This window comes from Centroberyx gerrardi, chromosome 19 (assembly GCF_048128805.1).
Source record: "Centroberyx gerrardi isolate f3 chromosome 19, fCenGer3.hap1.cur.20231027, whole genome shotgun sequence".
Taxonomy (NCBI): domain Eukaryota; kingdom Metazoa; phylum Chordata; class Actinopteri; order Beryciformes; family Berycidae; genus Centroberyx; species Centroberyx gerrardi.
This window is the reverse complement of record NC_136015.1, coordinates 2,261,044-2,333,132: the sequence shown is the minus strand read 5'-3', so window position 1 is coordinate 2,333,132 and position 72,089 is coordinate 2,261,044. Positions and strand designations below refer to the sequence as shown.

The 72,089-nt window shown below is 41.0% G+C and overlaps 1 protein-coding gene across 1 annotated transcript; it reads left to right on the top strand.

Moving 5' to 3' along the window:
- The first annotated feature begins 11,637 nt into the window (after window positions 1-11,637).
- On the top strand, window positions 11,638-59,238 carry epb41a (erythrocyte membrane protein band 4.1a). The gene is made up of 18 exons (XM_071919171.1): window positions 11,638-11,706; window positions 12,336-12,440; window positions 13,684-13,726; window positions 13,809-13,884; window positions 15,690-15,908; window positions 18,434-18,521; window positions 21,080-21,232; window positions 21,451-21,548; window positions 21,690-21,865; window positions 32,084-32,334; window positions 33,089-33,163; window positions 35,166-35,201; window positions 36,899-36,961; window positions 39,610-39,780; window positions 54,272-54,400; window positions 57,694-57,795; window positions 58,313-58,393; window positions 59,140-59,238. Exons 1-18 carry the CDS (start codon window positions 11,653-11,655, stop codon window positions 59,236-59,238), a joined length of 2,019 nt encoding a protein of 672 aa, XP_071775272.1. The 5' UTR covers window positions 11,638-11,652.
- Window positions 59,239-72,089: the final 12,851 nt, after the last annotated feature.

Below are 72,089 nucleotides of genomic sequence, written 5' to 3'. Positions count from 1 at the left end.
AATCTGCTTTAGCCTTTGTAAATTTTGCCTTGCACCAAATATTTAAATATTTGTTTAGACCAGTGGCTAATATGACACAGTGATCAAAGACTCAGCAGGTTGTCATTCCAGCCAAACACTACAGCAGCTGATTTCACTGATTAACCCACCTTCAACCAGACAGGAAGAACTAAGGGCTCTTGGGTTCCGATTGCGAAAACTACTGGTTTAGACCACGCACTGAATAGTCGGGCATGAGAAAATTCACTTGTGCACTTCCCTTGTCATATCAACAGCAGCGCTGAGCTCCGGCCACTCTGTACACCTGGAGCTGTGGAGCCCACGCTTTCAGCTTTTTCTGCCCTATCAGCACTTCTCCGGCTGTGCCAGCATCCACTCAGCATTGCAGGTTGGCATTGGCTCTTGCAACATCCTGGGGTGGCAAGCTGTGACTTCTCGCCACCATCGCTCTGACTTCCTAAGCATTGCACTGTAAGCAACAGGAAAATTTGCAATCCCTGGAAAAAGAGAATTAGAATTTCGTAATTTATCTAAACTCAAGGCCTTGAAAGGTCCTAAATTGAGTTTAGTGAAGCATTTAAGCCTTAAATTTAGTAGTAGAAGTCTTGAAGATGTTGTGGTTTCTCTGTTTTTCCGGTGAGAAATCGGTTCAGTATGCAGATTTATTTTCTCATAGGGTCTACAGTTGTTTTCATTTTCATGTTTATTTCAACTGAAAAATCAGCCTTAGATTTCGTTCTAACTGGCATGAAAAAGTCTCAAATTTAACTTGATGTAACATGCAGACTGCCTGAGTAAAATAAATTCTTTGGAAAACACTTATGTCTACAGGACACTTTGCAAAGTGTACAAGTTTGCAAAATGTGGTGAAAAATAGGTTTGCTTCTATTCATAAACTGTTTCTTAAATGACTCACTTTAAGCAAGCCTGCATGCACACACACACACACACGCACGCACAAACAGACAAATACACGCACATACTGTACACTTTAATCCGCTGAGTTTGTAGACCTGTAATACCCTCATCAGCCCAGTAGTCCACTCTTGGTACCATTGCCTTTGTCTGTGTTGCTCCATGAAAATTGCCATTTTGGCTGCTGATTATCACTGTTGTCTCAGAACAAAGCTTGCTTTCTGAATCGGCCAGGCCGTTGGGAGTGGGATGCTGGCATTTTTGACCGAAAACACAGCAGATTATTAATGTATTAGCCCCATTTCACTGTCTGTGCGTAGTACCCCTAACTCGAAAGCACAAGGCTAGTTTCTCACCTTGTAGGGCTTCTCTGCTGGTTGTTCTTTTAAAGTGGTAATCCTTGAGTTTCAGCTTTTGTTGTTGTTTTTGTAAAATTTTTTGTCCAATTTTGGTGCTCAGCGCTCATTGCTGTCATGTTTTTTTTTAATTTTTATTTTGTCTCCATCTTTGGTGCTCAGTGCTCATTGCTGTGGTGTTTCTGCACTGCACTTCCCAGAGATCACCTGTCAATCAAACTGTGTCCAGTACTGTGACGTCTTTTTCCTTGGATTTTCTGTTGATGAAGTTTGAGTTTCTGTAGCTGGCACTAGGGATGGGACAATAACCGGTATTACTATATATCGCAGAAAAAAACAATAACGGTTATGACACGGCAAAGACATGACAAAGTTTTCATCGTTTTAATAATTATTGAGATATTTATATCTCGTATATTGAGATAATTTTGGTCCAGATAATCGTACTATAAAATTTCTATATAGGTATAGGTGCCACTCTTGATGCTTGTTGCTCGTGCTAACAACCCAATTGTTCTTTTTTTTTCTTCTTCTGTTAATTCCAAACAAACTGGAAACGTAAAACCCATCACTTCTTGTGTGACAGAGGATTTTTCTGACAAATGTACAGCAAAACAGCAAATGTAAACGCTTTCATGAACTGGCTATAGGTGATATCACTGCTGTTATGTCAGTCGGCCATGGAGAGTAGCGGACATGTAATTTTTTTTTTCTTAAAGATTCTTTTTTTGTGCCATTTTTGTGTTTATTATACAGTTCAAAGTAGAGAGAGACAATGCTGAAGGTGGAGTATTCTTACACCCTGACTGGGATTACTGGATTCTGCTCTGTCGTCTGATCTGGCATGCAGAGGTGAAGCCACTTTTAATGGGATGAGGCCGAGAAGGGAGCTGTAATGGGATGACTGATTGTGCGGTGTATTCATGTGGTGACATGGCTGTACTGAGTTCTAACGGGATGAAACGGCAACACTGTAGGTGGTGCAAGTGCGGTGGGGGCAGCTCAAGGGCAGATTAACAGGGCAGTGGTGTCACTGGCCATGGGAGGTAAACAAAAGCTGGACGTGGTGTGTGTGTGAGGGGTGGGGGTGGGGAGGGTGGGGGGTGTCACTCCGCCCCTCAGCTCTCCAGCTCAGATCCATGACGCATGAGATGCTGTTGTTGTTGTTGCTGGTTGCATGGTTGTCGGAGGACTGCAGAGCCACACACAAATATACTGAACAAAAATATAGGCTAAATGCAACAATTTTAAAGATTTGACTTAAACACTTCATATAAGAAAATCATTCAATTGAGAGAAATTCTGGGCCAAAGGAGAAGCACTCAGGGATGTAAACAAAGTTGAGCACAAGATTTGAGAGGAATAAGCTTTAACGTGGAAAAATGATGGGATATTTTATTTTACTTTCATGAAACACGGGACTAAAACTTTACATGTTGCTTTTATATTTGTGTTCAGTATAAGATATCTTTACATTAACTAACTAGACAAGGTTATATTTTCTGAAGAGAATTTGTGTGCTTGCTTCAGTTTGAAAAGCTACAACGTAGAATTCATTACAAAGAGTTTTAAGTGTCTTTACAATTTGATTATCTAGAGTTTAAGCTATTTATTTGTCTGCCGAAAGTCCTGTAGTCATCAATATATTGAAGAATAGGTCATAATGTAGTAGTAGTATTTGGACTTAAGTAGTAGTAGTAGTAGTAGTAGTAGTAGTAGTAGTAGTAGTAATCGTAGAAGTATTGTAGCATAGTAGTAGAAGTAGTAGTTGTAAAAGCAGCAGCAGTAATATTAGCAATAGCATTAGTAGTTGCAGTAGTGGTAGATGTAGTAACACTTGTAGCAGTGTTATAGGTATTAGTTTAAGTAGCAGTAGTAGCAGCAATAGCATTTCTAATTGACATAAATATGAAGTCACGTTTTCACCATAGAGAGGAGTAAGCTAGCTAATTAGAGCAGAGATCCAACAGAAGCGTCTAGTGAAGATGTAATATATCACCATGCTAAATACTGGAATAATAGCACTGCTTTGGTACTAAACAGAGTACGGGCCAGAAAGACAGAAACCTCAGCACCTGGACAAGTAATGGTTGAGTCAGTGGTATTGATTAACAACCCTATCAACCCCTCCCCCCCCCCCCCCCCCACACACACACACAGATATACTATGGTCTGTTTGTGCTATGGGCCACATTTTAATTGCTGCGTTCATTATATATCTCTCCATCTCTGTCACTCCCACCTGTGTTTTCTCCTTATTCTCTCTCTCATGGCTGCTCAGCTCCTCTTGCTTCATTCTCGTTCTCCTCCTCTCCTCCATCCTCATCTCTGACATGACTATTGCCAGGCAGCGTTCCTGACTGTCGGGATGTTTCAGCCGCCAGCTAATGCAGCGCTACAGTGCGGCCGCCCACCTTCTCTGCTTTGCCTCTAAGCTGCTGTAATTAACTGGCCCATGTGCAGGCGCTGTAATGTAAATCTGACCGGACAGCTCTCATATTGGCACATCAGGCACGTGCCAAGTCCCGTCGCTAGCGTGATCTTGATCTGACATCTATCCTAACATGCGGGGTGGAGACAGAGAGAAAATGGGAAACGGTCATGACAGGCAGACAGGACGATCGCTGTGTTTTACCGGACAAGTGAGAATGGCGGCGGTCCCTGGAGTTCAGTGTCTGGCCAATTACAGCTAACTGAAAGTGAGAAGGTTGTTCTCAACCCAGAGGCCACATGGGGCTTTAATAGATACAAACATAGACACACATCAGGGTGAGTCCTGCTGCAAAATATTTGTGCTTATGCAAGCATGCAACTCTTTCCGAGTTGCAGGTACACTCTTAGATTAGTACAGAGCAAGGTCAGTACAAGTAATGTCCTTTTTCTTATTCTGCTCCTTTAGAGTTTTACTACTTTAACTAGCTATGTTCAATCAGAAATAGGTTGTTTCTGCCAGCTTTGTTTCAGTTCCAGGTAAAAAGTCTTAAATTTGGCTTTCTGAAACCTGCAGATTCCATTATCAGAGTTAATATACCATATCTGAGAGCAGAGCAGCAAAATCAGGCTGTTCTGAAATAAGATTGTGATTTCTGCTAAAAGGACATTTATCCTGCACAGCAGTCTGTTCCCAGAGCCTGTGGACATTGCTGCTGTTTTGAGGGTGGAATTACATTAATGATGTGGTAATTATAGGCCTGGGCGATTGGACAAATACATTGGGGGATACATGGGTGGAAATTCCCCTGCTCATTTTTGGCCGATTTAAAGTAACTTGATCTTTGGTTATGTAAAATGTAACCTAGCTGAAGACACTAATGGGGAAGCATACGCACAGACAAAAAATCATTTGTTTTGTTTGTTATTTGTTTTTTTGACTACAAGAACTTACACTCTAATTTGAAATGTAAAAATGCCCCTTCAGTGCTCATTTAAAAGCTACGTTTCAGTTCAAGCACAGTTGCACTAAAAGCAACTTTACTAAAAGTTTCACTATGGTTAAAAAAAAAAAAAATCATAATTTTTGGCCCCTGGATCGGATTTTTAGGGGTGTTTTAGTTCTTTTCAGGGGCAATTTCATTTAACTATGAAATAATACACTTGCATCGCATATTGGCAAGTAAACACTCAATTTGTACCTCTGGGATGTTTTATTTTAAATCATACTGTACCATCACATAAACAGCATAACAGATCAGATCATTTCCCCTCAACTGTTCTAACTGAAATGGAAAAACCTGTTTCGTTCTTTTATCTTTTTCCATCTTAATTTGAATGCATTTGTCTCAATTCATTCATGGGTTGTTTTATTTTTTGTTGACACAGTGGTTAGTGTGGGGTCAGCAAATGGCTACTCATGATTATCGGGGACATTTTTTGCCCCTTGATTTTTAATTTCACAGGTATTTTAGATACATAGATAGATACTTTATTGTCCTACAAGAGGAAATTTGGTTCCACCCTTTATACACAGCCTCACATACATGTACACACATACCCACCACACAATATTCATACAACAGAACTTTCAAGGGCATTTTGCCCCAAGTCCCCATTAATTTCGGCCCTCGTGTTCCTCTGAGTTTCTGATTTCCTGGCCTCAGCTCTCAATGAGCTGTTGGAGACTGCTCATTGTAAAGATAATGTTTAATTGAAAGCTTTGCACTTACTACCGTCATCAGAATTGCGTCTATTAGCAACATTACGATAACTCAAAAACGATATATTTTGTGTCTATCAACACCATTATGGTATCTCAAAATCAATATAGCCTATTGGTGCCTATTTCATGTGTATTAGCATCTTTACAGTTGCCAAAGTGGACTTGCACCTGAAGAGATGTAAAAGATGTTGAGTAGGAGATAGAGGTGGGACAATATATCGAAATTCAATACATCACATTACAAAAAAGTGACAATACGTATCGTGGGGCAGAAAAATGATTATATTTTATATATATAGTTATATTTTTTGCACTTTGTAATGACATTTTTAAATAGTTGTGCACATTGTAGTAAGCCAGTGCCATTGCTAGAAAGATTTGTGGCTCAGAAATAAACATAATTCTGCAAAGTCATACTTAATTGTCATTGAACTTTTATTTATTCCATTGTATCGTGCTTGTATCGAATCATGAATCCCATATCGCGTATCGAATCGTATCGTGAGATAAGCATATTGTTCCATTCCTAGTAGGAGACCTAATGAACGTTGGCTAGTTATTTTATTGTCTGGAAGTTAGATCAGAACCACCATAGTTCACCACCATGTAAAAAGGATGATTGGTACCATTTTTTCAATGTTTTATGCAAATGTTCAGGGCATCAAACTGTACAGGTATACAAATTTTGGTGTGCTTATACACATCTGAACTGTTTGTCTTGTTCCTGGACTAATAGTGTCTCTCTGGGAAATAATGTCTCAAGCATATTGTCTGCCAAGTGGCCTTCCCCTGAGGTTGTGTGCGTGTGTGTGTGTGTGTGTGGGTGGTTCATCTGTCTTTAGTTGTAGTTTGTGCTGAGCGCTGCTGCGTTGTTCAGCCATTATCATGCATTGTTGTGTCGTCCACATCATCTGCACCTATTGAACCTGGGCAACACCACCACCTCCCACTGTGAACAGGGTCATTAGGATGGTCCCCTGCCTTCTGTCCATACTATTTTTTTTTTTACCATATTTTACCACAGTTTTTGGAGGCGATGCTCTTTTCTGTGTCTGTTCAGCCATGGCGGCTATCGCTGCTCATGCTAACTACTCAGTTCTTCTATTTATTACAAACAAACCGGAAACGTAAAACGCATCACTTCCTGTGTGCCAGAGGATTTTTCCAAGGAAAGAGCTACCAGACAGTGAGTGTTTAGAACAGCAAATGGAAAAGCTTTCATGAACTAGATATAGGTTTCATCATCAACCAATCAGCAATAAAGTAGCAAAGTGGACATTTATTTATATGAAAATGTCACAGATTATTACTTTAATTAGGTCTATTGACAGTTTCTGACAGTTTCGGACTGTACGGGCTCTGGTCTTGTTTTCGAACCCGAACTGATTTTGTCCTCTTGTCTATTTCCATAGCGGTTGCCATGACGACAGACGAGGCGGAGAGCCACCAGAAGAAGCCGAGGCAGCAGGAGGAGGCCGGCCAGGACGCCGGGCCGCCCTCGCCGGAGGAGGAGCAGCTCCGGCCTCGCGCCCACAACTCGGCCGGCCGCGGGCTCTCGCGCCTCTTCTCCTCCTTCCTGAAGAGGCGCTCGCAGTGCGAGGGGGAGGCGGGAGAGGAGGAGAAGGGAGGGGAAGAAGCCAAGGCTCCCATCGCCGACCCCGAGCCCGAGCTGAGGACCGAGGGAGACGTCGCCCTGGACCAGCACTCGGTCAGCAGCGCTGAGGCCCAGGTCAGACGCCACGCTGTATATCCACTCTATTCTACTATGTATCTACTCTTCATGTACTATGGCACTGATTCTCAACCTTTTTCATATCAAGGACCCCTAATTTAGTTCACATTAGGGCCACGGACCCCCATTTGATGAGATTTTGTCTCTCGGACCCAAATCTGAGAATATAGATTAGATTAGAGATAGAAGATAGAGATATAGATTTTGTCCAGAATTCCAAGACTATCTGTATTGTAGGTAGAGAGATAACAGTGACTACGTTTACATGGACTGCAATAATCCGACTATTGACCTTATTCTAAATAAGACAATATTTCGATTAAGGTGTTTACATGAGTTGCTTATAGAATATTCCATTCATATTCCTGTTTACATGCTACAGAGCATAGTCCGATTAATGACTGAAGACGCACGCCCACATTACGTCCCTACGTCCCGAGTTTCCCTCCGTAATTTAACCTGAAACCCTTTCTGTCATGTTGCTACCGTGGTAGGGACAAAATGTTGGGACTTCTTTTTACCGGTGGCAGCAGGGCCGGTTTTAGCCTGCTATATTAGGGTGGGCTGGTAGAAATAATAGGTGGGCAACTTGGGCGGTAGGTATCCCAGAGGTTAGAGAAGCAGACTAGTAGTCCAAAGGTTGCCGGTTCGAATCCCTGGCCAGATGGCACAGAAATCTGGTAAAATGACAGCTGGCAACCGGAGGGTTGTCAGAGTCAAGATCAGATGCAAGCTCCTGCCATTGTGCCCTCAGGCCTCTCCAGCTTATGGCTGTGTGTTTGTGTATGTGGTGTTTGGATGGGTTAAATGCAGAAGATTAATTTCCCCATGGGGATTAATAAAGTAGTATTCTATTCTATTTTATTCTATTCTAATTTATAAAGAACAATTTGAAGCAGGGAAATTGGGAGGTAGTGAAGCAGCATTTCTAAGTTTGCTGCTACTCTATGATTTGAGTCAGTGGAGGGCAGATTGATTTACCCTAAAATAAAAAAATTCCTTTATCCAGATTTTAACATAATCAACTCCATAACATTTCTTTTCATTGGATGAGCTTAGTTCTCAAATAAAATTAAAACCTAATCCAGTGAGGCTTCTCACCATAGCCAATATTTACAAAAATAGAAGGTAGTCTTATTCAAACTCAAACTGAAAAGTGACAAAGAGAACAACTAAATCAACTAACTCAAGCCTATACTCAAACTTCATTGTAACTATATATATATAAATATATATATGTATATAAATGGACTGCTGATGGAAATTCGCTAGTAGCTAAATCTGGTGCAAAGCATCTCCTCTCTCTGAGATTACTGTTTTTGTACATGATCCCTTACTTATATTACTTATATATATATATATATATTATTTTATTTCATTTATTTATTTCATTATCTATTTTATTCTATTAACTAATATTGTTATTCACATTATTTTTTGTTAATTTAATTCCTTAACATTGTCTTTCATAATCGTAATTGTGCTTTGGCAACACATGTCAAATGTCATGCCAATAAAGCCTATTGAATTGAATTGAATTGAATTGAGAGAGAGAGAGAGAGAGAGAGAGAGAGAGCAGCGGTGGTCGAGCGAGCTAGAGAGTGAATGAAGAGACGGAGCAGTGGTAGCAAGAAAGCCGGTGAATCGGAGAAATAAAACGTTATTTTCTGATTGTTTCACAGCGGTTACGTTCTAAAGCACAAATAAACGCAGCCACACCCCCGCACAACCCTGCGGGAAGTGCCGCAACGCCTGATCTGGTGTGAATACGGCCACACTCTGCTTCAGAGCTCTGTGTGTTTGTGCCTGAACACAACGAGAAGGGGGGGTGGGCAGTGGCCGACTTTGGAGGCGGGCTGTAGGCTCCCCAATCAGAAGTTAGAAATGATACTGGTATTTTCTGTGCTATTTTTCTATTTTTTTTCTTAACGTTTGATTGGGTGGGCAAGACGCACGTAGCCCATAGCTACCGTCAGCCTTGGGTGGCAGTCATCTTTTCTTCCGTAAACAAGTTGCGCAACACTTGCTGGAAGCTAGAGCATGCGTCGTCAAGCAGTTGGATTGCCGTACGTGTCGCAAAATGCTGCGAAAACTCTGATAGGACGTCATAGTGTGATTAAGGTGTATACATGTCTACAATGCCCTTCAATAATGCGACCAAGATCGGAATGCTCCACATGTCTTAATTCGACTATTGCTTTCTCCAATTATGACCTTATTTGGGTTAAGGTAATCAGAAAATGCTGTTTACATGGCAGTGTCTTATTCAGAGTATTGTCTTAATCGGGTTAATATCGGAATATTGCAGTCCATGTAAACGTGCTCAGTGAAACTATGATCAAAACAGTCATTCTTCTACATTCTCTAATTGTGTTAACTTCTTGTAAATGAAATAATGCTGAAGTTTAATAATTCATCAGTTTGCTGGGGACCCCCTGGAACTCCCTCAAGGACCCCTGGTGGTCCCCGAACCCCACGTTGAGAACCACTATACTAGGGTAGGGCCATAATGTCAATAGTCAATGATATAAGGCAAACCTCCAACAATATAAACTCAAATCAATTATACTTTGGTTTTTATAATGACAATAATCATAAATACATGCTTAAAATTCCTTTTAAGCATGTATTTATGATTATTGTCTATTGTGATCTACCTTAAAACATTTTAACACTGTTAAAACACAGCTATTGCCGATGTACCTTGAAGTCCAGATATTTTCACACCCCCTCTCTGGGGGTTGTTGAAAGGCATTCTGGGAAACATAAGGAATCACTAACTATAGTAGAAGTAGACAAGGCAGGTTGAGGGGAAGTGGGTTCACCAAAAAAAGTAAATTACATCACTTCATTACAAAAAAAACTCCTGGAATGCATTGACGAAATTGATGATACATAAAAGTGTAAAGAGTATCCAAGGGGGGATTCTTCTTTAATGAATGCTTTTATACTTTATTAAAGACACAGGAACACACACACACACACACACACACACACACACACACACACACACACACACACACACACACACACAGGTGTAGGTGTGACTTGAATTGAAATGTGGCTTTTAAATGCACAAGGAAGGGGAATTTTTACATTTAAAATTATAATATTAAGTCCTGGCAGTGAAGAAAGAACCTGCTGAACCAGTATGAGATGGCGCTGTATTCCCAGTAGGAAGCAGCAGCACAAAACCAGCACACCCTGAGGAAGACTGCGGCTCCAAATACATTTTAACCAAAAACTGTATAACTGAGGAATTCAGATGTTCTCCTCTCAAGGTATTTGCACTTGGTGGTATTTACATGTAGCAAAAGAAGAGTTCCTGTCTGCTTAACATCTTTGTTGTCAGTTTTATTTGCCCACATTGTAAATTCGAGTTCGGTGTCATGCCAATACGGGGACATTCTAAAAGGCTTAATGTAAAAACGGCTTAACGAGGCAAAAAAATATTTAACATTGATGATAAAATTTGTTTTTTTTCCCAGGTGTACAGCAACATAAGAACTAGCAATGGCGAAAATAATAAGAAAATTTACATCAATCAGATTTTAAAAAATGAAAAAATGAAAAACATTTGAAAAAAAAATGCAAAAAAAGGGGCTTCACATGGCTTAATGAGCTAATATTGAAATTAAAAACTGAAAATTTAACCATGAATTACAGACCATAACACTTCACTAGAGCCCAAAAAGAATGTGTAGAAAAAATAGGGAAACATTTTTAAAAAGTCTGAATTTAAGCAAAAACAAAGGCTTAATGTGGCTAAATGACCTAAAATCAAAATAGAAAAATTCATCTTTAATTCAGGCATCAGGGGGACACAAGGAGATACTGTGGTGAAAATTTCAAGTTAAAGGTAAATCAATAACATATTAAATAACAAAAAAATATAACAAGATCCCCAATTGAAAATGAATGCGCTTAATGTGGTTTTACTTACCCAAAACTGATGAAGAAAAATCTGAAATAAATAGGGGGACTTCTTATCCTAATTATTCACGACCATCAAAAGGAAAACACTGTGTTGAAACCAGAAATACTTACATAATAATGTGGTAAATTGCCCCTAAACTGTTAAATGACAGCTTAATGTGGCTTAATGACCTGAAAGTAAGATGCAATATGATATAAATATGAAAGGAATATCAGTGCTGAGATGTGAATATGGATATGTTTGTGTAAAATGAAACTGTACATATACAGATCGCAAGAGCCTGTCCGTTGCATTGTAATTCCAGTATCTTCTCCAGCCTGCCCAGGTAGACCAGAAAGAGGCGCTCGACGCTGAGGAGGAGGAGGAGGAGGAGGAGGGTGGAAAGGACACGGAGCAAGACAAGGAGAAAGGAGAGGAGGCGGCCCTGGAGAACGAGAAGAAGAAGAAGGAGGAGGAGGAGGAGCCCGAGCCCGAAGAAGGCGGCGAGGGAGAGGGGGAGGAGAAGACGGCAGAGGAGGAGGCCAGACCTCCGCGAGCCCCCCGTCGAGCCAAGACCATGCAGATCAAAGTCACCCTGCTGGACGACACTCTGTATGAGTGTGAGCTGGATGTGAGAGCCGGCGCGCATCATTCTTCTTCATCACTCACACAAGATTCTTTAGATTCTTTTTTTTTCAAAGTCTTAAATTTGTCTTTCTGAACACTGCAGATACCCTGCTTTAAAACTAGGTACTGGCTAAATCCCTTATCCCAATGGTTCTCAACCAAGGTCCACTGAGGTCCAGCAGAGCCTGCAGGTTTCCATTCCAACCAAACACTACAGCAGCTCATTTCATCGATTAACACAGCTTCAACCAGAGAGGAGGAACGCATCGGTGAAATGAGCCGCTGTAGTGTTCGGTTGGAACGAAAACCTCCGTGGACCGTGGCTCCAGACCTCTACGTTAGCCCACTATCATCCACTATGCTTCCGTTTGAACCCGACAGCTGCTTAACAGCCCCATGGGGGATGGAGGGTGGAGGGTGTGGGTGGGGGGGTGAGATGCTACTGCTCCCTCTGGGCTCTGTTATCACCATCTGCTAATTAATTTCCAACACATTAGGTGCCACCGAGTGAATTTGTCCTGTATGTAATGCCTAGTCTGTTAATATAATATATTCTATTAATTATACTGCATCTCTGTCTTTTTGCGTGTGCGTGTGTGTGTGTGTGTGTGTGTGTGTGTGCGCGTGTTGTAGAAACATGCCAAAGGTCAGGAGCTGTTCGTCAAGGTGTGTGACCACCTCAACCTGTTGGAGAGGGACTACTATGGCCTGGCCATCTGGGAGACGCCCACCATGAAGGTGAGCTGCACTGTAACTCATTAGTCTGCGTTAGTCTCATTAATTACCCCTTTTCTCACCGTCCCATTAATACACTAATTAGAGAACAAGGTAACACTTGACTGGAAGTCCACTGTGATGCATTACAAGCCGATTAGAAGCCCATTAGAAGCACAGATAAACTTTTCTTACATTCTAATCTTCAGACAAACAGCAGAAAATGACGTTCAGTTTAATGTCATATCATTAACTGTACAGTCTGATTATAATTGTTATCTCTGATAATGTGTTTATAATAAAACTATGCTGCCTTATTATACCTTATAAACACCATTTCAAGTAGAGCGTTACCGAGTCCAGATGCATTTGTAGATGTAGTGTACTCACATGTATTGATGGGAATTTTTACTAATTAAAACCTGGGTATCTGTAAGTTGTTAGAAAGTCTGGAAAAAATCTGAAAATAAATGATCAAAATTTATAAGGCCTTAATAAATATATAAAATGTTTTAGTTATTAGAGGTCTTACTTTTTCACTATGTAAGGACAGTTTTTTCTCTAACCCTAATTCTCTTAGATGAATACAGAATATGCATCCTATCTCTGCTTTACTTATTATCGCCCATTTATATTTTCAGAACTTTCATTAGCTATGTTCACTTTTTACCAGCTTTGTTTCTTTATTTTGGTTTTTAAATTGGTCTTAAATTCAATTCCAGGTAGCATTAAAAAGGTCTTAAAGAGTCTTAAATTTGGCTTTCTGAAAAGTGAAGATACCTTGTTAGAGCACACATCCCTATCTCTCTCTCACACACACACACTCACACACACACAGAGGCATGTAGCACCTCACACACATACTGTGTGTAGGTCAACAAAGGGCCAGTGGGTGTCAGTGTCATGCTAAAGGTCACCTCAGCAGGGTTTGGGAACTGGCTGTTATGGGACTCATACCTTTGAGCTTCCAGTCATGAAACAATTTTTCCTATCACCAAACTAAAAAGCATGAAAAAGTGTTAGATTAAAGTGGTAATCCGTGATATGCTTGTTTTTGGTGCTAAGTGCTCATTGGTGTGGTGTTTTTTATTATTTTATGTCTCCATCTGGATTTTCGTTTCGTGAAGTTTGAGTTCCTGTTCAGCCATGGTGGCTATCGCTGCTCATGCTAACTACCCAGTTCTTCTTTTATTGATTCCAAACAATCTATTCTATACAAACTATTGTGTTATATCAATCAGTCATAGTCTCCAATTTCCTTCATCAGGTTTGGATGGACTTGACCAAGGAGATCCGTAGGCAGGTGCAAGGTGAGCTAAACTCAAATCCACCCTGTGCTCTTTTATGTCTTTAAGATACTTTTTTACAGATGTCGGTCTTTTCTTTCTTAAGGTGCAATCTATAATTTCACATTTAATGTGAAATTCTACCCACCGGATCCAGCTCAGCTTTCTGAAGACATAACAAGGTACTGGATGGGTGTTTGTCCGATAATCTTTGCCTATAATTTTGCTTTGGCTTGAGGTTCATCCATGTTTCAGTTTTGGTCATTGTGCCAGATTTAAAGGGACATGAATTTGCATTTTTGCTTTTCTAGTTTGTGTGTTTTTGGGGGAATTTGCCTTTAAATATTATCATGATGGTTCTTGTTTTCTATTGATAGCATTAGCTAATGTTAGCACATTGGGGAGAGAGAGAGGGATGACATGCGACAAAGGTCCCAGGCCAGATTCGAACCCAAGACGTTGCGGTCACATGGACGCCACAGTTATTTCATGTTGTTAATGTTATATTTATCTAAACCGGCATAGAAGATCAGCTATATACATCAAGAGAAATGACTCAAAAGAAAACACTGCAGATGGTCTAAAATTGGCATAAGGACACACATTAGAAGAAGTGAAATTAGCTACCAAGGCCATAACCAACACCTAGTGATTCTTGTAACCTACATTGACGAGAAACACACATCTTATTGCATCGCAGTATCTGAAATATATCTAAAACAAAAATTTACCTGAGTGGCTGTTAATTTATCTGGGTGGGCTGCCTAAATATAAGATAAAACCGTGAATAAATGGAATCCATCCATGATGCTGCCTCCAAAACAGACATTAACATTGTGATATAGCAGAAGTGCAGGGCAAGATGTTGGTCTAATTAAAGGAATAGTTCACCCAAAAATGAAAATTATTATCTACTCAGCCTCATGTCAGCTGAAACACTGGTGAAGTTTGTATGTCAATATAACACACAGCGAGATAGCTGGTGTAGCTTCATTTCAGCCTTCTCCAAAACTGGAGTGAATGGAGACTGTTGCTGTAGATTTCCAAAAAGCACAAAAAATGACCATAAATTTACTCCAAACAGAATAATAACACTGGTGAAGTTTGTATTGGCATACAAACTTCACCAGTGTTTCAGCTTCATCACTCTCTCCATCCCCTCAGTCCATACTGAATTTGGTAAAAAGGCCTTCTCCTACTCTGCCCCCTCAACCTGGAACACGCTACAGCAGGAACTGAAGCTGTCCAGCTTGATTCCCCTAGGGGATTTTAAACTACTCCTAAGAAATATGGAGAGAGCGTCTGTGGGGGTTTGCTCTTGTACATAGTGCCTAAAATCTGGCTACCACTTTGGCACTTTTGCACTTATCACTTTTATGATTGTGTTTTATCTTGTCTCTGTATTGAATGTCCTGTCTGTCTGTAACTTTGTGTTGTACTGCTGCTGTTGCCCGACCAGGTCTCTCTTGTGAATGAGACCCCGTGTCTCAATGAGATTACCTGTCTAAATAAAGGTTTAATAATAATAATAATAAAAACTGACATCAAGTCAGTAGATAATGACAAATTTTCATTTTTAAAAAAATTTTATTTAATTTTTTTTCCATTTTTTTATTTTACCATTATTTATTCAGGGTGGTCAATTGAGAACAGATGCCCTCTTTTACAATGACGCCCTGATACAATAAAACATCATAAAAAAACATAAAAAAATAAATAAATCAATACATATAAGACAGCATGTAATTGCGGATCACTAAAAACAGGAACACTCCACTTTTACCATATCATTCAATAACAGTGGGAGAAGCGAGTGAAACTGTCTGTTTTAGTTTCAGCAATTCCTGCAGCCTGTTCCACTTGTCCGGTCCATAAAAACTAAAAGCTAATTTTTGGGTGAATTTTTGGGTGAACTCTTCCTGTAAAGCCATCACTGGTGCTGGCTGTCTTACCAGACGTACAAGTGAACCCTTTCTGTGCACGGCAGGTACTACCTGTGTCTCCAGCTGCGTAAGGACATCCTGCAGGGCCGCTTGCCCTGCTCCTTCGTCACCCTGGCCCTGCTGGGCTCCTACGCCCTGCAGTCGGAGCTGGGCGAGTACGATGCCGAGGTGCACGGCAACGAGTACGGAAAGGACATGAAGCTGGCCCAGGGCCAGACCAAGGAGCTGGAAAACAAGATGATGGAGCTGCACCGCACATACAGGTGAGAACATGGGCTCAGTCAACAGAACTAAAGGGATTACACAGCAGGGATTAAGACACACATAGACACACGTACACACACACGTTTTTCTCACTGTACTTGTGAGGACCATGGTATTATTATATTCATTTTCTAATCCTAAACTAACTTTATCCTTAACCCTTACCCTAACCTAATCCTACATCTAATCTTAACCACTAAACCCAAGTCCTAACCCTAAACTAACCTCAAAGGATAAGATTGCAGATTTTCTGTGCCCCCTTGTCTCAAATTCCCCTTTGAGTGTGATGGCTATCCCATTTATTTTGTTCGCAAAACATTAAAAGGTACATTTTACAGGGAGGTTATATTATTTGTAATAGCCTATCATGCATAGGTGACTACCTACGTAACGAGATAAATATTGTTTTCTACTGATATTTTATCGTAGTAAAACAAAAAAGACAAAATAGCTACTGTATCCAGAATAAAACTGGTTAATGGAGGCAAGATGGACTAGAAACACGGCAAAAGTTGGATTTTTCCAACGGATTCGTCATTCCGTTCCACTGGAACCGTTGTCTACTACTATACATAATAACACAGACATGCCTATTTAACTGAGAGTATTGCCTGTAAAAATTCTATTATTTTGCCATATATTTTTCCTTTGCACTGTGGCACCAGAAACCACAAAAAGCAGTTGTTGATGCTCTGACGCTTCCAGTATGTTCTTGGCTTTACCCTAACCTAAACCTAAACCTGATCCTAATTCTGTTCTTAAAGATGAACAACAGAGTTTTCCATGAAAACAGCGTGGATTTGTCTATATTCATAATTTCACTTGTACAGACATAGAGGATATAGGATTGTAACATGAGTAACATAGCTAGACTAGCTAGCAAGCTAACTTACCAGACGAGTGCTACATCCGCATCGGTACAAAATGCTTTCTCTAACTTCACTGTTCTCCACCGTTCAAAAGCTTCTCCAGTGTTAATACGTCGTCTCCTTTCATCCACGAGTTTTCTCCACTCAACATTACGATCAGACTTTCGTTTCTTTGCTCTCCCAAACTCATTTGGGTCACTTTCTTCTGTCGACATTGTTATTGGGTGAGCAGAGAGGAAAAACAACCTGGAACGCTCCCTCTCCACATATAGGGTTTCTGCGGGTCCTTAAAAAGTCTTAAAAAGTCTAAAATCCAATAATCTGAATTTTAGGCCTTAAAATGTCTTAAAATGTCTTAAATACGATTTTGACAGGTCTTAAAAATTGATTGGATTATGAAGTTAACGTTACTTTTATAAAGTTGCATTAACGTCAGTCTCGCTTTTAAATATGTTTTTGGGAAAAATGTGTATTGATCACGCTGTAACAAAACTACAAAACGAAACCAAAATCGAACCAATAACGACTAAAGCAAACTGTGCAGCCCGGTCAGAATTTATCGGAGCAGACCCAGCTAGTGTGTCGCGATGTGGTGTGTGGGCTACGTTACTTTCATCTAAAATGGGCAAGTGCAAGTTCAACGAGATCTGGCTCGAGAACAGCCAATTTAGTGCTTGGTTGAAGCCGGTTGAAAACACATTTGAAGCCCGCTGCACTTTGTGCAAGAAAACGCTGAAATTAGGAACGCTGGGTATAAAGGCATTAGAGTCGCATGGGAAGTCTGAAAAACATAAAGCTGCCGTAAAAAGCCAGCAGCAAACGCCTGCCATCACCCAATATTCTGGTTTCACATCGGGAGCATCAAAGTCCAGATGCAACTCCTGCAACTCTGGTAAGCGACCTCCGGACAGCGTTTGGATCTACGCCAACATTAAAAGTGGAGGTGCTCTGGACTTTACACACGGATCTATAATAGCCTATAATGCAATAAACAATAAATATAATAAATAACTGTATGTGTGTGTGAGCTGCTAGGGATTCACTGACTTGCTCACGGACACTTCGGTTTTTTGCTGACATGGGGCACAAATCATCTGGTTTAAGGATGGTGTCTTTAACCACTAGTCCATCCTGCTGCCCCAATATTTATTGTTATGTATTTATTTATTTATTGTTAAAAATGCTCATATCCTTCGTACTTTTTTTGCCAGTATGGACATGAAATAGGTCTTAAATTGCATTCATAATGGTCTTAAAAAGGTCTTAAAAAGTCTTAAATTTAACTTGTTGAAACCTGCACACAATTGTGTGCTAAATCTCCTCCGTGGTCGTGGCATGCTTGTACGTCCTGTTCGAAAACATGAAAAGTGTTTTTGCTGTTGTGCAGGGACCCACTTTGTTACTAGCGCCACTAGTGGCCGAAAACTCTGTTGTTCATCTTTAATTCTAAACCCAAATCCCAATCTGACACTAACCTCTTGAACAAGTGAAGACTGACCAAACTGCCCTCCCCTCTGAAGGTCTAAAAGTCAAACTGATTCTCATTAGGACCACCTCAGATATACACACACACTACAGCTGCTCAACATAATATACAGTTCAAGTGTAAGGCGTAGCCATGTGTCCTGTTGATTCCTGCTCTGGTGTCCTGGCAGGTCGATGAGCCCGGCCCAGGCAGACATGATGTTCCTGGAGAACGCCAAGAAGCTCGCCATGTATGGAGTAGACCTCCACCAGGCCAAGGTAAGTCTCTATCTTAGCATAGTCACTATCTTTGCATTGAATCTTAGTATAGCCAGTGGGTCAGTGGGTGCTCCGATATTAACAATACAGTTGTTAATTTGTAGAAGGAACCCTTCATAGGACAAATTAGGCTTCTGAAATGAAGTAAAAGACATCCTTAAGGTGGAAGTGCATGTGATGTAGCTTCCCAGTGTTCTCTTTGGAGATCCGATCTATTAAAATTAAAAGAAAAATCTACCTTAAGACACTTACAAACACCTATTGGCAATGTACCTTGCATTTCTTTTACCATTTTGTGTTTGTTGGTACCAAACACAGACGACGTGACGTCACATTGAGATATATTCCAGCAGCTACAATGGAGTTTGATAGCAGAAAATGTTTCAGCGATCTAAAACATCACACCAAAGTTTTGGTGTCAGTTCCTCAGAATCAAAAAGCGAGGGCTTCTTTCTAGAGCCGCCATTTTGCACCGATGTTACAGGAAGAAATCCATCGTAAAAGAGGCAGAGAGACCAATTTCTCCACCCACAGTAGCCTCAATAGACCAGAATGCAATGCAGCCACAGCTTGCATTTTTGTTCTGTTGTAGAACCCCCTTCTATTCGGCTTTTTGAAACCCATTCTGGGAAATGTAGGAAATCATCAGCTGAAGTAGAAGTAGACAAGGCAGATTGAGGGAAAGTGGATACACCAAAAAAGTAAATTGCACCACTTCATCACAAAATAACTGAAATGCATCCAACATCACAGATTGGTGATAAATAACAGTGTAAGCACATCTGAGGCTGGATTTTTACTTTAATTAGTTAAAGGCAACCTTCGTCTAGGCTTCTGAAATAGAATAAAAGCGGGCTTTAAGGTGGAAATGCATGTGATGTAGCTTCCCAGTGGTCTTTTTGGAGAACGGATCTGTGTAACATTAGCTGCAGAGATGTAAAAACACAGAACAATGTGTTTGCAGCTGTGTCTGTGTGTTTTTTTTTGTATTTCATCTATCAAGTAAGCGTGCCTGCCTGTCCCAAAAAAAGAGGAAAACACGTGCCTTGTCAGCTTTCATAGCAGAAATGAGGTCAATCTGTTTGCATCAAACCCAGGGATTTAAATAAAATATGGAAGCAGTCGTTTTCAGAGGTGTCTGCTGCCCCTCTGTGGATGATGGTGAGCAGTGCAAGGCAGAGTGGAGTAGAATACAGTACTGTCTACATAAGGTGGAAAATCATGCTTGGTGCCTATTTGCGTGATCACACATAGTAAACAGAACAAACGTTACAAACACATGATTATATTGGGTATCTGCAGACAGAATACTGATAGACACACACACACATACACACACTGATACATGGGAGGGGATGGGATTTTCTAAAATGTTGATTACTTGATGATTCATTTCTTGTCACGTTTGGCAATATTGTTTGTTTTTAAACTGCCATGCCAATAAAGCACAATGAATTGAGTTGAATTGTATACATTATCTACATTTAAGGCCTTTAAAAAGTATTAAAACATCTTAAATCCAGTTATTAGAGGTCTTATTATGTCCCTCCGTAGTACATGGTATGCAGAATATTATGTTGTCATGGTGCCGTCAGTGTGTCTGTGTGTTGACACATTATTATGAACACATAACTCAAGAACACAGGAGTACAGTGTAACTTAAGAACAATAGATGATTTTGGAGAGACACATTACTGCATAAATTTGCATATTACCACCTTTTCAACCATATCTCTACGCATTTGTCATAGTAGGACATGCTTGCACACACCATTACGCTTGTTAATACTCTCAGTATCTCAGGAGAAGACTCTATTCATCCTCTCAAATCCTCTACCTGATGATGCAATCACGGGCCAGGCAGTGGTAAGACAGTCATTCGCCTCTAATCATTGTCTTTACCAGATAAAACTGAGACTTTGACAGGAAAACTAAAGCTGTAGTCTTTCTTGCTGAATAGAGTCTGCCTATGAGATACAGAGAATATTGGCAAGTGTAATGGTGTATATAAGCATGTCATACTGTGACAAGTACATAGAGATAAGGTTGAAAATCAGTGAAGTGGTCCTTTAATGAGGAAAATCTAATTTTCTTGAAACTACTGTAACTCCTTAATGCTTTAAGATAGAGTTTATATTAGTGCCACCCACGTGTATGTACAGTATGTGTATGTTGACATAGAAATCTCTCTCTCTCTCTCTCTGTCTCTCTCTCTCTGTCTCTGTCTATCTGTCTGTCTCTGCCTCTCTCTCTCTGTCTCTGCCTCTCTCTGTCTCTCTCTCTCTCTCTCTGTCTCTCTCTCTCTGTCTCTGTCTGTCTCTGCCTCTCTCTGTTTCTGTCTCTCTCTCTCTCTCTGTCTGTCTGTCTCTGCCTCTCTGTCTCTGTCTCTCTCTGCCTCTCTCTGTGTCTCTCTCTCTCTCTGTCTCTGTCTGTCTCTGCCTCTCTCTCTCTCTCTCTCTCTGTCTCTCTCTCTCTGTCTCTGTCTGTCTGTCTCTGCCTCTCTCTCTCTCTCTCTCTCTCTCTCTCTCTCTCCCCCTCTCTCTCTCTGTCTCTGTCAGGATCTGGACGGGGTGGACATCATGCTGGGGGTTTGCTCCAGCGGCCTGATGGTTTACAAAGACAAACTGAGGATCAACCGTTTTCCCTGGCCCAAAGTCCTGAAGGTCTCCTACAAACGCAGCAGCTTCTTCATCAAAATAAGGCCATCAGAGGTACACTGTGGTTCTTATGAACAAATACTGATTCATATGCAAAATCAGTGGTTTGTGATCTTTAGTAGTGCACTCTGTGAGCAAAATCATTGAAACCTAGTTGACCGACCAGAGAGAGGAAAGAGAATTTACCTCTTGGGGGATGAATAGTATTAGTAGTAAGTATTTCAAAATAAAAGTGCAACACTGAAGCGGATTCATTTTTTTCATTCCTACAGCTGGAACAGTATGAGAGTGCAATCGGCTTCAAACTACCCAATTACAAGGCGTCCAAGAAGCTGTGGAAAGTGTGTGTAGAACATCATACCTTCTTCAGGTGAGATATTACAACAATCAAGTCCCTTATTTATATGGATGGGACCATATGCTTATCTCCCAATACGATTCCATATCGGATATGGGTTCATGATATATCGTCCCTGTGGTTAAATAACTGAAGTTCCTGCACTGTGTCCAGGCTGACCTCCACTGAGGTGGCCACCACTCCCAGGAAGTTCCTGGCGCTGGGCTCCAAGTTTCGCTACAGCGGCCGGACCCAGGCCCAGACCCGCCAGGCCAGCTCTCTGATCGACAGACCGGCCCCCCTGTTCCAGCGCTCATCCAGCAAGAGGAACTCACGGAGCCTGGATGGAGGTATATCACTGTACCTGCCGTTTCTGGTGTCGACAGGTGTGTGTGTGTGTGTGTGTGTGTGTGTGTGTGTGTTGGTTCCACTCAAGCTTGCCCAAAGCAACGCTCGGTAAGATTTCTAAGAAATTGGTAGAGCTGGACTGAGTACTGGGCTCCTCTACGAACCAGTAATATAAAATTATTTAAATATAATAAATATTTAAAATAACCTTACATTTACATCAATTCACCCCTTAATTCATGCAAAATCCCCTTAAAATTAATTAAGGCAGTTATTAATGGAGGAGACCCCCTTAAACACCCCCTTAAAGGAATAGTTCACCCAAAAATGAAAATTTTGTCATGATCTACTCACCCTCATGCCAATTGAAACACAGGTGATGTTTGTCCATATAACACACAGGGAGGTTGCCAGCACAACTCCATAGCAGCCTTCTCCAAAACAACTGAAGTCAGTGGGGACCAGTTCTTCAGAGTTCCAAAAAGACCTACAGTATATTTACACCATAATTTAGTGCAAATCTTAACTACAGCTGATTGACTTGCAACAAATAATGGTGTATAGGTCTTTCTATTCACAGTGTGATTGTTTGGCTGTTTTTGTTTTGGAACTCTAAAGAACTGGTCCCCATTGACTTCAGTTGATTTGGAGAAGGCTGCTACAAAGTTGTGCTGGCAACCTTCCTGTGTGTTATATGGACTAACAAATTTCACCTGTATTTCATTTGGCATGAGGGTGAGTAGATGATGACAGAATTTTCATTTTTGGGTGAACTATTCCTTTAATTTTTGACATCCTTACTTTCTAATTGAATGTAAAATTCAGGGAGACAGGAACTTTTCCATTAATTTCCACTTAATAACCTGTAAACCTGTACAAAAGGCATGAGAAATCACTTAATTTCTAGTGTCTCTGTGAATCAACCCATGAATAAATCCCTTGAAAATCCATGATACTAACCTTACTTTTTAAAGTTAAGAGTTTCTCTCTCCATATAAATTGAGTCCCTTTACTTTTAATTATTTTATGTTGAAATGCTTACCATATTTAAATATTTTAATCCACAGAGAAAACAGCAGAGGAGATGATATCATGAAGAATTCATTAATACAGTTAATTGAAACTGTCAATGTTTGTCTAGCAGGATTTCTCAAAAAGTTATCAATGGATTTGCATAAAACTTTGTGGAACGATCGGTCATGGGGTGAGGAAGAACTTATTAACTTGTCATACCAATTGGCCAAGGGGGGGGGTGTGGTGGTGGGCATGTCTTCTCACCAGGGGTTAAAGTGGGATTTGGCAGGTGGGGGAACCCTGTTCCCGGGGGGGGGGGGGACAAATTTCCTGCATTTCTACACCACCTAACCTCTTGGATTAAGTCAAGAAACAGCAACCCTGTATAATGTTAACCAAAAATGTAAAATTATGTTATATTACTAGATTTTAGCATTGAGGTACTGATTTTGCATAGGCATACTAACCTAAAAACCTATTATTGGGAATTGCGAGAAAGTTTCAGAGCGACAGAGACACAGAGCGTCCGTAACCATAGTAACTCACTCTCACTCCTGCCTGCGTGCGCACGGCGCGAGAGGAGAGGGAGAGACGCAGAAGAGCCGCTGACTGAGATTACTCTGAGCAGCATGCATGGGAATAAATTACAATATAATAGATTTGTGTATATTTCTCGCTATTCAGATGGTCTGAATAACTCGCTGCTACACGGTGCTGCTCTGTCTTGTCTGTCCGTGCGCTGTCAGTGTCTCTTTTCGCGCCACAACGTTATCAGTTATGAATTTGTTTTTCACTGCGTGAGAAAATGGACTTGTGGTGTGAGAGCGTGTGAAAAATGTCAATTGCATGAGTCTCACGGTCAATGCGTGAGAATTGGCAGCCCTGTGAACTCGCTTGACATTATTATGTATGAAACTGCCAATCAGATTTATTTACTTCGCCTATTAATCGAAGGTGCCGGAACGCCGTTCCGGATCGTTCCGGCCCACTTTAACCCCTGCTTCTCACCATAGGCACATAACATACAAACGGATTCACATAACACCATCAGACTTTGTGGCCAGTCAGCAGACAGAAGAAGAGTTTTTTCTAGCTTTTTCAGATTTCAAAAAAGTGTTTTATGAATTCATACAGAGAAATAAGATGGGAGATAACGATTACATGCATTAAAACACACTCCAAGTATTCCACCAGTGCCATATGTCTCACACCTCTTATCAGTTTGTTGGTATATGTATTCAAACATTATACAAGTCTCCTATTGTAATTCAGTAGGGCAAAGCTGTCTTTTGATATGCGTCCGCCTCACATCTGGGAAATTGAACTTTGAAGATGGAAATTGGGACTAATCTAAAACCTTTTCAACACATTGAATTTAACTTGGAAAATGGAAACGGGGATTAGGCTAAAACTTTTTGAACAATTAATAAATTCATACTTGGAAAATGGAAATAGGGCTTCTTTTGAAATTAGTTACATTTTAAACTGAATTCATTCAATAATGGCCTTTGAGTGAATGAAAAATACGACAGAGAATTCCAGAAAAGAGAGAAAAGAGTAGAACCAGACTGGTTCTATTACTGGACTCATTGTTCTAATTCTGCTCTCTCTATTCTCATGTTGTTCTCACTCTGTTCTTATTCTGTTCTCTCTCAGTTCTCATTTTGTTCATATTCTGTTCTCACTCTGTTCTCATTCTGTTCTCATGTTCTCTCTGTTCCTATTCTGTTCTCCCAGTTTTCACTCTGTTCTTTCTCCTCTCTCTGTTCTCACTCTTTACTCACTCTGTTTTCACTCTGTTCTGTCTTTGTTGTCTCTCTGTTCTCACTCTGTTCTCCCTCTCCTCTCTCTGTTCCCACTCTTTACTCACTCCAGTCTCTCCGCCTCACAGCTTTGTCATCTGGGACAGAGGGTTATGTAACTTGTGTCCTGATAGCATCTGTTTTTTTTTTTACGTTGTGCTGTCAACACGGGACAGCCAGTGGCAGATTAAGCTACACCACACAGAATGCCTTCAAAACCTCCTCTGGCTGTTAATAACCCATCTGCTCTCCCTCTTACTTTGCTCTCAAGTCTAATAGCCTCTTCGGTTCCAAAGCTTACAGCAGGTTCTAGGTGGATCAATGACAATCAATCAATGACAGCCACTGTTGCGTGGTGTTGCCGGTGCGTTGCGATGGAAGCATTCAAGATCAAAAATTGCTGAGGTTCAATTCTCGATGGCTGATGCATGTGTTCATCCTCATATGGTACATTGAAATGTTGAGAAATTATTGTTGTTTTCTGGTGAAATAACTTGAATAACTAAAAAAATCATAAATCATGAAAAAATCATGAAATGAATGGTAGTCCACATAGGGTGTGATAGTGATTTAAAAAAGGTCTATACATTTATCAAAGTGACAAACATACTTCAAAAAGCAGATCATTGTAACCTTGTATACAAGTGTCTGGCTGTATTGTAGTTTGTTTCAGCCCAGCGTTTGCCTACATTTGTGCACATAATGAAAAAAATACTTAGTTCTGGTCGAGTAATTTGATTGGACAGGAGGCATTCCCTGAGTGCTGATATACAGTATAACAGCACTGGGACGTTTTACTATATGTATCACTCTGCTTTACAGCTGTTCTGATATAAACAGTTTCTGTGTTGCTTGGCAACACTTGGCAGTGGAATGCTGAGGTAACTGTTTTTGTTGGCGGAGGCAAATAAAAGACAAAAATCAGAATCGGTTGTCTCAAATTACAATTACTTGAATAGCTTTGTTTATAGAACTGTTGTATAAAACAATATCATATATAACAATTGTGATGAATATGTTCCGGATGCTTTTCCCTTCTGCTCCTCCTTTAAAGTATAATAAAAGCACCTCTGTGGAGCGGCTGGAATGTCAAAATGACACGATGCTGACAGTCATCTTTTGGTTTCCGTTCCAAAGCTTAGGTTAAAGCTGGACTTGGTTTTCCTTGATGACTCTCATCTTCTTCCTGATGATGGTTGGAACCACTTTTTCACAGTTGTGCCAGCAATCTCACTACAGCCTCTACTAGTCTTATTGTGGCAGAAAAACCACACATTGTCATCAGTCCTGTGCTTGCCGTGCTAATCTTACCTCCTGCTGTGGACTGACTGGAGATGATCCTGAGGCTATAATCACAGAAGAAAAACTGCATTTGTTTGCATTTGCAACGTTTTTGTTTGTATTGTATGCAAAATTGCAATTGCGCCCAGCCAGGGGTTGAGTTGGTTCTCTTTTCTATCTAAATTTAGTGTTTTTCTGCTCACGCTGTGATACAATTGCCGCCTCCCCAAACTGTCTTCACTATCAAAAGTGAAAGAAATCTGAAGCGAGGATTACTGCTACAGTACATCTGCTCCATCCACCTCCTCTGTTTCCACCAACCCACAACCTGCACCCTCAAGTATTAAGTCAGCACCTGAGACAAGTCCATGTCATTAATGTCAAGTCTCAAGTCTTGATGTAGAATACCAAGTCAAGTCAGAACAAATCAAGAGGCCAGTGTCAATTTAATATCTTAAAGAAAACTAAATATCTAGGACTTTTCAATGCAATATGGTTTTAATAGGATAAAAACTTGGTAAGAGCATCATGAGTTTGATTTCTATAATCTAAATTTATATTATTATTATATTATATTATATTATTATAATTTATAATTTATAATCAACTTCAATAAATTCAATCATTCCATACAAATTCAGAAAACAGTCTGACTCGCATCCAAGTCATGTGACTCGAGTCCCCACCTCTGCTACTTTGTGATTAGATGCTAATACAACGGTGTTACTAGAAATGACTGTTCTGATCGTTCCAACACCGAGAGTAAGTTGCTGTGAAGAGTAAGTCGGTGTGAAATGTCCCACACTACAACAAGGTCAGTCAAGCGAATAATGCATCAGAGTCGGCTAAATGAGTTGCAGTCGCCGAATCGTAACACACCCATTCACTGCTGACACACTGCCGAGAGCTATGCGTCTCTATGCAGTTGCCAAAGAATGTACACAAGGGAGATCAGAGTAACGAAGGCTGCTTTCACCTGTACACTGCCTGTGAAGTTTGGACACACCACATTTTTCTTTCTTTTTACTATTTTCCACATTTTAGAATAATAGTAAAGACATCAAAACTATGAAATAACACAAATGGAATTATGCAGTGACCAAAAAAGTGTTAAACAAATCAAAACTATCTTATATTTTAGATTCTTTAAAGTAGCCGCCCTTTGCCTTGATGGAAAGGCAAAGGCTTTGGAAAGAAATTCATACATAGGATCAACTTCACTATTTATATTTGTCTAAGAAACACATTTCAAGCATTTAAGCAGAAGCCTTTGGATCAAAATGGCTTTAAGAGAATGAAAAACATAGAACATTCAATCAGGTGTGTCCAAACTTTTCAGTGTACTTCAGTGTACTGAAGAAGCTAAAAAAAACCTCTTGGTCCAGTAGTTTGGAGCAACATGTATGCCGTTCAGTCAGACGAAAGCACCATCTCAGGGAGTCTGGAGTGCAAGAGGAAAAGGAGGGGGATTAGAGATGCCTGTTAATCCTGATGAATTGCATCTCAAATTCCATCACATTTGGGATCATTTGCGGCGTTTGCGTTCCGCGTCGTTTGTTGCCACCTGCCGGCCCTTATCGGCGGCTCAGATTGAATCTGTAAAACCACTCACGCTCCTTCCAGATAATCTTCGCTGAACGTCGGTCCCGGCCGAGCCTCCAATTGGGATTTCCGCTCCCGAATTTCGGGGCAGGCAAATCTGGTGTAAATCAGCCCCGGTAATCTTCTAGTGTGTCCTCAGCCTTCTGTTACAGTGTGAGGATTTCATAATTTCAATAAAAATAACAACAAAAAAGCCTTCTTGCTGCTGCATCACGTCACTATGACTGTGGAGGACATTTTCTTCTCTTCTCACTCAATTAATTTAGTATACAGGACGGCAGTGGATGCATGTTCCCCTTTGTTATCACACCTGTAGAAACCTGAATATGTAATGGTCCTCAAACTTCTAAGCACTGATTAGTCATTTCCTATGCATTGATTAGTTGGATGTCGAGGGGTCTAGTACAGAGCTTCTGCAGATAGATCTGCGTCTTTGTTCATCCCTAAGAAAGTCCTTAATCATTATTTTTACATTTGAAAATACATGCACATGCATGTTTATTGTCTTTTTTGGTCTTGCTCTTGAATAGGACTTGATTTGTTCCGGCCTCTTGACTTGGTCTCGACCCTCTTTGGACCTGGTCTTGAATTGACTTGACACGACTGAGGTGGTCTTGACTACAGCCCTACACCCCCAACGTGAATCAGTACTCTACTAAAATCAGCAAATGAAGACTAATGCTTTTGTTTTAAAGCTGGAATGCTGCACTACACAAGCTTGTTGGCACTGTACAACTCAACATAACTACATGTAATGCGTATTTTTATCTATAGTGAGATATCCTATGAGTTTTTGACATCCTGAATCCATCTTGTCTTAGTCACAGTTCCATCCAAGTTGCGCCCACCTTCGACCAAGAGTGTAGTATCAAATAGAGAGATGCAGATAGTTGTGATAGCAGTGGAGAGAAGTTTGACTCCGCAGCAGGAGAATATAGAGATAGGAGACATGGAGACATGTCTTTTGCTGAATATTGCAATTGCGATATAAATGGCAATACCCTATGCAGACAGATTTTTCAGTATTTACATTTTTAATAAAAAACAGATCTTGTTGCTTTTTTTTATTAATTGTGGAGCCCTTATGTTGACTGCTGCCAAATACCTATGGGAGTGGGTAAATGTTTTACCAAAGTTGTTTCAGGCTCTAATATGCTGCACATCAAAACACACATACAGAATGCTCGCTCTACCTGCAGGGTTTGAATTCTGGTCCGTATTATGTGTGCCGTAATCTATTATTAACTGTCAGTTTTTTAGAGGATTACCTGCATGTTGACAATCACGACTCAACATGATGTCCTTTTCATTTGTTATTCAGGGGATTTTTAGGCTCTCCTCATGATGATCACCAGTGGCTTGACAGACTGACATTCGTTGCAGGCTTCTTGCTAAGCTTGGCTGAGCTGTATCTCTGAACGGTTCATGGTCTATATTTAAATGCATGGAGAATTCCCTTCATGGCCCAGTTACTCCAGTAACCTGGTTTTGGGTCGATGCATATAAACATCAGAACTGGGTTAGAATAACCCTGGTAAGCTCACACTCTGATTATGAGAAACCAGGTTAAGATGTCTGTCTTACTCCCATATTAAACTGGTTACTGTGGCGTGGAAACATCTTACTGCTTTCACTTTTAGTTGTCACTGTCTGTCAAACTTAGACTCACAGAGCATTATGGGTGCATTTTGATGTCAACAAAAATATGGCGGCAGCAGTACTTAGTATTACTGTTACTATTGGGATCATAATTTCTTTCCCCTGTATTAGAGGTAAGCTACTATTGCTCAGTCAAAGAGGGAGGGGGAATATTCTGTTAACTTCATGACAACAAAGGAGACTCAATCACAGGGTATCAAAAATTCATGGAAACAGATTAACCTGAATAAGACCTCAACCAGAGTATGGCCAATAGCTGGATTGTAGACACTACAATGTCTCATCAGCAGGGATGTCTAATGATGTCAGAAATCTTTATGATATGAAATTCAGAGTATATCTCATGGTAATTAGTATCTAACTGGTGTAAGTTATGAGGATAGGGTCTTTCTCAAAATTGATTGGTTTGCCATGCTGATCACCGACTAGAGTTCATAGTTAACCTTACTTTTTATTTACCGCCTCATCAGCTATACAGCTCAGTCAGGGCCCACTGTTACTCGCCAACGGCTCTCCATCAAAGCCAGTGTGGAAAAGAGTGCAGCTGAGGCCACCAATAAATAGATTTCAAATTGTTGATGATCTGTCAAAACTTCCCCGGGCGTGGTGGATCTCGGAAGGAAATCGATTTATATGGTGGCTGTGTCCATTTGACACCTCCAGGCACGACTGAATAATTTGCCCAAGCTCTCCTCTCATTTCATAAGGACATCACCCACCTGCAGCCTAACCTATAGCAATGCTCAGCGTCTGCAAAATACTCTACTATTCACCTCAAATTCTCCCCCAGCTCGAGACTTCAACGTTCTTACTGGCAGAGTCTCTTTATGGGAAAGAAGTGAATGAAAAGTCAAATATTATGGTGAGAGAATGACAGCAGGGCTTTATGTGGAGAGATGAATGAAGCTGCAAGGCTTTTTATGTACAGTGAAAGTACTCAAGCTTGTCTGAGTCATAAATCTTCTTCCCCTGAGACTTCCCTCCCTCCCCGCCCCCCCTACCATTCTCAACTCTCCTGAGACTTCTTCTGTCTTCCTGCCAGCCGGGGCTGCCGAAATGAGCGCCCGCCTCCTTCGCACGGTTACCATGATGGAGAGTGAGCCAGGTGAGGTGAGGATGCTGGAAATGTTGAGGGGGTGAGGGGGGAACCAGGCCGGTGGCCTCAGACCCTGTGGAGGCCATACTGCTGCAGACCCTCAGGGGAGTTGAGGCTACTGGACCAAAGTCTTGTGTGTTGAGGGAGAGGAGGTCCAAACCAGAGGAGGCTAGGCTTGGGCGATATCCAAAATTTTATATCACGATACTGCCTGCCAAAATACCGCTGGCTGCAGCAACACATAGAGCTGGAGGCCTGTGAAGGCAAGCAGAAGGCTATAGTTTTGGGCCAGAAGATGAAGCAGCTGCAGCCCCATGACCTCAGGAAAGACGTCTGCTGGTTTGTTCTGATGTACCGAAACAGGTCCAGACCGCTTACCCCACCCCCCAGGTAGTATGTAGAGCGTATGCTTACTGCCAAGGAATAACAATTAAGGGGGAAGCCTCTGCTTACTGACCCCGGACCGGACTTTGGCATTTTTACAGATGGCAGTAAGATTTAACAATATGCTATTTTTGTTCTCTTCGCTAGAAATGTCAGCTGGTGTGTTTGGCCTTGCTTTAGTTGCCAGGGAGGGTGCTACAACATTGGCGGCGGAGCCTGCCTTTTGTGCTAAATAAAAATCAATATTTCTTCCTGTGGGAGACGATCAATCCCGTCCCACACATTCCTGTGCTTTCACGTTTCCAATATGGGCATTGTCAGAGGCTTTAAATAACTCAATGCTGCTGTGGAGAATAATGAATCTAACTTTCCAAAGTTAAAACTTCTTCAATACTGTAGGTGAAGTTGTGGTGCCACACTGTATATTCTCGGCTGTAGCTTCTCCCACTTGAGTGTTGAGGTCCAGGCGAAGGACCTCAAGTTATAAATCTATCCATTTGCAGGAAGAACGCAACACTTTGGCTTGGTCAAGCAGTAATTCTGTGCTGCTTACTGTGTTCCTATACCATGGGATTGTTTCTGTGGTGTAGCCTCACTTTCTTATGTGTCAGACAAGGATTGATGGGTTTGATTAGTTGGGTTTTACCCCAGAGCCTCTCACACCTTCAATACTTACAGTTAATACCTGCTTTATTATGCACTGAGCTGCAGGGTGCAGAAGGAGCTGACACAAAAAAGGAATCTTTGTTTGTGTGTGTGTGTGTGTGTGTGAGTAATTGTTTGCTGGGGGGCAGCTCCAGCCCGAAGACGGAGATCATGTGACCTCTCCTGTCGGGACAGAAGTGACATAGTTGGGTTTATGGAACCAATGCTGTGTGCTGTTGAATTAGTCCTCCATAAGGAATGAAGTCCATTGTCCAGACTGCCCTCTCTCCCTTGTGAAATTTGTGTTTTTTTGTGGTAACCTGTAGCTAGAGGGAAGCGTAGTCCTACATTTTACCTATATTTTCAAAATTTTTAAATGTGTCTCGTAGCAGATAAGAAACAAGCTTTTTATTATCATTAGTGGGGATGCGACGATATATAGAAATTCAATATATCGCAATACAAAAATGTGACAATACATATCATGGGGCAGAAAAATGAATCGCAATATTAGCTCCATTTTATTCTGCTGTAGTAATCACAAATGAGGTAGCTTTCCCATCACAATTTCACAAGTTCTGCATCGAAATTATATTATTTGCACGTCTCAATCCAAATTGCTCTGCGCACAACACTGTAGGTTGAACACTCCAGGGTGCTGGCGGCGGCAGGAAACACAATGTAACCAACTCACTTTTTAATTTTGGCCTTTTTCTCTCATCCCCTGTCCACTCTAGCCATGGCATCCACTCCCGACAAAACCACCCGTCCAGTCAGCGCCCCCATCATGTCGCCGGTGTCCCCGGGGGAGGCCGCCCCATCGCCTCTGCCCTCCGGCCTGTCTCGGGCCGAGCGCCGCGAAAGCTCCACACCCAAGGGCCGCTCGTCCCGCTTGGCAGACAGGAAGGCAGAGGTAAAGGTGGAGAGCCGGCCAGCCGAGTCCACCAAAACCCAGAGCCCCAGACAAGACTCTACTCCAGAAATCAAGGTAGTGGACATACACCTTCACACCACCACACACTGGTGTACATGTTGGAGGTACAAACTGGATCTTAACCTCACAGTGTTTTTTATGACGACATGATTTTCTCACTGTCAGGTGTCTTGAACTCTATATTCTGTATATTGAGCTGTATATTCCAACTGAAAACACTATCTTTTCACTCATTATCACAAAAAAAGGAGATTACAGGACACCCAGCATCACAGATGAATGTAGAGGCCATTTGTTGAAGGAATACAGTGAGTTTTTGGGAGATTGTCCCGTTGGTTAACTTAGCTGTTAGCTAATGAGAGCCTACTATCACTCAACATAGTGTATGCTAAAGTGTTATCATGGAACCAACTATCGCTCAACATAGTGTACGCTAAAGCGTTAGCATGGAACCAATTTTCGTTCAACATAGTGTACGCTAAAGCGTTAGCATGAAGCCTACTATTGCTCAACATAGTGTATGCTAAAGCGTTAGCATGGAGCCTACTATCACTCAACATAGTGTATGCTCAGGATGGAGCACCAGAGCCAACAATCTACAGGGGACACATGGATGATTTTGTTGTTTATTTTTCTCATCACTTTACAGTATCAGTTACAGTAATGCATCACTTTAACAGGACAATCTACCAAAAACGTGGTGCATTCCTTTTAAGTCTATATGGAAAGTGAATGATTTTGAGGAAAATTTTAGTCATGGTTGTGTTAGGGATTCATCCCGGTGTCTGAGCTGTGTCTGTGCTACCAGACAGTGGCCAGGAGAGAGCGGAGGCATTCCCCCGCTGTGACCACCGCCAATGGGGAGAGGGAGAGAAGGAGCCAGGTTTGTTTTCTTGGCATGTGGCCTGACGCATGATCTTAAGGTGCATGGACTAAACCAGTGGTTCTCAAACTGGGGTCCTTGAGCGGGTTCCAGAGGCCCTTGAGGAGGTTCCACAGGGTCCCCAGTCAAAATGAGGAATAGGTTAATTCACCAGAAATTATCCCAATAAGAGAATGCATAAGTATGACTATTGTAATCATAGGTTTCATCACCGCTATCTCTCCACGTACAGTGTAAACAGAAAATATGAAACTGTAATAATTCCTGTGGGAAAATTGGGTTATTGCGAAGAGTAATAGGATACAGACTATAAATAAGAATAGAGTTAATGGGGGTTATATAAACGTACTCGACTGACAATTTCAACATGGAAACATGTTAAGTAGAAATGTATGGATGAAAGTATTAAGAAGGTGTGCAAAATAGCAGCAGCAGTATCAGTAGAACTTACTGGGACCCCCAAAAAAAACCCAATATGAAATATGTGCAGTATGAAATAAGTGGGAAAATTATAAAAATAGCAATATACTGTATATCTTTTATATTTTTTATATATAGCAATTTATATTACAAATGAGAGTAATATGAGAATATGAAGAAATACAATATATGAAAATTAAAGCATATATACATGATGTTCATAAATGTGCTCGTATTCACACTAATGGGTGTACACTACACAAAAATCAACAAATCTTCCCATATGGGGGTCCCTTGGGCTAAATCTGCTTAAATGTATGAATGGCATAAAAATGGGCAGTGGTGGCCTAAAGGTTAGAGAAGCGAGCTTGTGACCGGAAGGTCGTCGGTTCAATCCCCCGGACCGGCAGGATAAATCTGGGTGGGGAAAGTGAAAAGCAGCGCTTGCCCCTCCCTCATTACCACCACTGAGGTGCCCTTGAGCAAGGCCGTTAACCCCAACTGCTCCAGTGGAGCTGCTCAGTGGCCAGCAGATCAGACTGTGGTTGTACTGATCAGCTTCCAGGTGTGAATGTGTGTGAATGTGATCAGGGCGTTCCTGAAAAAGAGAGCATTGCTCTCAGTGAAACTCCCCTGAATAAATAAAGGTTAAAAAAAAAAAAAAAAAAAAAAAATGGGAGCCTATGGCTTAATATGTGTGTGTGTGTTTAGAGGTTTGTGACATGAAAATGTTTGAGAACCCCTGGACAAAACTGTACTATAGAGGCTTTTCAGTTGCTTCACAAACTTATCAACCACGTCTGGCGTCATCATGGAGGTCGGAAAATTGGCTGTACTCTAGGCTTGGGCCGATATTTGGTAAAATATATTGAAAATATTGCGATATTATCCACGGTAATGAATATTGCCCACCCCACCCCACCCTGCCGTGGCACCATGTGTTGCTTAGATCACAATTGTGCAAACTTTTAATCTTATGAACCTATAATCTACTAGTGGTAGGATAGTAAAAAAAATAAATAATAATCATAGTTGTAGTGAAAATTTTGTCATTTTATTTGAAGTGGGTTCCCTTTTCCACAATCAGCCCATTTTCCTGGAAATAGCAGCAATGAGCAAATTACACCAAATGGCCATTGTTTCCTCCGATGTTTGAATAGTAAGATTAAATGTCGAGGCTTTGATGTAATTTAGAAGAAATAAAATAAAAAAAATGACCCCCCCTTCCTGGCAATAATATCGTATATCGCAGGACACCATCGCATTATTGAATTTTGGATATCGCCCAAGCCTACTATATACAAATACAGTCTAAATATATAACAATCAGCCTATTAAAAACAGATACCTGAAAAATATTATTGCCGCATGGGTTCATAGTCATCGTTGCCCAAGAGCTGAGGCTCATATGGCTGCCAGAGGTGTTATGTTGCCCGAAAGCCTTCTATACATGTAATACAGTGTGATATCTTACCATATGTGTCTTGACAAATGGATTTGTTTGTGGGGTTGGATTACACAGGGACCCTAATATGAACATAATTCTCTCTTTCCTCCTATGGGGGAGCAGCACTCTCCTCAGGACAGAACAAAGGCGGAGATGGTGCGAGTGAGGAAGGTTAGCATGGCTCTTCAGTCGGTGTTCCTACCTCCCACAAGGACTGACTCACCATCCTCATCCTTGCATCGCTCGCACATCACTAGATATTTAATTTCCCTCGCAAGCTTTTTAACAATGTTGTTTTCCACTGCAAAAAGAGACACCAAGCGCCCCAATCTGTTTGCTTAGTTGGTGTGTTTGTTTTGTGGCTGATCGCCTTTCTCTTAAGGCTTGTATATTTCCTCTCGACTATACAAGAATGTGCTATGGAACCAGCTTTCTCAAGGAGACCTCGCTTCATTGAACAAATTATTATTTGGGCGGTATTTTTCACTGCTTTCTACAACGTATAACTCTTGCTTCCCTTCTTCAGAGACAAATGCTTTACATTTGAAAATACATTAGCTTGTCACTATCAAAGAAGATTAAAAAAAACAAAAACAAATTGTTCCAAGAGGGAGGATACCATTGGTGGTTCTTTTTTAAGTAATATACCCACATCTGTTTGTTCCATTTATGGTTAGGTTAGGAAAAGCCCTAGTTCCTGCTGATGTAGTCAGTCCCTCCAGGATTTTGCGAGTTTTATGTGTTTTTGCAGTCAGATTTTGGGAATTGGTAAAACAAATGCAAGTCAAAATTACAAGTCAACTATCTACCATTAAGAAAGATCATTAAAATCATTCCCTGTGATAACAGGCATACTACATATCATGGAAACTATTGGAAATACTTAAGTACTGAACAGCAAATATGGGCCCAATGTTACAACAAAGGAAAATACTGTGCTTGGATTCCAGTTTTTTTCAAATAAACCCTCAATTCAGCATCAGCATAGTAATCACCAGATGAAATCAGACTATTTGAATATTTTAAGACCATAAAACTGTATAGATTCATTAAAAAAGTGTCAATTTATGTTAGAGGCAGACTTTCTGGTCTTCTGACTTATGCAAACCAAAGGCTCAGGAGAAATGGAAATTATAATGCAGGTAAAATGAAAAACAAGTGACTCAAATTCTTGCACCTTAATAAAACTCCAGCTCCTCTATCTATAAAGCTCCACTGAGTCATTTGTTGTAGTAGGAGACCAAGGTAGACATAGTTTGTCGATATATGTTTTGATTGGGCCGTTTATGTGAAAAATTGATGATTGACCAAAATTACAAACGCTCTGTTGATTTGGCCATTTCATGCAGAAAAATTAACGTGGTAAATGAATGTGGTCATTTTGTGAGATTACAAATTCTTGCAACAATTGCAGGGATCCATTGAATGTGCATTAATAGTTGCGAACTTGCGAGTACAACATTTCTGGAGGGACTGTGTAGTGAAAAAAAAACAACCAGACACCCAGACAAAGCAGTGAAGCTCATCCTCCTGCACAGTCCACTGCACTGCAGCAGCAGCCTCTGTATGCACAGCACTGAGTCTGTACCTGCCTGGCTTCACATACAGAGGACTGGATTCCTCAGCTGTCTCTCTCTGAGCCGGACAGACAGTGTTGGATATTGCACCCCATGCTCTGCCTTGCTGCAAAATCCCATAGCTATTTTCATTTGCTGTGATTTATTCCATTGCCACTCCTCCCATGGTCAGTAATGCTCACTGGATCCCATTGCAAGTCAAACAGTAAAAGTAAAACATGAGAATGAATTTTGTATTATTTCCACATCTGAGACCAACCAGCTGTTCCCTTTTTCCCCCATTCTCCACAGAAAAGAGCTAAGAAACTTGAGGGTGAAACTATTTATATCAGACATAGCAATTTAATGTTGGAGGTTCGTATCAAGCTCTTCAAATGTCCTCTTGCTTTTTGACTGTTTGCTGCCATGTTTCTCCGTCTGCATGGAAGTTATGTTGACTTTCTTTTATGCTTTGACGCCTGTATTTTTCTTCATTTCTCGCCTTGTTTTCAGCTAAACCCTAAAGGCTTGGCATGCACTATTTTCCTCTCTAATTCGAATGCAAGTAGCTTCACTTCTCTTTGAATGTTGTCTCTGTCATTTCTTATTTTCATTTTACTAAATATATGATTGGGAGTGGTCCTTCTCTCAACATCCCACTGTGGTGCAACAGCTTGGTGTTTGAAGCTGCAGCAAACACATTTAAAGAGTAACTAAACCCCAGATCCAAATCCTGACACTTAATGGTGAAAAGTATGGTACTGAACTGGCCATCTGCTATTGGCTGGTCTTTGGTGCCAGGTGATGTCACCACCTGTTGTACTCTATAGAAGGTGACATCACCTGGCACCAGTGACCAGCCAATAGCAGATGGCCAGTTCTTACTTTTCACCATTAGATGTCAGGCTTCACCAAAGATTTGGGTTTGGTTTAGTTACTCTTTAAAATTATTGACCACACTATTAAGGGTCTATGACTTACTTTTGGCCTGCCCCCAGAACTAAGTCCTACCATTAGATACAAGGTCATTTACAATTTTGGATCAGGTCATCTGCTGATGTAGAGCATTAAACAGGAAATACATAGATTAATTTTTCCTTCCCAGTCATGTATTTCTCAGTAATGTGACCAACGGATCACGAACACTGCCGTTTCTGTTCTCATTGTCTTGGCTACCTTCTGCCATCCTCATGGTTACTGAAGACCTCTAGTTCCCAGGCATTTCATTATACATCTCACTCTCACTCATAGTGCTGGTTCAGTGTTTAACTCTTCATCTCTGTTGCCCTGTCGTCTTCGATGTGCTCTTTTTACATTCTGTGCTTCATCACGGCTCGTTGGCTTTATGCCGCGTTCACGTCATATCGGAAAAAAAGGATGATATCTTGTCACTTTGAAACGATGATGTGTTTAACTTGTTGGAAAACTCACATACAAAATCATTTATATCAGAGGTGGGGACTCGAGTCACATGACTTGGACTCGAGTCACATGACTTGGACTCGAGTCAGACTTGAGTCCCAATTTTAATTTCTTGGGACTTGACTTGATGCATGAAGAGAATACTTGACTTGACTTGATGGAACTTAGATGGAAAGTGATGAGATTTGTTCCACCAGGCGACTGAATTTAAATTCTGTTTCCTGAATTTGTATGGAATGATTGAATTTATGAAGTTGAAACTCTTATCAAGTTTTTATCCTATTAAACCGATATTGCATTGAAAAGTCTCTGACTTGCCTTGCTGTTCTACATTTAGACTTGAGACTTGACATTAATGACATGGACTTGACTTGGACTTGATTTGGTGTTCTACATTTAGACTTGAGACTTGATAATTTTGAGTTTTATTACCCTAGCAAGTGGGAGATATCGTAGCGTACAAGAAATTCCCACGTCTTACCACTAGGAGGCTGACGTGAACGGGTTTTCCCAGTTCGCAGCTCGTATTCACGGAAAATCCAATATGACATGAACGCGGCAATAGACTGATTGCTTGGGGACCTTTTGATGAAAGGCGGTGATGTGTGTGTGTTGGTTCAAGGCTTTCCTATGAAAACTCAGCCAGGTTACCACCTAATGAAATGGTCATTTGGTTACCCAACAGTTTACCCACTATTTGGCCAGGTTTTTTTTAATCTTTTACATAACTTTACCTGCTTTTAGGAGATTTGGGATTGCATTGCCTTGTTGCTTAAATTCATTATAACAAGTTATGAGGAAATTATTAATTAGTGTTGAAGTGTTGCTGAGCTGCTAAGATGAATACAAGAATAAATTCAGGGTTGAGGTACCATGGGACCATTTCACCTCATGGATGTTCTTCGGATAAGCAAGGCACCTCAACTTCTCCTTGTAGTTTTACTGCACATCTTGTCCTGTTCCCGGCATTGACAAAACCCATAATGGGTGAGCCGGTGAACTGACGTGCCTTATGAATAATCATGAACCGGGAGACTTTTCAATGCGTCTGCTGCTTTAATTCTCTGAGCATGACCCACATGAGGAGGATTCTGTAATGGCCAGTTACTCCGAATCACAGCGGCTGCGCCTAGGCTGGAATACGGAGAAGCACAGACAGCTGATGTCTCCTCGTGTCAGGGAGCAAACTCTCCCAATGCGATGTGGAGGATTGTGTCTGTTTTGTCAGGAGAATATTTCATGCCATGACCTCAGAATGTCATTGGAGAAGGGCAGGCTTGATCCGACAGCATCCTTTTGAAATAACATGAAACCATGTGGCATAATCAAGGATAATATTTGTCAACATACTATAACAATTCCATATTTTTGTTACCCCCCCCATCCTCCACTCTGGGTGATTCTGCCCTCGCTATCTCCTGTCTGTTCCCCTGCTTTCCTCACGTAAATTCTTATTCTCTTTACTGTCCTATTCGTCCTCCTTCCTTCTTCCTTTCTACATCACACTCCCTCATTTCCCTTCATCCCGTTTTCTCTCCTATCGCTGTCATCCTCTCCCTTCCATCTTCCTATTCTGTCTTTCTGTTATCGTCTTCTCGCAGGACGTGGATAAGACCCAGACTGAGATCATGCGTCACCACACTAGCATCAGTGAGCTGAAGAGGAGTTTCATGGAGTCGGTACCGGAGCCTCGGCCCAGTGAATGGGACAAGCGTCTGTCCACCAACTCGCCTTTCCGCACTGCCAGCATCAACGGCCAGCTGCAGCCAGCGGTGAGTACAGCAACCTGGGAGGGAAATACAGGCTGCTTTGGCATCAGTATTGCTGATCTATACTACTTAATTCTACTTGAGTTTACACAAGTTCATCCACTGTCTCAGATCATCCATACACTGTCCAGTATAGAGGCTTTGCAGTTGTGTTACAAATCTCCTATCTATCAGGTCTGGCTCCATCATGGAGGTCCATTGGAAAACTGGCTGTGTGCAAATCATGTCTGAATATATAACAATCAGGCTAGAAAAAGAGATACCTGAAAAATATTGTCATGGTGTGGTCGCAGGTCCATTCATCAATGTTCTGAGTAAACGTGAATAGTCTGATAAGGTGGATTTGTTTCTAAACTGTCTTGTCTTTAGTCCTCGCTCTAGTCAAAAACACTCTGTTGTAGCTTGAGAAGAGTCAGCTTAGTTAACCTGAACAAACTGTTAGCTAGCTAACTAGCCAGCAGGCTCATTTAGCAAAGTAACTCATTTTAATTTTAACATGCAACAACTAGCCACTGCTAACGCTCGCCTCTACTAAATACGTTAGCTAGTGTGCAAATCAGACGTGTTGACAACAAGACGGTGATGGTTAGCTAACAAGATACTATGGTTAACTAGCTAGCAAGCTGGCATTATAGTCTACAGAATAAACCAGATGTAATCAGTTCCCAGTCAAAAAACAGCACAAAAATTGACCATGTCTATTTAATTCTGTTGAGACGGCTAAGTCATATGTTTAGAATTGCAATCAGCTCTTCACAGCCACTGTTTCCTGTGGATCTCCAATATGGCCGCCACAGGGCAAGTTATGTCAGGTGTACCTTTGCCATTGGAATATCAGGGAATATCACACGTGGGTCACCAACTGTAGTGGAAACCAGAATGTTCAGCCCTTAAGACAATTAACAAACCAGGAACATTTTAAGTAAGCATATCAAGTAGAAATGTATGAATGCAAATATGCAAAAAAAAGTCTGGATTGTAGAATTTTTTTTAATTAAAAAAAAAAAAAAAAAAATTATTTGACCCCTCCACCACCCCCCTGCTTTGGAGGACATATAGCACTTTGCTTTTACATTATTTTGATTTTACAGCAATTCTTTTTACACAATTTTGAGATGAGGTACATTTTGACATGATCTATAGATACACACATACATCTGCACATGCACAGTTACACATAATCCCATATACGTATACATATATATCTATATGCACATACACATATTGCATGGCAATGCAATGCAATGCAATGAAAAAAAAAAATTTGCAAAATTAACAGGATGTGCAAAATAGCAGTAGTATCAATAGCAGCAGAACTCAGAGACAGAAAGACAATGTGAGATTTGTGTATTATGGAATAGGTGGGGAGTTGTAAAAAAAAAAAAAGAAATCTCTCTATATATGCAATATATAACAATTAGAAGTGTATAGGAGTATGACAAAGACACTATGTGAAAGATATATACAGCTCAAAATCACATTAACAGGTCTAAAGGAGTCCATAAGATTGTACACAGTATGACCTGTTGAACTATACACCCTCCAGATAAAATCACTACACTTTACACATGTAGATAATATGTACAGATAGGCAGATGACAATATGCAAGAACTGAACACGCATACACAGTCATTGTGCATGGAGAATGTGAAAGAGCTCTTCTGAGATTTATCACTTTCTTAATTTGAATTGCACATGTATATATCTTCCACTTGGTGGTGCTGTTGGCTTTTTTCCATGTCATTCCATTGTTTTTAGCATGAGTGTAATGGCAGTCACTGGAGAATTGCAATTGACACCCCTGTTGCTACAGTAGAGTGAAATCAGATCCCGTGGTGGTAAACAGACTATTTTCCTTTCACCCGATTTTAATGAAAATCTGAGATGTGTGTCATACAATACTAGTCATGTTGGGGATTTTTCTCATTGTATTTGCTAATGTGTAGATGGCATATGTGTGTGTGTGTGTGTGTGTGTGTGTGTGTGTGTGCAGGTGAGGATGTCCACAGTTGTACCTGCGTACAGAGTAGTTCGTGGCGTGTCTGAGGTAAAGATACTCTAATTTGGTGCTTTCTGGCACAGGCTGCAGTAAGGGAACACTATTCGGCGTTTCTTTATGAACTATATAAAGAACGGACTATTAGTGTGAATGGCAACTGGAGGCTATGGCCATGGCCTATTGGCAAGAGAGGCAGCTCTCCAACCTCACCGGATTGTGCTCGGCCGCAAACTTATAGGTGCCCCCATCCCAAGTCCCTCCCCCCTTTAACCCTAAACCCCGCCCCCCTTACCACTGCCTCCGCTCAGTGAATGGCTGCCGCAAGCTTTGTCTTCCCGCTTGGTCTGGCAAACAATCGCATGGCTGGGTTTATCCCGACAATGTATTCGCATGACTCTTGCAATAACCATGTCTGAATTGATCGTTGAGAGACTAAAGTGCAAAAAAAACAGGAAAACAACCAGAAGACCAACAACACTAGCCAAAAGACTGACCCCCACTCCTCCTCTTCACGTCATTGTCTTACCCACTTATCCTCCTCCCTGTATCTACCCCTCACTGGTTGTCTTTATGTTTTTTCTGTCTTCCTTCCTCTATCTATTCCTCTCTTCCCTCCCCGTGTCCTCTTTGTCCTCATCTCCGATCCCTTCTCCTTTAAAGTCCTGCCCCGGCTCCCCCATCAAATCTCTGTCGACTCCATCTCCTTCTCCCCCGCCTCCTCCATCCTTTCCTCCACACTTGGAGATGGATCTTGAAAGTCAGAGAGGATCTCGGTCCTCCGGCCGGCCAGCGTTTCCCTCTGGCCCCCGTCCCTCCTCTGCCCATTGCTTTAAAACGCAGTTTCTATCCCAGACTTGAGGTCCAGTCCTGTCCACTTAAAGGTCCTGCACAACAATCACATCTTCATTTTTAAGACTCCAGAACCAGTCCATCGAATTTAGGCACATTTTTACTGTAAGCCTAGAGCACAATTTTGGTAATTTAATATTATTGTTGGTCTCTAAGAATTATGATGAAACATTTGATGAAAAAATAGAAATAGTCTTCTCCTCATTGATCATCATACACCAGTTTAAAAGATAACTTCAGCAAAAGTCTTCTCTGACTTGTTACAGTATTGCAGGCTAAACACTTTGACAAATCTGACACTGTATGCAGTACTACATCCCAAACACACGATGTGCAATATTAAATCCCAGTGCAGAATTACCTTGAATAGACTTGAAAAACTGTGCATGGCAAGCTCTTCCAGGAGTATTGTCATTTGAGATGACGAGGTGATTGACAGACTAATGGTACAGCATAAAGCAGAGAGGATGGCATATTGTGGTCTCGCCAACAGTTTCTATGGTGGTTCTTCTTCCCTATTGGCATTTCGAAGACTTTGCACTGCCAAAATGGTTTGCACTAGCTAGCGTTTTAGCTGCCAGAGAATGCCTTTCCAATCCCCGCCATGGAGCAGAGGCCCATAAAAACTCAGTGCTCTCCTCTTCCTCCTCCTCCTCCTCTTCCTCCTCTGCTGCTGCTGCTGCTCTGTCGGAGGTGTGGCCTGCTTAGACCACCTCACTGCCCCTACCTGTCACCCTGGAGTTTTCTACATACTATAGCACCCATCACAGGCTACGTTTCCATGCCAGAGTAACCCAGCTATTGGTCGTATTCAGGTTAAAATGTTTACATGAACCTTTGATACCCTGTGATAGTGTCTCCCATTGTTGTTGCCATTAATAAAGCAGTTAACTGAATTTTCCACCTGCCTCTTTGACTAAGCAATTGCTGCTCACTTTTAATACAGGGGATAATGCGCCCATAATGCTGGGCAACTCTCAAAGTGAAAAGCGTACAATGTTTCTGTGCCACAGTAATTACTGGTTCATGCTTAATGCAGAAATGGATGCAACTGAGTGCAAGGTCGAAATGAGGTCGCTCACCACCTGCAATTTGAAATAATGCAGACAGTGCCGTAGTTACGTAAACGCGCCTCCGTCCAGGGTTGGCTGAACAAAGAGGAACACCAACAGCACCTCTGCTTTCACATGTGTCTAGCCACACAGAAAGCATGAACCAGATGTATCCTGTTTAATATGGGATTAAGACAGGCATCTTAAAGGATAAGTTTGGCGATTTTGGACCTATATATAATTTGTCTCTTACATACCTGTAGTACTTAGACCCGCAGAGAATATTGTCGGTTGAAACGGCGAGCTCCAATGCTTGGCATCTTGCTGCTAACAATGAGTCCAAACGGGGTTTTGTCAAAATATGAAAAAAAAGATATGGCAGCCAACCAATGTATTGATATCCACAGCTTGGAAAGCAGCAACACCGCACCATTTCCACTCAGTGGATAGTCTTCTACCAAACTCTACTGTTTATAATCTAGTAGGGCTGTCAACGAATATTCTAAATTCGATTATATAATTGAATTGTAAAAAAAAACAGACATTCGATTGTGAAAATTAATATTCGATTGTGAAAAAAAAAAAAAGCAGCACTACCGTGGCTGTCTGCCTCGCGAGTTCTCGCGTGGGCCTGGGCCGCTGCACTGAATGCACTGCATGACGGACAGAAGTCACACAACGTCACTTTCATTGATTGAAAATGAAATGTAGGTCAAGCTGAAACGAGTGAATAATTCAACAATGATGATGGCAGAGAGTTCACAACCCCCTCCGAGCAATCTAAAAAGCCCTGTTTGGAAATACTTCATATTTTGGTCAGACGGCAAAATTGTGGAACCTCGAGATAAAGTTGTATCAAATTGTTGAATGTATGAATATTACCTAACCTGTATAAAAATTAGGCTATCGAATAACATATCAATTACGAATCATTAATTTGATCTCGCTCCGAGAGACAGCACGTTCTCAGTTCTCACTCTAGCACCAACCACAGCGCAGAGAGAGAGAGAGAGAGAGAGAGAGACAGAGAGAGGCAGAGAGAGAGAGAGAGCGGTACAGGACATTATTTTATTTGTTTATTTTGTAATGTGTAGGTATTGGTTTGCCCTCTTATGGACATAATGCGCAAAAATAGATATTCGAATGGTTCGAACCTATGTGTTTTTTTAGAAGGAATAATCGAACGTCGTTTTTGGCCAATTTTGACGGCCCTACTCCACAGCAGTCTGTGCTGCAGCTGAGAAAAATAGTTCCGTGATTTTCTGATTTGTGTGCGTAATGGCAGAATTTTGTTACATTTTCTCAACTCCCCTGTGGACCCTGCAATGTTTTTATGGAGATATTTTGACAAACCCCATTTGGACTCATTGTTAGCAGCAAGAGGCCGAGCAACAGAGCTTGCCATTTCAACCTACAGCTGACTCCGGAGTCAGTATTCTCTGCAGGTCCAAGTACTACACGTAAGACACAAATTATATATGGGTCCAAAATCACCAAAGCTCTTTAACCAGATTTCTAATAATCAGAATATGAGCTTACATGGGTTTTTTCTAACCCAGTCATGATGTTTACATACGTCGACCCAAAACCAGGATACTAAGTAACTGGCTTAAGAAGGGAATTCTCTGTGCATGTAAACGTAGTCACTGTCAGAGTACACCACAGACAACTTCTCTTAAAAGCTGCAGGAGGCTTCCTGCAAACCCACGGTCCTCCTCCCCCCTCCCCCAACTATAACAGCCTGGAGAGCTTTGCCAGTACTCCTGAGCCTCCGTCTTTGTGCCCTCCCTCCAACATCCCATTCCTCCATTTCCTCTCCCTTCTGTCACCCTACCTCCTCCTGTCTGTTGGCCATTCCCCCACTTGTCTGTTCATTGTTATCTGTCTCTCTTGGTCTGCCGCTGCTGAGCACAGCGAGGGAGGCGACCTCTGTTCGGACACAAGGTAAGAGCACGTAGTTCGTCCCCAGCGCCGGGGGGACCGCCGCTCCGCAGTCATGACTACCTGCTGGAAGAAGATGAGGAGGACAGTGAGGTTGAGGATGATGATGATGATGATGAGGAGGAGGAGGAGGAAGAACAAGCCTGTGGTCACACTCTAAGGGTGTCTATCGACGTGCCGGAGGAGGGCAGGAGCACGGTGAACCCCTGTGAGCTAAACCCAGCCAGGCTCCAGCAATCCCGGATCTCCTTCTTTCTATCGGGCCTGCTGGTGATGGCCCTGACCATGCTGTGGCTGGCCTTCATTTAAAAAGGCAAAGACAAAAACAAAAATGGCTCGATTCCTGAACATCTAATCCTACAAGGTGCCCATCGCCATCTACAGACTGCGTTATTGAAGTGCTGTTTCACCCCTCTACCTCTAAGTCATTCTTTCTATCTGTTCATTCATTCACCACTGTTACCTTCCTTCCTGCCCACACACACACAGCTCTGCCCTGTCAAGCTAAGATGGACTGAAAATGACGTATTTTCTTCTTTAAGACATTGGCAATTTTTCAGAAACTGTTAAAATCTTTTCTTTTTTTTTCCAGTGCTTCATGAATAGACTTATATGCTGATATCATGGAGCCAACATTAGTATTCCATAGGGAAAAGCCAAGAAGTGTTACTAACAACTTTGTCTTCACTGAATATTTACTGCTTGCATTGCTATATATTTTCTTCCTTTTAGGACTTTTAGTATTTTCTCCCATTCAGTACATTTCCAGGGCAACATTAAGTTGTGTGGCAAGATTTACAGCAGACATATCTATGGTCAATTGACTAAAGCTCTCAAGTAATGTTAAGAATCTGTGTGAAATTTAGCAGAGTGCTACTGTGACTGACATGCATTAGCGCTGTGTTAATGTTGGACCAGGTGTCAGCGGGGAGGACAATCAGGCCATGTATAAGTAAAGAATCCATGAGTTATTAGCAGTGCTGGGTGGTAACACATTACTCGCTAACATGTTGCAGTAATTTTATAACTCTTCCAGTGACAAGTAGCGGAACAAATTCAAAAGAAAAGAAAAGTCATCTTTTGCCCTGTTGACTTTCTCTGTGTGGAAGTATTCCCACTACTTTTATCAAGCTAAAGGATGACAAGAACATTAGACATCAACGCTGTTTGGTTTCCTGATCATTCACAGGCAAGACAATTTTTTTCAATTTTTGAAGGCATTGCAAGGTATTGAGGATGTAATTGCCAATTTTGGGGGTGTAATGCAAAAGCAATATATCGAGTAGTGAGTAATACATTACTTTTTTTGAGTAGTGAACCCAGCACTGGTTATTACTATCTACGTTCATGTACCTTCAATGGCCTTAAATTTGACGCTGTTGCACTACTCAAGGCATGGTGTACTTGTTTACTTGACATCACCACTGGTTACCAAAAAAAGGAAAAAAAAAAACACTGGTTGCTCAGCATTGCACTACTATTGAAGGTATTCTACTTTCTTTGCTTGCATTGTCCCACCCTCCTCCCCCTCAGTTGAAGTTCCCGCCCCAACACTTGTCACTCATCTTGAGGTAACCGGCATCCGTAAAGTTTCCGTAGGCGATGAAGAAGTAAATCACAGGCAATCTGCAATAAAAAAAGCAACACTAACGTTCACCGTTGATCTTTCTCAATACGTGTTCTTGAGTCCTCCGTGATGCATTTGATGTAATATCCAACGGTACAATTCCAAAATAAAAGAATGTGAGGACAGGGGATGGATAAAGGTCCCAGAAGTTTACCTGCCAACCGAGGACGCATCAGGTAGTGAGTTGCCTGACAAGAACAAATACGAAGCCCCTAGATTCATTGGGTCTCATTTATCAATACGTTCATATATTTGTGTGTACATTTCTAATACGAACACTTTACAATAATTTCCTAGAAAGGAACTGTTAATTTCTTAGGAAGTTTCCTGGAAAGAACCATGAAATGATGTAGTAGTTATATAGAAAATGTAAGTTGATAAGAGTTGATAAATACTGTACATTTCTACAAGAATTTCCTGGAAAAAACTGCTAAACTATAAACTATTTATTGGAATAATAATAGGCAGAGGTCAATTTGATAACAGTCAGTCAGTCAGGTAACGCTTAGATGACGCGCTTCGTCAGATGGCCTCTAGAGGGCGTTTTTGACTGTGCGATGCAGTGTTTCCTATACAGAGGCACAAAATCAAAAGTTGCTCACTCTATAGAAATGGATCTAAATCGATCTCTAATGTGCCTGATGTGCGCATCATGTCATGTCTGTAATTTGGAGATGTACAGACAGCAGACCAGCAGCATTGAACTCAATCCACAGAGTCTCTCGGTGTGAAAACAAAAGTGAAATTTAACATTCCAGTTAGTAACGGGGATTTGCAGACAGTAACTCGTCTTCGCTGCTCTACAAACTTTAACGGTAGGTGTATTTAATGTTACCTTGTGGTATTTAAGTAATGTTAGTGGAATTAGGTAATTAAACTGTGTCGCAGTGCTTCAGTGCATAGAATTGAACACGCGCCATGGGTCTGTACAGGATCTGTGCTTGTCTATATAACTACTACATAATTTCATGGTTCTGTCTTGGAAACAACAGACGAAATTGGAGGTACTCACCAACTACCATTGAACTCTTTCTCTATTTTCCCTATAATTAGAACATAATTTCATGGTTCTTTCCAGGAATGTCCAGTTACGTCCAAACAGAACAGCAGTCAATAGTATAGTAGTCTATATTAGAGAACCTGTTGAAATAGCTAGGAAAATGGAACAGCTGCGTGTTTTAATTCATTCTCTCCAAGACAACTTGGGAAGAATGTTCTCCACAAGGACACAAGTATCGATTTGGCGTTCTTGGATTTGATAATCACCTTGCGTTTTTGAGCGGGTCTTGTCTGCCACCTCTGCTTTGCTGTTCTTTCTTTTGTTACTACTTTCCTCCATTGTTGTTGTCGCTGTGACGTCCCCGCTCTGTGGCTGCTAGCCTCACCTTGAAAGCCATATGACATGCCCACTAGCAAATCGTTTACATATTCTATTTATTTATTGTTATTTTAAAGTGAAAAAAGTTGCATATTGCAGCTTTAACACCCCCCCCCCCCCCCCCAAACACACACACACACCTCTTAGCAGTGAGAGAGGAAAAGAGAGGGAGCTTAAGAGCTTATGTTTGAATTCCTTGTCCCAATGGATCAACTGCAGGGTTACAGTACATACGGTAAAGGTTTGTTTGTGGTTCAGGTGCTTCAAACGTTCATTTCTGAATGCCGGCGGTATGTCGATGCACCGAGCACAGTCCACTAAGAGGAAACCCTGCATTGAATTATATTTCCCTGTTACATCTACTCCTTTTACTGCTGTGTGACTCATTTTCAAGGCTTAGAACCACAAGTTTCTTTACCTTCTGGACAACGTTTTTCAAGGTTTGCATTCAAAGATACAGTACTGCTGTATGTAAACTAGGTTTGAAGCCATTGACGTGATATTTGCACCAGTCAAGTGGCTTGACTGTATCTCTGCATCCGTAAACCACAGTTGTACTGCTAAGAACTTGTACCCATTGCCATATATCATGGATTATTCATACTTCACCATAAAATGTGCACAGGTTCCATTTCCTCATTATAAAGGTTCTGTCCAGTGTGCAGATGGTGCTCAGAGCCTTTAGAATGACGACCGGAAATGTTGACCATCGGCTCATTTTAAGACAAAGTCCGACTTGGTCTGAAATAACTCTGGGAAAGTATAATGTTTACCCTTTGAAATGTTAGGATGATAGGAGTGAAATCATTAATAGAAGCTGTAATGTATCTTTACTACTTTTACAACACTTGGATTCAATGGACCACGAAAGACTGTGCATGCAAGTAGCCTACATCGATTCAGTGTATTGGTGTGTGTGTGTGTATACTTCCATGTGACCTGCTAATGTTTCAGCGTCGTCGGATTTTCGGATAACTCCGAATCTGTAAGCCTGTACTTTCACTGTGATACTATACATAGGAAACGACTGCACTGATCAAGCTGTCTTTCTCTGTCCGATGACGGATTTTCTCTCATTTAGACAACTCCTTCTCTCTATTTTTCTTGATATATTGTAATTGTGGGTTTTCGAGTATTCATCTAAACCTAGGTACAAGGTGTAATATAAGTAGTATAAAATAAATGCATCAAATTTGGCATGTGTACTTTGGATATTTATATGTGGTCTTTTAGTCAGAATGACAGTTGATTCTTAATTTATTTCTTGCCTTGCATGCTTTTGGTGGTAGTACCTCAGACTATTGTTTGCTCTCTTTTTTCATTAGTCAGACTTTCTATGACTACTAGTATATCTATAGTGCTTCATAAGGAATTATAATGTGCACATAATGCCTTATGAACATGCTTATATGAACACATATTGCTTACTGATGCATTATATGAGCACACATGAGCACATTGGATACTTTTTCCCGGTTAGATAATACATTTTTGTTCAAATTACAAAACAGCCAATTGCGTTTCGCAAAGTTGCATGAAAACGCTAATATCAGGTTATAAACGTTTACATTTTTAAAGTTAAATATTAATGTGCACATTTGGGGTGTCTTACTTCCACTTCTCTGATTTCTGCATTTTCCTCTCCAAAATAAAACTTTAAATCAATAGCTAACATTCTCTGCAGTTACATTAGCACCCGCCTTCTGTCAATCACAACAGACAAACCAAAGCCAGCTATAGTCCTTAAAATGAAATGGAAAATAAAGCTAGTTTTTATACAATTACGGCTTAAAATTGTTGCCCTCTTCTTTACTGTAAGTGGTAATATTTAGTCCGAGTTTATTTATAAATATTTACTTTGAAAAGCAACTACGATGAAGGAAAAATAGCAAATATCTCTTAACGAAAAACAGTAAGGGAAAGCAGGAAATCAGCAAAAACTCCAATCACGCTGGAATTGTCCTTTAAAGGATAAGGCTGGTGTTTTTTAATGCAGAGTGTCCGTTATATACATTTTGCAGCGGCGGCCCGCCGCTGCAAAATTATTGCTGCCGTTGCTTCAGAATTTTATGAAATGTCATGAAGTCGCAATTACACGACTCTGCAGAGGGCTTTTAATTTGAAACGACGGATACAGGAAGTGGCGACACCCAGCCGAGGCGAGAGGGAGAGAGAGAAAGAAGAGAAAAAGAAAGTGAAGAGAGAGAAAGGTAGATTAAGGCTGTGTTCACACATAGCGTTTTTTGATGTGGAAAAAGTGAGGAGAAATAAAAAGCGGATCACGGCAACGTCACCTGACATTAGCTGAGCAGCTGCTATCTCACTAACCAGCTGGTTCACTTCTAGCAGACAGAACAGTGTTGTGCAACAAGCAAAGGCTTACCAGATTTTTCCAATACATGTCCAGTATAATCCATACTGCCTTCACTGTTGCGGTAACGGAAATTCACTTATTACAATGTCCGATTTCTCCACCGGCACTTTCACTTTCTCAATAGTTGTTGCTATGGGAAACGGCCAGCGTCTCTGTCATCGCGATTGGTCGGCTGGGAAAAAGCGGTTCACGTCACCTGGCGCTGAACGTTGAACATTTCTCAACTTTTGAAAGCGCTCCTCTCTGACGAAAAAAACGCCGGCTGCAGCGCTTTTCGGGAGCGGCCGCCTTTTGTGCGCCTTGCGGCCGCTTCCCATTACTTTTAATGAGAAAAGGGCGCTGGCAGTTGGGGAAAAAACGCTGTGTGAACGCAGCCTTACTTCAATAAACGTCGGTAAAATAATTGCCAACGATGTTTATATAAGCAATGTATTAAAATATTCCTGATTGCATTGTCAGATGAGTCTGTTAAAATATTTCTCCAAGAAGAGAAAGATGCCTGATGTCGATGAGGAAGATAGTCAGGTAACTTTACTTTAGCTAGGGAGGGGCTCAAGGTTCTTAGCTATGCCCTGAAGTTTTGAAGGGAAAGAAATGCCTTCTGGTTCTAAAATATGTAACGTTAGTGGTGGCTACTACAATATTTTAATGTTCCACTGGTTGCGTGATCAAATATTTGTGATGTGAGAGAATTATTACTATTACTAGTAACCTTATTAGACAAGTAGACAGGCAGGAGTAGTGGAGGCGAGTGGAGCAGGAGAGCAGAGTGAAGCAGAAGAGAGGGCAGAAAGTGAGTGAGAGTGGAGTATGTTCTAAAGTTTGTTTTGCAGTCAAGTGTCACTTTATTTCATATTTTTTAATTACCTATTGATATTCACTCGTGCGTACTACGCGTGCGCACCATCCAGGTACCACAAAACCCTTTCCCCCGCTGCTAAAAAAAATCCTAGAGGAAACACTGTAATGCATTGCTTACCGTCAACAAATCCTATGAAAATAACAAAATCAGCAATGATTTTGTTTTGCCAACAAATCTCGTCCATGTAGCCGGTGCTCAATGAAGCCATGTCCCAGCAGCCATAGAGCTCCATTGTATTAAAAAAACGATTAAAAACCCGTCACAGAGCCATGCTGCTGCTCTGCAGCATATTTCATCATCACGATGCACCGGGCCAGCCGACTTTTTCCTCAAACAACTTAATAAGCCGACTGTAAACACTTTGCGATCTCAGGAAAGTAGTTCCGTAGCACCGAAAATAGTCCCCGGCGTAATGAAGAATTTGTTCCCATTTGAATTTGATTTGGTAATAATTACAACAGCCTGACTTTTCGTGGTAACAGTTAGCGATTTTTAAAATTGAAACTATGTCTTTGTGAGCTGTATTTAAAGGTTTTTAGCTCACAATTGGAGCCAATGACTTCCAGGTTGACGGCTAAAAACGGTACGTGGGAAGTCAGAAAGTAACGGGAGTAGAGCAAACGCATTGTTGATTTTGTTATTTTCATAGGATTTGTTGACGGTAAGCAATGCATTAAAAAACATCAGCCTTATCCTTTAAGTAAAGAAAGTTATCATTGTCGCCTTTACATCAGTAAGAATTATGCATCCTTACAAATGTGGTCATAAAGGATTACAAGTGCATTATAATTCCTTATCCCTTCTAATGATAGTCATAGATGGTGTTACCTAAACATTTTGTGCTGCCTCACCGTTTCCAAGTTAAAACCTCATGAAAAGTAACACTTCAAATATTAGCGTTGTTTTCATCAGTCTGGTAAGTTTTGTGAACATTGTTGTGGTGTTGAAGGTATATTTTCAGCCAAACTTTAACCTCACCGCAATCATGAATCAGCATAAAATGGATGACAAATATCACAACCATGGGAAAAGTTTGTGCATAGTGGCTGTGGCATTAAGTTCTATTAAGGCAAGAGTGAATTTGGCCCCACATGTAAAAAAAATTGTGGTATAGTCATAAAAATAAATAATTTTGTGAGGAATGTCTGCTATGGAGGAAAGAGAGATCTTCCTGCCTACTCCTCTGGCTAGTCAAGGATTTTAATCCACACAGAAAACTTGACATTCCCTTAATTGTTGTTAATCTTGACATCGATAATTCCTGAACTATAAAAAGATTGGCAAACTGAGTGAAAACAACTGTTTCTACCCTGCCATATAGCCATCTGTTATATCTCTCTCTTTCTTCGCATTAGCTTAAAAATGCACTGGACTTGAATTGCCTAAACACCCATCAAGCCAAATGCCTTCTGCTTGGCGGCAGAGGTTGGAGATGAAAGATTTAAAAAGCAAAATGAAAGTAATTTATGAAGTTTCTGATTTGCATAATCTGCATATCTGAGCTGTGGTGTGTGAATAATTGGCAGGCTGGCCCGGGGCTTTATCCTCTTCTGCTCGTCCCACAGGAGGATTCTTATTATGAAAAGCCCTCGCTCGGCCCCTCGGGGAGAGGCTGCTCACTTTGCTGTGATTGATCACGTTGCCGCAGTAGAAGTACCAATAAGAACTGCAGTGCAATTTCAGTTTTTCTTCTCCTGACAAGATTTCCCCTCAACAAAAATTTTTTTTTTTTTTTTTTGGTTTGGTAACACTTTAGTTGAAGTGCATTGTGTTGCATTACAAGCAGATTAGAAGTGTAGATAAACTTTCCTTACAATATAATCATCAAACAACTATACAGTTGCCCTGTAAAGAATCAACCCCCTACATTTTTTGCACCTTTTTTACTATATCGCCTTCCGACTATAATAATCAGGCACTCAATGTGCTTATAATACACTTATGGTGCCTTATAATGCCTTATGAGCAGCATTTTAATTGAAGCGTTACTGTTTTTATTTATTCCTCAGGAAACAATTGGCCCGCATTTTGATTTTTTCCAATCTTATGGAAAAAATCATGATTAAAACTGTGTGCTCGCTCTTGATAGCAAAGTTCTGATTGAATAAGCATGTGTGTATACTCAAGAATCAAGATTTTGATCTGAAATATATTCCAAATGATTGCTTCAGTGACGTCTTTATCCTCGCACGTCTTTCGAGATCGACATGGCTGGTTTTGATTTTCTTGGATCGCCAGAAGTGCGCTGATTGGGATGGGAGCACAGCCACAGCTATGGCAGATGATTGACATAATATAGTTGATATGTCATAGTACTGTTCTCTTGATAGACCCCTCATAGAGTTTGTGGTTTTATAGAGAGAAGGAACAGAGAAACCTGATTACTAACTTTATGTCTGACCCCCCCCCAGTCTCCTGTGCTGAAGACCCAGACAATCACCATCTCAGACGTCACCAACTCCCTGAGAGGAACCGTGGCCAACATGGAGGTTCCCATCGTGCACACGGAGACCAAGACCATCACATACGAGTCAGCACAGGTGAGAAGCATTCTGGGCATTACAAAAACTGACCTTTTCGCGGGGTATCTGCAGTAGGCTTGGGCCGATATTCAGGAAATATCGCGATATTTCCCACAATATCGAATGCCGCCGTGCTGCGATGCATCTGTACTTTCTATCACTCATGTGCCGGCCGTATTGATGTACCCAAAAAAACCCGGGGATAAAAAACAGAAAAGAAAAAAAAGACTCTCCCCCACCCCCTACCCCCAGCAATAATATTGTATATTACGATATTTTGGTGGGACAGTATCGTGATATTAAATTTTGGATATCGCCCAAGCCTGCAGGTCCTTAAACAGTCAGGAAAAAGTCTTGAATTATGAAAATTTAAGGCCTTAACAATATTAAAATGTGTTAATACAATTATTAAGGGTTAGGGTTCATTTTTTCACCATGTAATGCAGGTTTATTTTTACTTAAAGCTGCACTAGGCGGCTCCAAATGGCAGCAAGAGGCAACTGTTTGAAAGATGTGAACTTCAATACCCAGAAATTATATAATGTGACATCATTAAAGTCTGCACAGCACGCTCATGTTTACCAACCTGGCCGGTCTGTGATGCTTTATACTTTAGGAAACCAAAGGGACTTTTTAAATGAAAATCTATATATAATAATAATATATAATATAAATACTGCAACTTTAAGTTTCATTTTGATGCAGCTATAAAATTAAATAGTGGTATTGACAGATTCTTTAATAATGATGATGATAATGTTTAGTTGATACAGATTTGGAAAGTAAGGCAAATTAAATATGACAAATGCCATGAATTGTGTATTTTCACCAAAAGATGTGAATGGGACCGGCTGTAGTGTTATTGTTTTTTTCTTATGTTGTATTACATTACTGCACTTCCAGTTGGTCACAGTAAGTTTGACCCACATGCATGTTAATACAATATGACAAACATGGTGGACTTCAGGTTCGTAAACATTTAATCTCCTGGTGTTATTTTTCTTATTCTGTCCATTTATAATTTTGGAACTTCCATTAGCTATATTGGGCTGTTTTGCTAGATTTTCTGTGCCTTTATTTTGGTTTTTGAAGCTCCAGGTAGCCCTCCTAAATGCAGTGTTTCCCATGTAATGTTATTGCCTTGGCGCCCCGCCAAGCTCCCCCGCCAAGGTCCCACATTAACCTGCGTGTTCGACGCGACGGTCAGACTCGGTTGTTTAGCAGTGTTCACACGCATCTGAGCATTATGGCACCTCCCCCTGCCTTCCCAACGCTAATAGATACAAAATTAATGGGCCAAACAGACGATAGGCGCCATCTTAAGTGTGCCAGTCTTTTTCAATGAGAGGAGGGCGGTGAGCGGGGGGGCTTTGGCAGCGGAGTGTTTTGCTATCGAGTTGAAATCTGTTCGACTGCTGAGAGGTCCTCATGCGTGGTCCAGCCAATCAGTGGAGGTTATAGTGATCGAACAATGAGATTTCACTTTATTGTGAAATAGCATCACATTAGCATGAAGGAGAATCTGATCGTGTTTAATTTAGATCAGTGAAATTACCATTGCATAGTGTCATTGTTCTATCAGATTTAATAAACTGATAAATGGATGTAGTCAAACTGGAACATGTCCGCTGTCATCAGCAAATGAAGCAACGCACATCTGTGTGTTTGTGTGTTTCCACTAGCTTAAACTCTTAACATAACCAGTAAATATCATTGATTAGGTTATTTGTTTCTACTAACACTTTTCTTTTGTCAGGTTTTTTTTTTAAAATATTTTTTATTTCATTGTTGAAAAGTATTGAAATGTATTTTAAAAAGCTTCCCAGGAAGAGACATCCCAGCGAACATGAGGTGTGTGTGTGTGTGTGTGTGTGTGTGTGTGTGTGTGTGTGTGTGTGTGTGTGTGTGTGTGTGTGTGTGTGTGTGAAAAAAGCGGGGAAAAAAGCGGGGAAAAAAACTAAGTTTGACAAGCATACTCACTGTTCCATAAACATCGCCTCACAAAATATACAGTGTTAAGTTAGTATAAATTGCTGAGTGGCTCGTTAGATAAAATGACTCTAAATGTAATGTAATGACTCTAAATGTAATGTCACTCTAAATGTTGTTAATTTGAGGAGAGAGACTGAAATTGAGGGAAGAACAGAGAGAGAAAAAGAAATGGCCAGTATCTCTGTCACAGCTGTGAGCCAATGAACCAGGGACTTGTGTACTGATTCAACTGAGTTGGTAATTCTCACACTGGGCATCATTTATCAAACCAGATACACTAACATTTGTACAGAAAGCTTTTAAAACTGCTGCAGTCCAACACATTTCCATAGCAAATCAGACTGTAACAAGTCTTAACAAACATTCGTCATGCATCATTTATTGTTAGGAGAATGTTTTGGCCCAGTACTTCATCATCTTCCGATGTTTCAAACATAAGGAAATATTGATAAATGAGGCCATTGTTAGTCTGCTGTAGATGTGAAGGGCCTCTAATGCATGAGATAAAGTTGCTTATTGAATAAATATGGAATTTGTAATGGTTTATTTTGATACTGTAACAAGACACCATATATACACTGACCAGAAAAAAAAGTCTTATGTTTGGTTTTGTTAAAGGAGAAGTTCGGCGATTTTGGATCTGTATATAATTTGTCTCTTACATACCAAACTATATCTAGTTCAGCTCCCTCTGCGAACCAGTAATCCCTTAAAATAACCTTACATTTTCATTAATTTACATTAATTCACCTCTTAATTCATCCAAAAAATTAAAATCAAAATTAAATCAAAACTCCCCTAAACACCCCTTAATCTTGACTCCTTACTTTGTAATTTAATGTGAAATTCAGGGAGACAGGTACTTTTCCATTAATTTCCACTTAATAACCCTGTAAGCCATGCACAAAAGGCATGAAAAATCCCTTAATTACTAATGTCTCTGTGAATCAACCCATGAATAAATCCCTTGAAAACCCTTGATACTAACCTTACTTTTTTAAAGCTGTTATTTTTAATGGATAATTAATTTTTATGTAATGGAGAAATTAAGGACGTTTCAGGGATAAAATTAAGGGGTTTGGTTTCCTGTGGAGATACTTTGACAAACCCCATTTGGCCTCATTGTTAGCAGCAAGAGGCAACTGACAGCTGACTCTGGAGCCAATATTCTCTGCGGGTCCAAGTACTACAAGTATGTAAGAGACAAATTACATATAGGTCCAAACTGGCAGAACTTCCCCTTTAAACGTGCAGATGAGCTGTTGTAACCGGGTTCTCAGAGGTTCTTGTCTAACACTGCAAAGGTGTCTCTCCTGCAGCCGGCGGACAGCCTGGCCGAGAGGGACTCAGGAGTGCTGCTGAGCGCCCAGACCATCACCTCCGAGACCGTCAGCACCACCACCACCACCCAGATCACCAAGGTCTGCCGACAACCCCCCACCCCCCCACCCCCTCCCTCCCCACCCCGTGAAACAGGCCCGACAGTCAATAGAAATCAATAGAGTAAATTACCGCCGTGCTGCGATGCCTCTGTACTTTCTATCTATTGACACAAGATGTTTAAGTACCTGATGAAGACTGGGAATGGAGTCTGCCTTGGTTTTCCAAATTAGTGACAGTTTTCTGTTTGAGATTTTGGGTCGCTGAAGGCTTCTGGAGTATACTATCACGACATGGAGGACTAGTCTCCCTCCTGTGTGTGTGTGTGTGTGTGTGTGTGTGTATGTATGTATCCATGCTTGTGTATAACTGTACACTGAGGGGGGTTCTCTTTAGTTCATGACCCCTAGGCGTTTTAGTATTCCTATTTTTTTTATGTGGATGCTGCTGTCGCCTGAATTTCCCTCCTGGGGATAATAAAAGAATTGACACTGTGTGTGTGTGTTATGTGTGTTTTTACGCCTTACATTTTCAGCCTGTTTCCTCTCTCTCTTCCAGACAGTGAAAGGAGGGATCTCCGAGACTCGCATTGAGAAGAGGATCGTCATCACCGGGGACACCGAGATCGATCATGACAAGGTGAGGAATGCAAATTCTCGGTCTTTTACCAGCTCTGCGTTTTGTTAGAAGCTGAATTAGGGAATTGTTTTTTTTCATGCTTTCGTGTTCACACTAAATTAATATGTTGTTATGAAATGTTTCCACAAAGGGTTAGTAGGAGGCTGTATTGCCCGGGTTGCACTATGAAACCAAACCCCTTAATTTTATCCCTGAAATGTCCTTAATTTCTCCATTACATAAACATGAATTATCCATTAAATATAACATCTTTAAGGTAAGGTTAGTATCATGGGTTTATGAGGGATTTATTCATGGGTTGATTCACAGAGACACTAGTAATTAAGGGATTTTTCATGCGTTTTGTGCATGGTTTACAGGGTTATTAAGGGGAAATTAATGGAAAAGTTCCTGTCTCCCTGAATTTTTCATTAAATTAGAAAGTGAGGAGTCAAGATTAAGGGGGTGTTTAAGGAGTTTTCGATGGGTCTCCTCCATTAATAACTCCCTTAATTAATTTTAAGGGGATTTTGCATGAATTAAGGGGTGAATTAATGTAAATGAATGAAAATGTAAGGTTATTTTAAGGGATTACTGATTTGTAGAGTTGTGTAACAATGAGTGACTATAGGTGTACCTGGGATTATTTAGTGACTTCCTTTCTCTTGTGAATGTATTCCACATCAAAGGCGTCTTTATTATGCTCATAAATCCTTTTCTATATAATCCCCCTGGTCTGGTGTTGGTATCTCCCTCCTACTCCTCAGGCTTTGGCCCAGGCCATAAAGGAGGCAAAGGAGCAGCACCCAGATATGTCTGTTACCAAAGTGGTGGTGCACCAGGAAACAGAGATCACCCCAGAGTAAAGACAGACTGAACCCTGGGAAGGTTAGTCATCCACACTGAACCCACCTTCAACCAGCCCCTCACCATCCTGTCGAACTGCTCCACTCATCCAGCACAGTCTCACCAAATTTCATGAAATGAGCGCTAACTCTGAAATGCAAATTATGTGAAGATTATGCGAAAGGACGAATTATGTGAAGATTATGCGAAAGGATTGTGTGACAATAGCAGGAATTGGACACGCCATTTTCACCTGTTAGTGACATGAAAAGATTAGCTAACGATTATGTTTAAGCAAGTAAAACAACTTTGGTTAAGGGTAGGCAACTGAACAATTTTGAAAGTTTAGGGGAGGTTTTGGTCATGGTTAAATAAGAAAAACTCTGAAAATGAAAACTTTGAAAACTACTGCCAGTTTCTAGTCGCGTCTCCTTCACGCAATTCTTTCCTGGTGTAGAAAACAAATTACTTAATTTGCATTTTAAGTCATCATGCTCATTTAACAAAATTTGATGAGACCCGTCTGCCTCATCACCTACTACTGTAGTATCCGCATGCTGTAGCTCTCACCTCGACCCTTGATCTCCACCTCTCTATCTGCGCTTCTGCTCTACCCTCCACCATCCAAACGGCACACAACTGCTGCTCCCTCCCGCTGCTTGACGTCTGAGACGAAGCACTGCAGGCAGGCCCAATAATCTGCAAGAGCCCCATCGTCTCAGACAAATGGATACAAATGGGAATAGCAGAGGGATAGAGTGTATTTACTGCCTCCACTCTGCGCTGTAAATCAGTCTGTAACTGCTAACTGCGCCTTCTTATACCGGCACGAAAACCACGCCTGCCTCCTGGTTCTGTCGGTTTACAAGCAAAATCCTGTGTTTTGTTGTGGCTGGATGTACCCTTTTACATGGGGAATACCACAGAGCACCAATAGGATTGCCTTTAAAAGAACATCAATGGTGTTATTAAGCCTTCACTAGAGTGGTTAAACACATTGCATTGTTCTAAACAAACCCATAATGAGCCATTGAAGAAGTAATGTTAGCAGTCACCACCATAATTACACCACCAAAGCAATTACCAGCTACAGTGACATGCAAAATGCCCCAGCAGAGACTAAACAGAATTATGCATACGTTGTGATGGTGATAATTATAGTAGGATTGCATTACAGCGATGAGAATTATGACTCAGTTGATACAGAGTCGCTCCTTAAAATTCTGCAATATTGCTTAGGCACAGCGCAAAGTCCTTGCAGCACGGTTTAAGTGCATGGGATTTGGTCATAACAGTTTGCTCAAGCTTATTCCAACATGAAACGAGGTACCTCAGCATGAGGTATGTTAAATAGTGGTGCCCATGTGGCTTTAATTGTGGCCTTGTTTGTGCAAGTTAAAGCGTCCAGGCCGGGAGTCTGGTGCTGTTTAGCCGGCTGCCAGGGTGGTATGTAAACACAGTGGGCCTACCTCCCCGTCTGTCTCAACAATGGGGGAGTGCCCTCTCAATGAGTTCACAGTAGGTCCAGCCCTGCCTGGCTTAAAGGCAGTTTAAGCCCTCGGCGCTGTCTTACAGACGAGACGTAGGGCTATGACTAACCAGCTAGCTCCTCCCCTTAAAGACAGACAGATGAGCGTCCTTGGCTAACTAGCTGCTGAAGAAATTCAGTCTTTGGATCATTACAAAGCGACTTATTGAGTAATTGTATTACACACATACATCGTATTTATACCAAAGTTCGAACATGTATGCTTGGAGACGACTGCACTGAGCAACCCATCTGGAGGACAAGCATAATGTTAGGAGACAGATTTGAGTTGTCTGGCTTGACTTTATTAAAGTAACACATCTGGAGTAATTTGTTAGAATGGACATATGTTGTGAGATAAATTACATGTTTCTGCTTAGCTGCTTGCTGTAGATTTGCCTAGCAGGAGTTTTAAGAAACTTATTTAAAAAAAACAGTTGTATTTGTATTTGCTAGACTGTTAGCATTAGCAACCTTTCTGGAAGACAAGGTTGTTAGGGGACATGCAGTATTATTTGCTTTGGTGGTCTGCTAACCATAGAGTTGTCTGGCAGGAACTTTAACTTATCTGGAAGACATATAAATGTATTAAGAAACAGCTTGATTAACTTGTTCCGGAAGAAAGGCTAATGTATTAGGAACTAGCCAACTACATTTTTGCTACCAAGAGCGTTATCAAAGAGGAGCTTTCTGGAAGACAAACAGGTTTGCCAGATTTGTGTCAGCCTAATTTGCCAATCTGTCTGGAAGACAACCATAATGTTAGAAGACATTATTTGTTTGCTTTTGGTAGGCTGCTAGTAGGGATGTTAATGATTAATCGACAATTGATTAATCTCCATTAAGAATTTGATCGATCAAGCATATATTAACTGATTAATTATGATTGAATTATGATTAACTGATTGATTTGACAATGTAGGCTATGTGCTATTTCTCATTTTTTGCTGAAATAATTTACCACCATGAGGGCGCAATTTAACTTTCACCGCTTATACAGAGGAAGAAGAAAGCCAAGCAAGCGGGTGAAAAGTCCAGTGTAGGAGAATTACACCCAAAAAGACAATAGTATTCATTGTAAACATTGTAATACAATGTTGAAATACAGCACGTCTACAAGCACAATGACAGGGAATGCAGGAAGATCTTTTGAATTATGCTTCGTTTATTAACTTGTTGAGTAGGCCTAAAGACAGGTGTACAAACACACATTTTGTATTTTCTATGTCAAAAGCTGTTTTTTACATAATGATTAATTGATGAATTGGTCGTTAACGTGACTGACGGTCGATTAAGGAAATTGATTAAAATCCCTAGCTGCTAGCTATTTGTCTGGCAGGAGCTTTCCTTAGTAACTCATCTGGGATACAAACAGGTTTGTTTTCTTGATGACCTTTTTGGAAGGTTGGTAGTAGCATGGTCTCTCTGGTTTGTTAGTAGCATGGTTGCTGGTATATTGATCCTTTAGAATGTTGATATGGTGGCTTGTTAGCATTTGGCTTTCTGTAGCATGCTAGCTGACATTTTTTGCAGGTAGCGTTGTTGGTCTGGTTGTAGTAGCATGGTTGCTTGGAATGTTGATATTTTGGCTTGCTCATACAATTCGGTTTCGGTTTTTGCTGCCTTCATTTAAGTTGGGAGGAGCAGCAGTTTGAGCAAATGACTCGTCTTTCTTTCTTTCTTTCGGGGGAAGAGTGAGCTAGCTAGCCATGTTGCTGCCCCTGGTCTGTAAGACAGCGCTGAGGGCTGAAACACCTGTTGAGCCGCTGCGTGCAAGAACTCCTCTGTTTGACTTATATATTCAATCAACTTCACTGTGTTTACATCAAAGTGAAGCTTGAGAACAGCCCCAGCAATCCTTCCCACCCCCACCCTCCTCTCATCCCCCCATCCCGAGCCACCACATCTTTACTTTCTGTTAAACCCCTGTATGTTCCGCCGCCACTACAGCGCCTTGCCTCTCCAACCCAGACATGTTCATCATCACTGGAATTCCCTTCTTAACTGGGTAACTCATGTAACCTGGTGTTGGATCGACTAAAAATCTCTCTCTCTCTCTCTCTCTCTCTCAGCTGCCCCCCCCTCCTCCCTCCCTCACTTGTGTCACCACCCCCATGTTTTACCTCAGCGCCCCCGCCATCACACCCTACTGCACTGCCTCGGACGTTCAGCACCACACCACCATCAGAGGGAACAAGCTTCAACTTTGAACTCTGACCTTTGACCTCCGCGCTTGTGGAGTTCGGCCCGAAGGAGACGGGAGTCGTCGGAAAACTCCCAAGATCCCCCCCCCCCGCCGCCCCAGTATTCCCCACAATCCCCCTCTCTCGTTCCGCTCACTGCCAAAAGACAAACCGCTGGACTGACGGAAAATTCTTTTTTTTTTAAAAAGAGAAATGAAAATAAAGTACAGCATTTGTGGATTTATTCCTCTCCAATTTGTCTGGAGATTTTAAGAAAATTTTCCAAGGGCATTTGGTCTTTTAATCTTAAGATTTACTGGTACTTTATTTTTCTACAGCTTTTCTTACCATCGCAATTGGTTATTAATAACTTGGAGGTCAAGTTTTTTTTATGACCTGTTCCAAACAGCGTTTAGAATGGGATTGTGGGTGATTTTTCTCGGGATTGTACACCATCAGGACACAAGGAATCCCTTTCAGATTTTAATACTCAGCAGAGTTTGGTGTCATCTCTTGTACAGTAAATATTATTTTATTTTCCCTCTCAATGTGAAAAAATATTTTTTCAATTTATGTGTAAAAAAGATTGATTTTATCAAAGCAGGGGGGGCCAATTAAGTCTTTCTCCTCTTTTTAAAGTTGCGACTTAATAATTTGGTGAATGATCTTTACATCTTTTGGATTGTTTTAGTTGTTGTTGTTGTTGTAGTCCGTGTCTCACTAGGATGGGGCTTTATCAGGACCAAGAGGACAGCGGTGTATTGCAATGACATGATTTGATTTCTTTATTTATTCTCATCTCTCGTCTTCTTTTTGTGCGTGTGTTTTGCATTTTTAGATAGCCTGTCTTCTCAGCAGGCCTTATGTAGCTTCATGGTTTTGTACTAGACGGATCACAGAGCGCTCCGGTCACCAGCTACTGCTCTGCTCATTTCTACCGGGGCGTGGCAACGGCATCTTTTTTGGTGCTGCGTTACATTTCACTTTCACACGTTTCTACTTTTCTACCAAAGGGGGCAGTGTGTACTCATCCACAGAGAGGGGGAATCCAAACAGCACAAATGTTTCGCCACTTAACTCAAACAGGACTGGGATTAATTAAGGTTGATTAGTTAGAGTAGACTTGATTGGTAATAAAGCAGTAGAGTGAAGAGGCGAGCGCTGCATGATAATAGCATCAATAAACAGGGGGAGCTGCATAAGCGTCTCTTTTCATCCTTAGTCTCCATGAGGTAACGGCAGCACTGTTACATTGCAGTGTTATTGTAATACACTATAACAATATTTATATATGTAAGGCCAGGAGATCAAATTCAACCCCCTGCGCAGTACACACTGTCCCTTCAAAACAGACACATATTTAGTACAGCACATGCAGTTTCTAATGTTTGGTCTATTTTCAAACATGATGCTTTTTTAGTACAAATAATATTCTGTACAGACCCCTAATGTGTTGTAGTTATTTCAGTGTGCTGTCTTCTTCATTGTGGCACTCTCTATTTTCTTTAGTCCGAACTGAGAGTTGGAAACGAGCAAACCAACATTCACAGGTTCCTGTTTCTTTCTTAGTTGTGAACCCTCTCTTTACCATCACTGGAAGACAAAATGTAATAAAAGAGCACCATGCACTGAATAAACACAGTTGTAGACACCTTCTTTCATCCTTTGCCTCCTGGTCTGTGTCCACGTTGTATTCTCAGTCCTTCCATGTTTGCTCTGGGGTTTTTGGGTGATTATAGCTGTACAAAATGGTTGATTTTACAGTGTGTTTTCTAAAAAATGATAATGCAATTTGCTAAGTTAAGTTAGTAAGTCAAGGAAAATTGGCACTAAAGAGATACCAAAATGGGATTTTAACTACCTCCCATTAAGAAATAGTTATATATACTGTATAGTTTTATTTTAAAAAAAGTGCCCTTTTATGCCTCAGACTTTGTGTTCTTCTAACAGTGTGCAAACCAAAGGCTCAGGAGAAATGGAATAATATAATAATGCAGGTACAATAAAAAACAACTTCCACCTGTAGGCTTAATAAAACCAAAACTCATTATTATCATAAAACTCCAACTCCTTGTCTGAATCCTCCCTCTAAAGCTCCACTGAGTCATTGGTTGTGGTAGAAGAACATATAGACATTTTGCTATAGACATATAGAGCGTTTGCTGAAACTGGGTTTGATTGGAACATTTTACATGAAAAAGTGGGATGACCAAGATTTCAAGCACCCTGTTGTGCTAGCCATTTCATGTGGAAAAATTTCAGTCTTTTTGCAAATTTGCAAAGTTCTAAATTTCCATTAAATACTGAGCTTACAAAATGTCAAATGCCTGGAGGGACTGTATTCTGCATTGCTCCAACCCATTTTTCATTTTACGTTTCTAAAGTTTCTGACCTTTCCACAAAGACTTTCATTGTATTTGTTTGGGAGACAGAGAGAAAGCCAGAGTCGAGCGAGGTAGCGAGAGAGCCTGACCCCCCCGACAAGACCTGTCCGCTCAGAATGATGGCTTATCACCATAGACGAGACTCTGCTATTAGATAGATGGCATCATCAACGACCTACTGTCAGGAAGCCTGCTGGCTGTCTCTGCAGCCTCGCTTTGTACGGTTTATGAGGCACTTCACATACTGAATTCTCACTCTGAATTATGTTTTTTGGGGTGTTTTTTGCTTTATTGGACGGTTTATATGGACACAGGATGGACGGGAGACACAGGACGGACAGGAGAGAGAGGGAGTGAGATGATGTGCAACGAGCAGAGGTGTGACCAAGTCAACTTTGCTCGAGTCCCAAGTCAGTCTCAAATCTTGAGGCACAAGTCTCAAGTCAAGACCCAAGTCTAAAATGTAGATTACCAAGTCAAGTCCAAGTCAAGTCCATGTCATTACTGTCAAGTCTCAAGTCTAAACAAACAAATCAAGTTTGATTTCTATCATCAGTTTAAACTTCAATAAATTCAATCATTCCATACAAATTCAGAAAACAATTTAAATTCAGTCGTCTGCTGGAACAAATCTCATCACTGTCAATCTAAGTCATTTACACAAACACAAGATCTCAAGTCAAGACTTTAGAAACCTTTTCAAAATTGCGGAAAGGGTTCTTTTAAAGAGTGCAAACAAACAAAAGTTTCTGTACCGCAAAACCAGGGAGTTTGACACTAAAATCAAAAAGCTGCTTGTGTCCGCACTGATACAGTGTCATTTCAATTATGCCTGCTCAGCCTGGTTTTAGTGGATTGTCAGCCAAGCTAAAACATAAGTTACAGGTAATGCAAAACAACATCATCCGTTACATGCTGAATGCTCCCTCCAGAACCCAGATTGGGGCTCGGGAATTCAGAGCAGTCAACATGTTACCAGTGGAGCTGCATGTTGAACAGCTCAAGTTGAACCTTATGTTCAGTGTCATATGGGACTGCCCCAGCTTATCTGAGCAGCCAAGTTAGGATGGTCCACTCCCAGCATGAGTATAATACTAGAGTCAGTGTACACTCTTGCACGGTGGCTAGAGTGAATAGCACTGCCGCTAGGAGCTCTTTCTTTTTTACAGGAGTATTATTATGGAATAGTCTGCCTCGGACTATCAAGGTAGTGCCATGCAAAAATGTTTTTAGTAGTCAGGTCAGAGCCCACCTCTGGAAAAAATGTGTTTGCCTTGTTAGGCTCTAGACTAGGATCAGGTGCACATGCATGCATGCATACACACACACACTCTTCTAAACACATTACTAAAAATTTACACTTTTCATACACACAAACTTGCATGCCTGCACACACCATGTTACACACACGCGCTCACACACTCTCACAGACACTTTATACACCCACGCTTTATAGTTCAGTTTAGGTGTAGTGTGAAATAAATTTGTACTAAATACCTAACTGTATTGTTATTGTAATATTGTATGTTTTGTGTACTGTTTTCATTTTTTTCCTCTTTTTGTTCTCCATTGAGGAGAACATTGGAAACAAGTGTTTAAGTACGCTTTTACATGTTATCCTCTGGGATGTACTATTGCCTGTACTTTTATACCCAATAAAAGCAATCAGGTCAGATCAAGTCATCAGAGTACAAGTCAAAGTCAAGTCCCAAGTCACCAGAACCCAAGTCAAGTCTCAAGTCTTCTCTTCATGCATCAAGTCAAGTCTCAAGCAATTCAAATTGTGACTTGAGTCCAAGTCATGTGACTTGAGTCCCCACGTCTGGCAACAAAGGTCCCAGGCCAGATTCAAAACCTGGGACGTTGCAGTTATATGGTACGACTGAGCCAGCAGGATGGCCAAATGTTTGCTTTCTGACTAGAATCCAGTTGATACCGCTAGTCAGAATTTACAGACAAAGACTCAATTCTTCCACCAGTCATTCATTGTACCATGACAATTCAGCTTCTGAACTGAGTGGGCCGTTTCAAGCGACCAGGGTCAGCTGTCCTATTAGCCCATTTTTGTCCCATTTTTGGTGTTTTTTTACTTTATTGGACAGTTTATAGTGAAGACACCCAGGACGGACGGGAGAGAGAGGGAGTGGGATGATATGCGACAAGGGTCACAGGTCAGATTCAAACCCCGGACATTGCGGTATGCACCTTAGCCAACTAGACCCAGCAAGGATGCCCAAATTTCACTGACAGAAATTCACTGGCAAAAGAACTGGAGTTGGTCCCCGGGCGCTGTACTGCGGCTGCCCACTGCTCCTAGTGTGTGTATAGGATGGGTCAAATGCAGAGGACAAATTTCCCCACGGGGATAATAAAGTATACAAATAAACAAAATAATACAGGTGACTATGTTTGGTGTTAATTAGGCGTAGGCGGGTGGTTCTGGTGGTTCCTCTTGAGCCTTCTGGAGATGTCATGGGCCTAATTCAACCAAACATCTGTGATGCAGAACACTTGATAAACCCAAATACACATGCTGCATTCACATCATATGGGAAAAACCCTCCAAAGCAACCACTTGGAAGTGTTCATGTGTTCAAACTCTTTCACAGTCCATGAACTTAGTGAATGATACATTTGAATTCATGTTTTACAGCAAGTAAAAGTTCCCAAGTAGTATTTATCATGTGAAAGCTAAGGTAAACAGTATTTTCTTGTAGTATTTACCATCTGACAGCTGAGCTGAACAGTATTTTCTACTCTGAAGCTTGTATCTGCTGTATTTCCCATAGGACACGACTGCAGCAATACCCGCACTCACACACTCAAGCCTGTAACATTTAGATTAGGTTGGATTTGGCTGGTGAATGGTGCTGCTGCCTGTCTGATGGTCCTGCAGATTTATGACGCCGTAGCCTGATGCCCTCTATAGTCACCATTTGTGGGTTAGTACACTCTTTTAACATCTGAACTGGGCTTCTGTACTGAAGCTTGCCCTGGATAATGGCACAAGGGATTGCCACATCAAATCCTGTGTACTGGTAAATTAATATACTCCTTTTTTTATAAAGCCACGGTCACAGGTATCATTCTGGGAAGAATGCAGAGAGAGTTAGCTACTGATACTACATACTGTGTGTGACCTATGCCAGTGATTCTCAACCTTTTTTAGTCCACATTTTGGCCACAGACCCCCATTTGATGAGATTTTGTCTCTCAAACCCAAATCTGAGAATATTTTTATTGCTAGATATGATTTTTTACAGAATTCCATGACTATCTGTATTGTAGGTAGAGAGATAACAATTAAGCTGTGATCAAAACAGTCATTCTTCTATATTCTCTAATTGTGTTAACTTCTTGTAAATGAAATAATAGTGAAGTTTAACAATTTTCTGGGGACCCCCTGGAATCCCCTCAAGGACCCCTCGGTGGTCCCCGGACCCCACGTTGAGAACCACTGACCTAGGCAATAGGGTTTGTAGTCCTCAAGGAACATTCATTCAAAGGGGCACCGGGAAAGGGAAAACAAAAATAAATCCCTGCCGATTTTCAACCAAGCCCTGAACTGATTAAGTGTGCACAAATCCTATTTGGGATCATAGAAAAGATAAACTTAAGTCCAATTACATGCTTGTCAGATGATAGTCAGTGGAAGCTCCCTCCATTTCTTGCCTTATGTTTGCTTATTCTCATATAAAGCACACATTCTCTCGGAATGTCACAGGCCCAAAAACGTAACAAGTGACATAATGATTGCCAGACCCCCAAAGATGTTCTCTTTTATCCAAAGATCTTGTCTAAACAGCCCAAATGCACCTCAGCTGACTGGGGAGATTACATTAGACTAGATGGAATTTAAATGATCCCTGTGGGGGAAACGGGGTAATTGGATGTGCATGTATGTAGTAAATCAGGTAATAGACGATGCTCTTCATTCATGACATTACAGTGAATCCATGTGCGATTGGTATGTGAGTAGGAGGTAAATATAAAGTTTGTCTGCTCAATTAGTTTTTGTAGGAATCCAGCCAGAAAGCCTCATCTCTTAAGAGCCGTTAATCTGACACTACAGGCCAACGCCGAGGATTGGCCTTTAGCTGCATTATTAACTCTAAGTCAATAACAAGGCAGGCAATCTCACTGAGAAATTCCATATTGTAGAGTAGGAGATTGATTGAATATGTAGGGAAGTAAGGCACTCCCGGTAAATCAGACCTGTCCACTCGATTTGACGGCTAATCGCTTACTTTTACTGTACAGAAATGATTGCATCTAGATCCAAAAGTAGAGCTGCAGTTTTCAGTTTTGAGTCGTTGGTTTCTTTATTTCTCTCCGGTTGAGCAACTGACTAAAATTCACCCCGGGGAACCGAGAAATTATGAGTTCGACTTCCTGATTTTTTGCAAATGCTCCTATTCCCTGTTGTGCTTTCTCTCTTAAAAACCGAGACGCGCAAACAAATTACGCCGTTCATGTAATCAGCGCACAAAGCTTCAGATAGCGTCTGCTGTGTCAATAAATAATGTAATGAAATAAAGTAGATTTCCATTCAGAGCAGAGGGGCTGTTCTAGACGGGCCTGCGCGTGCATGGCCTTGAATTCATATTCATAAATACACCGAGGGAAATGATTATTATTTATTAAAGGCAGCTGGTGCACCATATGTGACTCTGTCCAGCCATGAAATCTGGGCCCAAGATGATCATTGGTGTATGTGAGGGTTTTTTAAACATTGCTCTCTTTCGGTTTCCTCTCTTCGACGCTGTTAGTTTTCCGAGCTGTGCCACAACTTCCAGCGTTCCAGAGACTTTTTTTTTTGTTTCTCTCCTGAAACATCGGAGTGAATTTGAAGCCGCTTCGTTCACTTTTGATGACTTTGTTTTCAAATGTACGACTCGGCTTTCTGATACCTGATGTTCTTTCATGGTGTTTTTCAAATAAATGTCAATAAGGTATATTTTTAATGAATACTGCTGACTGGAGGCCTTCCAGAGAGTTCTGCTGTAAACCTGCTCGAGTGGAAGGATTTAAACAGTTGAGGAGTGCCAATCAAGACTGTTTCCATTTGGGATTCGTTAACTGGAAATCATCTAAAACCGCCTGGAGAGAGAAATAGCCTTTTGAAAATGTAATGACTGTTGTGCTCAAAGTTGTTAAAATTTTGACGGTGTCTTCTTTATCAGGACAGAAGGTTTTGAAGGTTTTGATTCCTGCCACATGACCCCGATAAAGGAACTGCTGTCAAGTCATTTACATACTTAGTCTGCATGACTGGAGGAAATAGCTAATGTATGTTTTAAGTGGTTTCCTGTACACTTCTCTCCGGTCGACTTAAAAGCATCGCTAAAGGAAAAGTCGACTCCCCGGGGGAATGTTGCCCGTCTTCCTGCATGCATGCTGTGTTAAACTACAGCGAGACACCATATAGTATACGCTGACTGCAATCCCCGCTATTGTAAATCATCTTGTACATTTCAAACTCTGCACCCTGCATCACTTTTTTGCGACTTTCGTTCCAGCCACTGAGAGGAAATAGAGGCGGTTTGATGGAAGATGAAATTGATGATGAAATATTGATATGCAGCTGTTTTTGCCCCATGGCACATCGGTGTCTAGATTCTACTTCATCCCCCCCCCACTCCTTTGGGATGTGTGGATATGATTCAAATTGTCTTGAGGTTCCCCCTCAGAGCGTTGTTTTCCCTTCTCCTCTTTAATCTCACTGATAGAGAACAGACTGTTCTCTAGGTGTGAGTCAGTGGAACTAGTATGCTGTTCCTCTACCTGACCTGCACGTTGGTCAGGAGCAGGATGTTTGTTAGAACGGGAATTAAAGCTGCTAGAACAAAGAATAAACACAGAGAGTGCTACAAAAAATGTGTCAAAAAACGTCCAAAAAAGCTTTGGTTTGGTTTGGTATCTTTGGTTTGGAGTATGCAACTGAACGAAACAAAAGCCCAAGGCATTCTTCTTTGAATAAAAAAAAAAAAGCCTTTATTTCATGGGCTCATCTAGGGATGTTTAAAAACACTTCCAACACTCCAACGTGTTTCGGCATTAGCCTTCATCAGGGAGCTTCAAACAATTCATGTTCAAAATGGCTGCTGTCAATCACAGAGTGGAATATAAAGGTGTCGTCACCAGTTCCTGTCACATGGCTCACAGTACAAACAATATATATAAAGCCATATACACTACATATGAAACCATATGAAAAAAGACCATCTATATCAGCAAAATACATTAGCTAAGATGCAAGCGAAAATACAATTGCAACACCAACTACAAATAACCGCCTCGTGGTTGTATGCCTCCGCCAACAAGTCAAGTTGCAGTTTACATCCATGTCTGTCCAGACTCATAAAATATATGTAGTGAAGACTTTGAACAACATTGTATGAATTTATTTGATTTGCACCATCATTTTTTTCTGTCAAACCAACAACAATTGAAGAATATTCAAACAAAAAGTGTTTGATACTAACTCTAAAACACCAACTAATGATTACATCACCAATCATGCGAATGGGACGGACGTGAGGTCACAGTGATCTTGACCTTTGACCTTTGACCACCAAAATCTAATCAGTTCATCCTTGAGTCCAAGTGGATGTTTGTGCCAAATTTGAAGAAATGCCCTCAAGGCGTTCCTGAGATATCACGTTCACGAGAATGGGACGTACGGACGTACGTACGGACGTACATACGGACAGACAACCTGAAAACATAATGCCTCCGGCCACGGCTGTCGCCGGCGTGGAGGCATAAAAATGGTG

Coding starts and splice junctions, on each gene's coding strand:
- epb41a (XM_071919171.1), top strand. CDS start 11,653: ATGCAGATCAAAGTCACCCTGCTGGACGACACTCTGTATGAGTGTGAG. Junction 13,885..15,689: donor CTTTCTGAAGACATAACAAG/GTACTGGATGGG, acceptor TGTGCACGGCAG/GTACTACCTGTGTCTCCAGC. Junction 33,164..35,165: donor AGAGGGAGAGAAGGAGCCAG/GTTTGTTTTCTT, acceptor CACTCTCCTCAG/GACAGAACAAAGGCGGAGAT.